The following is a 72,089-nucleotide window of genomic DNA, read 5'->3' on the forward strand; positions in this document are numbered from 1 at the left end:
CAACATTTGTGCCCATGATAGTACATATCTTTGTGGTGCTTGACCTACAATTTTTGAAGTGTGTGACAATTATTTGCATTGTGATTTGATATGAAACATATGAATGATGATCATTAATAAATTTGTACATACCTGTCCACCTCTTAAACCCTTTTCTAGATCAACTACCATCGGCATAACATTGGAATCTCCATTATGATGAGCTTCTATAACCAATGAAGCAACACCTTCCCATGTTAACGAGCACCCATTTTGTTGACATCATTCAATCCATACTATCATCCAATCAAGATTGTTCGCAATATACAAATATATTGCATCCCACTCTTGACTAGCTGTATTAAAAAAATACACCAATTATAAATAACTTATATTGAAGATTTATAAGAATTAATTAACTACAATAACATCTTATATTTAGCAGATAGTGCATACCTACACATACTTTTTTTATATTGGACAATCTGCATCCAGTCATTGTAATTGTAACAAGGACTGACATACTTCATCAATTCAACAACTTTTTTGTAACATACCTTTATCTCATCCATGGAAAATAGGCCCAAACCATGTAATGAGGATGGAGCTATGCAATATATCCTCTCATTAACACAAAAATAAGTGTTAATTGGAGGTAGCTCTTAGGTACCCATTCTTTCTCAATATGTGTGTACCAAAAGGGCACCTTGATGTCACTTTTGCTCTCATCATCATAAGAACATGATCCCCCTTTAGCAAGGAAAAATTGCATGCATATATTGAATTTTTTTCTAATCTTTTGACCTCTAGTTGATCTCCCCATTTTAGCCATAGTATGTGTAGAACTTTCATCTACCATTCCATCATTTCCCTCATTCGATGTAGATATATCTAACAAGTACCTATTTGGTGGTCCCTGCAATCCATCAAATGAGATATTGTCACATCCTTGCTTCAAATACTAGAGAATTTTGATAATAATTAAATAATATTACATAGAATAATCAAGTCGTGACCCATGTGTATGCTTCTTCTTTATCTATATGTGAGAGATATAAAATGTACTAAGTTGAAAGTGATTATATAATTACATGTCTATATGGTTCTTCTAATTTGTCTATTTAAAAAAAAAAATACAAGAAAATTATGTCTATTTATTGACTTATACCTGTTGATCCATGTCACTGTGCATGATCCTTGCCAAAGGGGCTAAATTTCTTGCATGTGTTAATCATTTATCTTAAGTTAGCTACAAATAATTTAGAAGACAACATGAACATTTCACTCAATTTATTTCAGGACACCTGCATGTGAAATGATTAGAGCTTACTAGGAGTCATGTATATCGTTAAAAAATTGGACATGTTATACTTAATGTTTATATTTGCACATATGGTTTTGAAAGAAAAATTTGGTGCATGTTGTACTTAACAAGCAATGCTTATTAGGAGTCATGTATATCTTTAAAAAATTGGACATGTTCTACTTAATGTTTATATTTTCACATATGGTTTTGAAAAAAAAAAATGGTGTATGTTGTACTTAGTGATCAAAGCTTAGTAGGAGTCATTGATCACATACCTTGTACATTTAAATCATGTCATTGATCATCTTCTTCATCTATATCATTATGATCATCACCATCACCACCACTATCATCATCACAATCATCACAATCATCATCACCATTGACACCATCATCATCATCACCATTATCATCATCATCATCATCATCATCATCATCATCACCATCACCATCACCATCGCCATCATCATCATCATCACCAACATTATTGTCATCATCACCATCATTTTCATCTTCATCATCTTCTTCTTCTTCATCATCTTCAACATCTTTTTCTTCCATAACATTATACTTTAGCAGCCTTCCTCTTGGTTCATGTCTAACAACAAATGACCAACCCTATTTATGTGAAAACTCTAAGGAAAAAACTTGCTCACATTGGCTTGGAAGAACATAGGGCTCATCGCCAACTAGCTCAAATGACCTTGTATTAATTATTGTAAATCCATTATCATGTTGAATAATAGTTCTATATGGATCATTTTGATATAGTTGTCGCCTATACCATTTCATGACGAATAGAACTACTTTGAAGGAGTTAAAGTTGCACACAATTATATCATCCAAGATGCCATAGTATTGATTTTGAGATTGTTGAGGATGTATGTCATTTCTAGATGATATATTAGTGACCTTGAAAACAACAACTATGCCAAAATCACAAGTTTTCTTAGTGTCATCTAGATTTTTTATGAAAAATTTGTGCCCATGATAGTACATAGCTTTGTGGTGCTTGACCTACAATTTTTGAAGTGTGTAACAACTATTTGCATCGTGAGTTGATATGAAACATATGAGTGATGATCATTATAAATTTGTATGTACTTGTCCACCTCTTAAACCCTTTAGTAGATCAACTACCATCAGCGTAACATTGGAATCTCCATTACGATGAGCTTCTATAACCAATGAAGCAACACCTTCCCATGTTAATGAGCAACCATTTTGTTGACATCGTTCAATCCATACCATCATCCAATTAAGATTGTTCCCAATATACAAATGTATTGCATCCCACTCTCAACTAGCTGTATTAAAAAAATACACCAATTATAAATAACTTATATTGAAGATTTATAAGAATTAATTAACTACAATAACATCTTATATTTACCTTTCACTTTCCTCAATCCACCTTTTCCCATCAAGTACTCCCCTTCGAATTTCCTAATGGAGTTCGGATCCCAAATACAATCTACATGAATCTTTGTTGCAAACTTAGGAAGATATTCACTAATGTACACCATGGTCTGGTATACCATATATCCCTCCACCATAGAACCCTCAGGATGTGGTCTTTGTCGAACCAAGCCTTTCAAAAAATTTAAGTTCCTCTCAACCATCCACATTGACCTAGTTGGTGTAGGTCCACATAATTCAATCTCCTCAACTTGATGTATGAGGTAGTGTTCTTGTGCATTGAAAAAAGTTGGAGGTAGAAACTTTTGCATTTCACACATAAGATGAGGAATTTTTCTCTTCCAATATTTTATATCTTCTTTATTGATTTCTTTTGATGACAACCACCTCATGTATTTTCTAAGATCATATATAACTTGTTTGACACTGTTCTCAAAGTGGTGTGGGAGAGATAGAGGTAGAACGTATTGCAATATTTATAAAATGAGATTATCAATATTTTATAAAAGAATGCAATGAAAACTACGTGCAGTATACAAATATATGGTGAATACAATATAACATGAATTATCTTAATAAATATATGCCAATCGTGTGTTTTCATCCCTATCCCAAATTCACTTTTCTTTGATATGAGATCATTTATGTTCGCAACAAATCCTATGGGAAATCGTATTTTTTTATGACTTCTTTTATAGCATTTCCATGTTGCTCCAAAAATAACCAACTAAGGGCACTTGTATCAATTTGGTCTCAGTTGTTATTTGATTGAATGAAATTTTTCATTGCATCGTTGGATTCTTCAATGTCACTACAAATTTTGACAATTTTGTCTTTGTCACGCCTTCCGTCCAATATTTTCCATAATGTCTCTGTTACATTCTTTTCAATATGCATAGGATCAAAAAAATGTATGATTAGGAGTTGCTTGTAGTACGATAACCTACTAAATTACATCGGATAACTTTTTACTTCTTTTGGGAGTTGTTCATTAATGCCTTGATGACCTTCAAGAGCATCAATTACATCATCAGTAAACAAAATCAAAATATGAATTTCAAACAAAAAACCATTAGATGGAACAACATTACCTCTGTGATTTATTTTATTTTATTCCAACTTCCATAGGAAAGGTGTCATTCTCTATGGTTTTGATGTAGTCTCATCTATCCCATTGAAAATATGTTTTTTGATAATTCGATACTTATGATTTTTGTGGAGAAAGTGTCTATTCTCATTGAACACCTACTTTCCTAAACTTTTTGAATGACGAGATTTCATCTTTGGGCCATAAACTAGACATGCAAATTGTCCCTTTGTCTGAAGACCTACAAGATCGTGTATAATTGGATTAAATACGTTAACTTTGTGTTAGCATTATAACATACCAAAAAAGAAGTGTTAAGAAGAGAACATACCATAAAATGTGTTAGCCGAGGGGCATCATGTATTGTCCATACAAGCATTGCATAGAATTGAAATTGTCTCTATCCTATTGGTCTAGAGACATCATACATAGTGATCCCATTCCATAACACCATCAACTCATCAACAAGGGGCTCAATATATACATTGATATCTTTAACTTGGTACTTACCTAGTTGAATGAACAAAAACATTACATAATTATTATGACCATTTTGATGGATTATTTATAATAAAGTAATTTAGATGACTATTAAATGAAAAAATACCTGGAATAAGAAGTGCCAACATTATGTGCTCCCTCTTTATGGTCATCCAAGGAGGAATGTTATTGTTGATAACAAAAATAGGCCACACTGAATAAGTAGATCTCATCTCTCCAAATGGATTGACACCGTCCGCTGCCAATGAAAGCTTGAGATTATGAGGTTCTTCCTTAAAGTGTGGCCATTTTTCCTCTATTTCCTTAGATGTTGAACCATCTACAGGAATTCGTATAATGTCATCTTGACTTCTATTGCATGCATGGTAATCCATAAAATGTGCCAAGCTATTGCACTTGAATAATTGTTGCAGACATGGAATAATAGGAATAACCCGAAGAACCTTGCAAGGCACCTTTTTTGTTATTCGATCTGATCGATATCTACTAATATGACAAATAGGGCATTGTGTTGCAAATTCACATTGTTTATGATATATAATATGATCATTCGAACATGCATGTATTATTTGATACTCCATTCCAATATCTTTCATAATGGCAGTTAATTCTCAATACGAGCGAGGTAGAATGTTTGATGGTGGTAACAAACACTCACCTATCAACCTACAACAAAAAATATAATTTGTCAATATAAAGAATATTAATTGCTACACAATTCACCCAATGTTAATCATAAGGGAATTACGACTAAAAAAATGAAAAAAGATAACAACCTTAACATACGTGTCATTGCTATGTTGGATAAACCATTCATAACCTTCAAGTTCACCAATAACAATACAACGACAAGAAGAGTTGTTTGGGAACCTTCGTATAAGGGCTCGTGTGCCTTCTCAAGTATAGATACATCAAGGTTTGTATCAATTTCATCATCACCATCATCATCTTGATCATCGTGATCTTCTTCATCATCGTGATCTTCTTCAATTGGATCATTACCTTCTACTTCTATATTCACACCTCTATGTTCCCTCATTTCGAAATCCACATTCTCCAAATTGTCACCATGATGTCACCATCAAATCATTACCATGATGTCACCATCAAATCATGTCTTATTCATTTTATAAATTATTAAAATACATACCAATGGATGAAATTCATTTCCCCCTTCAATGTGACCATGCTTCCTACAATGTTCCTCGACTATTTTGATTAGATATCTTTGAGTCTTTAAGCCCTTACAATTTTTGCAAGGACAATAACATTTCCCATCACCTTTTCTTTTTAAGTTAGACCACAATCTAGCAATTGTCTCCCTATTTTGTTGTGTGCTGATATCATCAAGCATGGTCTTTCTTGAATGGAATGACTCGTTGGTGGAAGAAGGGTGATTTGTTTACAACCTACAGATTCTATATCAAGTGTATTAAAAGAACATCCAACATTAATAATCAATTTGTCTTTTGGTAGGGTGATAGTTGGATTGAAAACAATATATAAATCTATTAATATCTAACACTCATTAATATTCACATTATAAACTAATCATATATTACCTAACCTTGCATTATTTCTCCTCAGTTATCTTACAAGACCGGTCAAGAATATCTTTAAATCACCAGTAATAATATAATCATTGATTATGGTAGGGACCCATATCAATCAGCAATACATGAAACAAATAGATGAACACACCCACCACCTTTAAGAGGAAATAGTTCTTCCAAGGAGCCCTAAATTTTGAAAATAGTCTGGTCTTTATTAAGTGTAGCCTAAAGCTCAAAGTCTTAGCCTTGCAATTAAAGAGCTTTTATTGAGCATGTAGGTGTACTATTGTGAAAGTGTATGGCGTGTGAAATGCTAATTGAATTTTGTTTGGATTTTTATGCATGTGGCTTTATAATCAATTCTATTGATAAGGGAAGTGCAAAGTGAAGGAATCCTACTTTTGTAAAATGTTGAAGAATAATCTTTTTAATCTTTCGGTTGTGGCTGCCAAGCTAGTGTAGGAATAATCTCAATTGGAACAGTGTTATAGAAGTCTCAAAGAGAAATCAATTTCCCTACTAAACAAAAAATTATGATTACCAGCATTAAAGAAAAAGGCATCCCCTTTCCACCTACATGACTTGTTTATTAAAATCTTCAGAGAATTGTAAAGAGTAGCTTCTTAAATCTGTTAGACAATAGGATTCATAATTGTTTCACATTTTTTTTCCTTCACCTATGACCATTCCTTGTACATAAATGGGTAGCTGTAATCTGTTTATTTTTGTGCATAGGGCTCTCTACCTGCAACTTGGGCTATATCACTAATAGTTTGAAAGTGCAAGAAATTCATTCATTTTGTTTAGATACCCTTCTACGGGATAAACTGTATATAGAGAGATATCAAATTAGTTTCTAATTGTATTTTAACTTAACGAAAGCAAAGGCAATTAATAGGGAAACAATCCAATGCCAAGAAGTATCCGAGTATCAGGTGTCTTGCCTAAACTCATCTCAACTAAGTTTGAATTTATGGTGGATTCAGCATATGTAATTTATTTTCACTTGTTTTTTAGTTTTTGTTTAACAAGCAATTGGCTTAAATGATTTTGATTCTACCATCCATATGTGAGTAAGACTCTACAAAAACATTGAGTGGTGGAAGTGAATTATATATGTAAATAGCATGCTATGATATGGACTAAATCTTTATAGTAGTGAATTACATGTATTTAATTAAGTAAAAGGTTAAAGTAATGGAGGTTTTAGATCATGAAGGTTTTTATATGCCAGATCAACAGTCATTCTCAATGCTGATGTTAACCTATGTAAAAAAATTCCAAGTAAACATGGCAGAGTTCTATATCACCAGATCCTATTTGCATGCTTATATTGTTGGAATTATAGATGGAGTAACTGAGAGGGGGGGTGAATTAGTTACCACAAAAATAAATCCACAGATCCCTTAGATGTCTTAAATAACTAGTTACTGTCGATACTTGGTAAACACTACAAAAATGTTGTAACTTGATAGATTAACTTGTTATTCATAATTATTAATATGAATGAAAAAGTAAATAACATGAACACAAGAGACACCAAATTTAATGTGCAAACCCAATATGGGAAAAACCACCAAGTAACTAGCTACTAATTTTCACTCTTCTGAAGTGAGCCCTGTTAGGAGCTAACCCTATTAAAGGTTACAATACACACTATTAGGTGTGACCCTATTAGATGATTTAATCACCCTGTTAAGAGTGGCCTTGCTAGAGGTCTATAGAACAATTCAACTGAACTGTCACCTTGTTAGAGGATTTACAAAATGGTTGTTAAACCAAATCTGTTAAGAGATTTTGAAATCATTGCTATAATGGTTAGAAAGTAACAATGAATTGACCTGAATAAGATTCAACTAAATTTTCTGATTATAGATATCTAATCTGCACTATTAGATCCTTCTTGATCAAATATAGCTTTTCTATTCCTCAATGATCTATGATCATCCTTCAAAATTCACTTTCACAATAATCAGTGCTCCCTCTCATTCACATTACACCAAATCCATCACACACTTAAACTTCGCAACTTGACCTCTTATATATACCATTCAGATTATTAGGTTGGCTCATTCACAAGTTACATTTACCAATAAACAATACATCAATTGGATACAGATATTACATTAAACAAATAAACTTTATTTTACAAAATAATGAAATCCTTCATTGGTCGACCCTGCTCGGTAAACACTACTCCAGAAACAATCTCCTAAGTTAACCATCTCAACTTGGTTAACATTGCAATTTTTGCGAAATCCTTTGGCTACCCAGTTAACTCGGTAAGAACTGAATTTCCTTCGCTGTCCATGAGAGCTCGGTAAAAACTATTTTCTGCCATATTTCATTTTGATGACCAAGTAAGCTTGGTAGTCACTAAATTGCCTTGCTTAACCTTGAAAGCTTGGTAACAACTGTCTGTGCAAGGTAAAGCTTGATAATGCTCGGTAAACACTATAAACCTTCTTTGCTAACCTTCTGAGCTCGGTAGACTCTATCTCTTGCCTTGCTAACCATTTGAGCTCAATAGACTTTGACTGATAACTGATATGACATTTGTGTAACATCAAAGACAACACACAATTGAAGAGTTGTATCCAACATATATATATTGTGCATTTCTATAATACTCCCTAAGTAGGGAAAAAAAGGGTTTTCTAACCTTAAATGATGAACTAAACATAATTGGTTTTGGATTTTAATTGCCTGCAGGATCCACTTCTCATTTAGACATTTTGTGGAAGTGTATGGAAGTATGATGAAGTTCAGCTATCATTCTTGAGATTTGTTGTATCTACATTAGCTGAAATTTTGACATTTACAAATTCAAGAAGGCTACAGGTCATCTCTTCAATCAATTTCTCCATGACTATCATGAAGCATTGCCTATTGGAGTACACCATACTTAGAATTGGATGCAATGGTTTACCTGGTTTAACATTCATCTTTTATTCCAAATAAACATATTTGTGTTTTTTTGGTCCAAGTCATGTAATTAATCTCAAGTCAGTAGATTTGCCTCCGAAAGCCACATTTGAGAAATAAAAAGTACTTCAATCAACCTTTGTTTTTGGTAAATTTATTTAGAAAATTCTTGATTTAATCAACATTTCCATTCTAAGTTAAAGCTACTAGTTTGTTGTCAAACTATGTGCGACCGATGTGCCCCGTATAATCCACTCGAATGAATCTCAAATATTCAACATTTTGCCCACTGACAAGCCTTAACTTGTCAAATTCTAAGGCTAATAAATTTCTCATTGACAAGAAAGCCTAATTCTATCCTTTCAACCTTCCTTGGTTAGTCTAGTTTGTAATTTGGGGGAGACATGGTGCAATAATGAATTACCAAGACTATCTAACAAGATTCTAATAGCACTTTTTTTGATATTGAACAGGAAGAAAATACGTGTCAATTAAAGGTATGTTGTTTTAAATTGTATATGTATACTTCTGAAATGTCTGTTGCCAAGGCTACACATTCGTTTGCAGTCCAACATATGGCTTCACCTTGTGAGTAACCCATTAGATGTTTCTTTTATTTGCTAAAATGAATCATGGATGTAAACTGTAAAGCAATGATACTGGTTTTCCTTTTGTATTTAGTTAGTATTGGAAAAAGAGAATTCCAGACAAGTCCTTCTGAAGTAAATGGAAGAAAAACAATAGCGTGGAATTCAAATTTTTCTTTGTAAGTGACTATTTCTGCAACTATAATTTTTACTCTCTTATTTCTACTAATGATCTCAATTTGGTGTAGCCCTGTACTGAATCTTCAAGACAATCTAATGGTGTCACTTCTTGATAGCAAGTGCGACACCATTTCTCAAACAAGTTTATTTTTAAAGAACTTTGTGAGTTCTATCTTGATATATAGGATTGAGAATATGTTTGAAATATTTGGCTCATCAAGTTAAAATATGAACTCATCTGCAAAGATTGTAACCCCAATTATTGTTGAGAAGGGCTCCTTGGAAGAACTATTTCCTCTTAAAGGTGGTGGGTGTTTTCATCTAAAGTTGAGCTCCAGGAAGATGTCCAATACTTTCTCACTTTCTTTGTAAACAAGGAAACTCTTCAACATACTTTTATCCCATTTTGCTACTGTCAATATGTATAGGCAACATTTCAAGGTCTCAACCTACTTTTTCAAATTTCTATTTTCAATAAAAAGAGGTCCTGTAGAGGAAGGCTAACTCAATGAAGGAAGGTACTTCATTTGTGAGCTTTTCTTGGATCAGCTAGGACTCAAATCTAAGTATAAACATTTTAGATGATCTTACAAGTTAAATGATGTTTCTTGCACACAGGAGAAACAAAGAGGGTGCATTGGTATAACTCTTGACACCAAGTGGTTTGAACCAATGTCAGATTCAGTTGAAGATCAAGATGTTGCTCAGAGAGCACGAGATTTTAAACTTGGATGGTAAATACATTCAAAGAAAGAGGACTAATGATTTATTTTTAAATGATTCTTCATATTAGTTTTTTACAATCTATAAACTAGAATATGATTGTTTTTACTTTTAAAACATTTTTGTTTTTCAATCAAACACATTTAATGATCCATTATCAAAATGAAAAAAAAGAATAATCCCAATATCAATTGAAAAACTTTGACATAAATTGCAACCCTTGATAAAAATATGGATAATAATTTTACATAAGAAATTTTAAACATTATCTTCTTTAGGTATCATCAATAACTTTTGCAATCAAGACCATAGGATTACCAAACCTTAACATTGTATCCACCAGCCAACAACTTGCATGAGAACATTATTCTCACTTGGTTGAAGGATCTTGTGTTCATACATATTCCCTATCACAAGATTAGTTCTCAATCTTCACCTATATACAATAAAACATCATTAACATATCATTTGAAAACTCTTTCATAGTTGATTATCTCTCTCCCTATTTAATTCTTTGCATTCATCATGATTGTATTTGTCTGACCTACCACAACACTATCCTATTTCAGGTCAATCATCTTTCACAAAAAAGCATGACAAATCTAATTAGGGCTTGAATGACTTAATGAGGATACTAATCCCTTCCACAAGTTCATTTTGATGAAAAGCTACACCTTTGGAATAGTTTACAAGGAATCATGATGTGATCAGCATTTACATTGCCCATAACCCAAACTTGACAAGTTTGCACTTTCCTATTAGCGTATAGGTTAACGCAACCATCTAGTAACCTTAATGTATAGTATCTTCCTTACCCCTACCATTAGAGACACTTTTATCATGATTTGATCAGCATTTACATTGCCCATGACCCAAACTTGACAAGATTTCACTTTCCTATTAGCATATAGGTTAACTCAACCACCTAGTAAGCTTAACATGTCTATTATCTTCCTTACCCCTACCATTAAAGACACTTTTAAACATCTCTATTGATTTTCCAAAACTCCAACCATCTTGACACACTAAATATCTTTAATCAAAATCAAATAAAAACAAGTTTTATACCTTGCTATCGTGTCATGATAGTCTACTCCAAATCTATAATTTCTTGTATCCAATCCAAAAATCTTGTTTTCAGACATAATACAGATCTTTCACACATCAATATACTCTTATTATACTATTTTCACAATATTATATCCATATTTTAACCACCCATCTAATGGACAAAGCCCTGCTGCAACTTCACACACTCAAAACCTTAGCCTATGATAGTTTACTAGTCACATTCTAATAATCAAATGCACATTCTTTACTTGCATGGGTTCCTAAAAGTTATGTGGAAATTTTTTATCTACACCTCTCCACGTTAAATTTAAATCATGCAAAATATTGTGTTGGAATGCTATCAGGTTACCCTGGATTAAAGGTTTGCTAGTCAATATTCAAAGTAATGCTCTCAGGTTACCTTGGGTTACCCTTGTCACGTTTGAGAAGAACAATTTTGTGGGGATTCTGCTTTGGCGAGGTAATCCATTCTTTCTCAATATGTATTTGGGTTTGTCTTTAGGGATCCCCTACCAAACAATACACTTGTGGCCCTGTAAAAAAATTAGAGGGTTTTGCGTAAGGAGAAAAGATATTCCATGTGTATAAAATAATCATAATTCAAAAAATAAATTGCCTAAATTAGCCGACTATGGGGTTTCTATGTAGGGATTTTAAAGAATGTGTGATTCTAAGTATACACAAAATGGGTCTCTGAACTTTTTCATGCATTGCAGTGCATTACCTCAAAAAAATCTTACCGCCTTTTTATGTGAACCAACCTCTGTATGCGAACCTGCCTCCTCCCACAAACAATGAATCCTGCAAACAATGAAAAAATGTATTTCAACTTTTTTTTTTGTTCAAATATAATCCCATGTTCATGGCTATTTTGACATCCCATGTTCATGGCTATTTCAACATATACGGGAGCATAAAAAAAACCAAAAAAAAGGTAGTTCACAAGCCAATTTGGCCTCTCATCAAAAACTTTCATCAAAAATAGAGGCCAAATGTACTAGTGTAATAAATTTTAATGAACATAGAAAAAATATACTAAATATAAATAATATATACCCATCTAACATAACATACTATAACAAAAAAAATTAAAAATATATTCTTCTTCAAATCTCTATGTGATGACATCTTGTCCATGGCGTATGTCTCTAGTCTGCCTTTAGTTTCCTCTGATAATTGAAGGTCTTTTGTGGCTTTGTTTCCCTTGTCTGATGTTGGGGGCTAGAGTTGTGTTGCAGGGGTCCTTATCAAAAAACTCACCTAGTGAGCCTTCATCTATTGATGCAGCGCTTAGGCTTTAGGTAGTGGGGATTCATGTTGTGACTACTATACCTACCTTGTTTGTTGTTACTAAGGTGAAGGCTAGGATTCCATGGATTTCATGTGTTGTTGAGGCTTCTACTGATGGAGCCCTTGTTGCTAAGAGTTTTTTTTGTTGCTTGTGGCCCCTTAAATGGTACCTCATGTACTCAGATGGTTGCAATTGGTAAAGGAAGATATGTGGTTGCTCCTTTCCCTATTTTTTGCCCTATTTCTATCTCATTGAATGAAGAATTTGTGGAAGCGATCAATACTATGGTCTTTGACCTGAGTGTTCATACTATCATTTGCCTATTTAGGGGTTTGTAGCCCTCTCTTTGTCAACTTCACCAATGGATTTTTGATTGTACTGGAAGCCTCTTATTTCATATTGCTAAAGGGTTTTTTTGGCTATCAAGTTTGAGAAGGCCTCAGATAAACATATTGTCTATGCAAGCATTTTTTTACCTTGGAGAATCACTACCCTTTGATGATGAATCCATGGCACGTAGATTTCACCCCTTCATTGGAAACCTTTTGTAAGGTGTCTATCTAGGTTTGGCTCCCTTATGACCCTCTTCATCTTTGGGTGGACTTGGTCCTAGAAGTAGTTGGTGATGCTCTTTGCAACTTCCTAATGGTTGATGAGTAAAAGTCTAATATTATCCACTTTACCTTTGCTAGCACACTTGTTGGCATTGTTGCTACTAAGGGTTTACCCACAGAGATAGAGATGAAGTCTCCAAATGGTACTTGGATCCAACTTATTAATTATGAGAGCTTCCCTTTCAGATGCAGAAAATGTTTCAAGACTGGCATGTTGCAGCTAATTGTGAGATAGTGCAAGCTAAAGTGAAAAATTCTCCCTCCTAGTGGAAGGGTGCTTTTGATATTCACTATACACTTCTTAAGGGGACTCCTCAATCAAATGGGCATGACAATGACTCGGTGTTGGCCCAAGATGGTAAGTCTCCTCTTGATTCTACTAAGGGTGTTCCCTCCTTGGATGATGTTTTTTCTTTGTCAAATAGCAATACTAAAAGTGTGACTATTATCCCTACTAAAAGTAACTCAATTGATCCTACCGTTGTTGGCATCTCTACTTCTCATCATGCTCCTAAGCTGCATGTTTCCCTTGCTACAATGGGAAATGTTTTGTCCTCTATTGTTGCTAGATTTGCACCCCTTGGAGAGCCTTTCATCACTAGTCCTATTGGCTCTACTTCCTTGGGTAATTCTATTAACCCTATCATTGTTGGTTCTATTAGATCTATGGATTTGTTTGCATGGAAACCTAACATGGCTAAGGTTTAAGGATGGATTATTGTCAAAGGAAAACATTCAAAGAAGGCTTCTCCTTCTTTTGACATGACCCTTAGATCTTGTAAGTGGGGATCTAAGGGGAAATCATCATCTTTTTGTTCTTCTTTCTTTGTGGGGCGGTATAATGATTTTTATTGTATTTTCCTTTCTTAACTACCAGTTTGTGTTTGTACATGTTGTGAGTTGTTTGGCACCTCCTTCTCCATCTTTGTCTTGGTATCTCCTAGTCCCGTCTCTCTTTATGGAGCTTATTGCATATCTTCTGGTGCAAATTTTAGGTCCCTTTGTTGAAAACCCATCTTGCATTGGGTTTCAGGGTCCCTTCAAATCTTGTTGTCACTTAATAAAGAGTACACTCTAGCAAACAAAGTCTAGACTACCATATGTTAAAGAACAAGATGATCGAATAATAATTAAACATAATATCTATATAGGTGCATGAAATAAATGAGATCCTTGAGAGGCATAACCTCTACATCCACTCACTTGTAATAACTTGAACCATAAACTCCAGTGATGATGTTTGGTCCAATCTAGTTAGGACTAAACTTTTTGTTTTCACCTAGGAGAGCATTCACATTATGTTGATTCTCATAAAGCACCAAATCACGAGCAAATAAAATGTGTTCAATAAATTGATAATTATAAATTCATTGTATTGCCATGTGATAAGCTTGAAAATAGTCAAGAGAAGTTGTTTGTCAAGCCTCTCAACTTTACAATAACTTTATGCCTTGATGAGTCATTTGTTGGTGATTGATTTGATACTTTAGATGAAGCCCTCTATGAATTCATCTCTACTAAGATATCATTTGTGTCTCCTATGACAACCTTTTGCCAAAGGTTAATCAACATGATATATGCATTAGAACTTTTAATAATGAACCTAACAAGCCTAAGATTGTTTCGCTTCATCATTAGTGTTACATCCCAATTTTTGACCTAGCTTGAAATATAGCCATTGAGGTTCGCATGAAGTCAGTTGGCAGTTTAATTTAATATAATCTGGTGAAATGGTAAGATAGTTGGTCATTATGATTTCAAGTGAAGATGACATGTTAGTTGATCGTTAATCGCAAATTCATGGAATTAAGATGAAAGGTTAATTGTTATGATTAAATAATATATAAATTAATTATGAAGAATTTCCTTGCAGGAAGGATGTCGAAGGGGTGAAAGCATTGTTAGAAAAGAATTAGGCAGGGCATCACCATCACTGGGCAGACGGGTAAAGGACCTAGCCAGAATACATCTGCGAGACTTGCATGAGTTATTTAATAATTAAATTAAATTAATTGGGTTAAATATAAACATATCTCAAATAATTTTAATATATCTTTCATCGCATTATTTTAATTAATATTTATAAACGTTCGTATTTATAAATAATTTGGCACCATTATAATTTAATAAATAATAAAGTAATGTTGCTTGTACATATAAGATTTTAATAACATTCAAATTATAATAACATTTCAATTATTATAATTCTCGAATTATAACTTTCCAACTCTATTCTTTCTGATTTAATATTCTTTGCTTTTCGACGATAACACTTGGCATGGAGATCAATTTAAATTTTGACAATTTGAATTGTATAATTTTTTTCAACTTTATTTCTTATAAAAATTTGATTTGATTGGCATTCGGATGGTGTCTTGTAACTATAAGAAGACATAGAGATAGACTTATTTTTATTTAATAATTTTTCTTAATTGACTGACGACATTCATTCTTTCTCCTATAGCATCCATACCCTTTTGGTAATCGAATTCTTTGTTTAAGATTTCCTCTTAGAATTGTAAAGTGATCCTGACTTCGTACTGTGCTGCATCAACTAAGCCTCTAACAATGTTTCACCTCTCCTTGTGTGCTAGACATGCAACGGACAAAGATGAGTCATACATTCATTTGTTTATCGAAAAACAGGTATTATCACTCTTATATAGAAAGGGGTAAGATTAAATTGAGTTATTTCATTGTTAGCATTATTTTACACCTAGTTAGATTCATGAATTTTTTTCATTTATATGAATATCGAATATAAGTATTTATCTAATCTTGAGAAATTGTCATAGTTAAACAATTTGGATGGAACTGAATCTGAAGCCCTAATTGATTGAGAGATGACTGGAACCCTAAATGATTCAGTAGAATTAGAAGCCCTAATTGAATCAGTGGTATTGGAAGCCCTATTTGAATTAGTGGTATCGGAAGCCCTAATTGAATCCATGGTAGCGGAAGCCATAAGTGAGATAGCCCTAATTGATACAGTGTTATCAGAAGCCCTAATTGAACCGAAGGTAAATGATGCCCTAATTGATACAGTGGTATGTGATGCCCTAATTTAAAATATAGTGGTATTAAATTGTATTATCATTTGATCTTAAGATAGCATTTTTTAGATGATAGTCATCATGTGTAATTATTATAGTGTATTTGTGGACTAACCCGAGTGGTTGTAGAAGCATCCCTAGTTTGATTTTGATCTCAGTTTGTTGAGGTATGTGGTTGTCTAGTTCTATATTAATTTCATTTGATGGTACTTCAAGTTTTTAGTTAAGAAATTTTGTCTAACTATTTTTAACAGTAAATCTTATTCACATGAACATGAATGATATAATTGTCTTCCTATGAAACGAAGTAGTAACTATATTTCTTTGAGTATTGTATTTGTTAGATGATAATTTAGACCTGGGAAAACCAGATGTTACATATGGTATCAGAGTGTTGGGTTCGACGTTGAAACCTTGGGTCCAACGTTGTTTCTGAGAAACTAAAATTGTAAAAGTTGAAAAGGATTTATTTTGTATAACGAATATTGCAATCAAAACACACTGGAAAATCATTCAGAATAGCTAGGAAGGCTAAAATGATATAAAGTGGACAAATGTATAAACTATTAAAAAGATAAAAAGGATTGGCAAGTTGAGTGGTGGAGATCGAGTTGTAAACCCACAATTTGAAATCCTTGGCCAAGGTGGAATTAGGTTGTCCAAACACTTCAGTTATTTTGTCGAATAACTTTTGGGACTTCAATTAGGCAGATTTGTTAGAACAAGTGATCTATGTTGATTGTCCAGACGCTTCAGTTATTTTGTTGAATAACTGTTGGGACTTCAACCCACTTGAATACTCAGATGGCAAGACCAGAATGATACATATGCCTTATCCCTGGAGGGAGGGCCATTCTTTGTCGAGAATGAAAAGGTTAAAATGGGTCCAAATGTCGAGGCTTCCGCAATCCAAACATGGTTTATAAAATTTTGATAAAATGTTATCTAAATTCATCATGATCGAGTTTGTCGACCAAATTAATGATAGAAATAAATTCTTACCTATTTGAACTTTATCTGAATAAAAACAAAAATTATGAATCATGATCCTTTTTTATGTTGGTTAAATGACAAGATCATTATGTGCTCCAATAAGTAGTAAACACACTTGCATAATTGGAACTATCAATGCTTGTTTACAGATGTAAACTTTGGCGAAATGGGCATGGAAGCCTAAATCACAAAAATGGAAAAGATGAATTTCCAAGTATTTACAAATGAATGATGAGAATCTTAGGAATTGTTTCAGATGTTTATGATCTTGATTTGATGTATGATGATCTTGCATAGTATATCATGTTGATTCATTGCTATTCATGTATAATACACATGCAATGTTGACTCTACTTATTCAGTTGTTGTATATTGCTTTGGAGATAAAGTGTATATTCTATCATGAAATGATTGTTACAAAGAAAGGCTATGGGCAAAGAGACCGAGATCATATAAATGGAAAAACACAGATCTAATAATCTTTTTCAGGTGATCTGTAAGTTTACCAGGATGATCTACCCATTAATAAGTGCCTTATGCCAAATGGTATGTATAAGTGATTTAAGAACTTGCTAGCTAAAGAATTTCAATTTTGAATACTTATCTTATTTTCAGTCATTGAACCCTGAAAATTCTCTTAAATGAAGATATCAATATGGAATCAAACTAATGATATGATGAGTGCCTATATGAGTATGACATGAACATGAAATAGAATCAACTCAAATGATGCTAAGAAAATCACAAGGTCGTCGAGGACAAGGGGAATGGTACATTACATTCCAATTTTAGTGTCTAAATTGCGAAGGTCATCGAGGACAACGAACCACAAGGGGAATGGTACATTACATTCCAATTTTATTTTTAAAAATACTCCTTTATAATGTTCGTTGCAATTTCAAGTTCATAGAGGACAATGAACCACAAGGGGAATGGTATGTTACATCCCAATTTTTGACCTAGCTTGAAATATAGCCGTTGAGGTTCGCATGAAGTCAATTGGCAGTTTAATTTAACATAATCTGGTGAAATGGTAAGATAGTTGGTCGTTATGATTTCAAGTGAAGATGACATGTTAGTTGATCGTTAATCGCGAATTCATGGAATTAAGATGAAAAGGTTAACTATTATGATTATTTATGATTAAATAATATATTAATTAATTACGAAGAATTTCCTTGTAGGAAGCATGTCGAAGGGGTGAAATCATTGTTAGAAAAGAATTAGGCAGGGCATCACCATCATTGGGCAAACGGGTAAAGGACCTAGCCAAAATAGATCTGCGAGACTTGCATGAGTTATTTAATAATTAAATTAAATTAATTGGGTTAAATATAAACATTTCTCAAAGGATTTTAATATATCTTTCATCACATTATTTTAATTAATATTTATAAACGTTCATATTTATAAATAATTTGGCACCATTATAATTTAATAAATAATAAAGTAACGTTGCTTGTACATATAAGATTTTAATAAAATTCAAATTATAATAACACTTCAATTATTATAATTCTCGAATTATAACTTTCCAACTCTATTCTTTCCAATTTAATATTCTTTGCTTTTCAACGATATCACTTGGCATGGAGATCGATTTAAATTTTGACAATTTGAATTGTATAATTTTTTTCAACTTTATTTCTTATAAAAATTTGATTTGATTGGCATTCGGATGGTGTCTTGTAACTATAAGAAGACATAGAGACAAACTTATTTTTATTTAATAGTTTTCCTTAATTGACTGACGACATCCATTCTTTCTCGTACAAAATCCATACCCTTTTGGTAATCGAATTCTTTGTTTAAGATATCCTCTTAGAATTGCAAAGTCATCCCGAATTCGTACTGTGCCGCATCAACTAAGCCCCTAACAATGTTTCACCTCTCCTTATGTGCCAAACATGCAACAGACAAAGATGAATCAATACATTCATTTGTTTATCGGAAAGCAGGTATTATCACTCTTATACAGAAGGGGGTAAGATTAAATTGAGTTATTTCATTGTTAGCATTATTTTACACCTAGATAGATTCATGAATTATTTTCATTTATATGAATATCGAATATAATATTTATCTAATCTTGGGAAACTGTCATAGTTAAGCAATTCGGATGGAATGGAATCTGAAGCCCTAATTGATTGAGAGATGATTGGAACCCTAAATGATTCAGTGGAATTAGAAGCCCTAATTAAATCTGTGGTATTGGAAGCCCTATTTGAATCAATGGTATCGGAAGCCCTAATTGAATTCGTGGTAGCAGAAGCCATAACTGATACAACAGTATCAGAAGCCCTAAATGAACTGAAGGTAAATGACGCCCTAATTGATATAGTGGTATGTGATGCCCTAATTTAAAATATAGTGGTATTTAATTGTAATTATCATTTGATCTTAAGATAGCAGTTTGTAGATGATAGTCGTCATATGTAATTGTTATAATGTATTTGTGGACTAACCTGAGTGGTTGTAGAGGCATCCCTAGTTTGATTTCGATCTCAATTTTTTGAGGTATGTGGCTTTCTAGTTCTGTATTAATTTCATTTGATGGTACTTCAAGTTTTTAGTTAAGAAATTTTGTCTAACTATTTTTAACAATAAATCTTATTCACATGAACATGAATGATATAACTGTCTTCCTATGAAACAAAGTAGTAACTGTATTTCTTTGAGTATGGTATTTGTTAGATGATAATTTAGACCTGGGAAAACTGAATGTTACAATTAGAATCAAAGTCTAAAAATGAAGATGTGGTAGCATCCACAAAGGATTCAACTTCTTATAATAATTTTAGATTAATTTTATAGTTTCTTCTACTAGACCAAAATTTTCTAATTTTCTATGACATTGAGACTTATAAGGCCCCACCATCTTTGTAAAAATGACATCCCTTTATGGTCCTAGTTCTCATATTTTATCCAAGAGTAGTTATAGAGGCTATCATTTGGCATTGACAAGGAACCAAAGTGCCCTTAGAACCTTATATATATGAAGCTACATTTGTTCATGGTCGCAATCCTTTAAACCACACCAAAGAATCTCACCAACCATCTCTCTATGTGAATATGATCTCCACTTCTAGTAAATATCTTCTGCTTATTAATCAATTTTTAATTAATGTTAGTTCCACTTCTACCATACTTTAATTGCACATCTTCTCAATAGATGATTTTGTAGATGAACTCATGGAAGTTTAAGATTACCTTCCCTTATATCATCATAATCATGGATTTTTCTATTACTTAATGTTGAAATATATTTTGGGAAAGATGTTTAATTACCAAATTATTTCTTGCAAATGACTCAAGATCTTTTCCATTCATTGGGTGTTATGTAATGTAATAATATTCTTTGAGGAGATATCATAGATGTCTTCATAGATCCAAATAACACTAAAAATTTAATTAAAATTGGAAAATATCTAGATGTTGATGAAAATTGTGACCATTCTTCGCTCTTACTTGAATTTCCAAAGTTTTTCCTTGGAAATATTTTGGATACGCCTAAGGTTCAATCCATTAAACAAAAGATTTAAAAATATGAACCCCAAGATTAGATTGTTGGCTACGGTTGATATCAAGAAGCTCTTAGAATTTGACTCTATATGCTTTAACATATGTTCACCTTGGGTGGCAAATATGGTTGTAATTTCTAAACTATATTATTTTATCAAAATGTGAACTAACATTGAAGGCCTTAAATAAACTTTCCTTAAATTATAAATGTATCCTTCCAAACATTGACATGATTTTTTACTCCTTTGCAAGCCATGCCTTATTATCCTTTATGGATGACTTCTTGAGGTACAACCAAATCTTTTTATTATCAATACAAAATAGCTTTTATAATACCATGGGGATTGTCATGTCTTTTGGATTAAAGAATGATGATGTAACTTATCAATGTGTTATGAATATTATATTCCATGACTATAAGCATAAATTATTGGATGGTTATGTTGATAACATCTTGCCCAAAATGTATTCCATGCCAAGACCATGTAGAAACCCTAAGCCAAATCTTTGAACATAATCATAAATATAACAATGATATTGAATCCTTTAAAAATGTGCTTTCAATATTTATAGTAGAAAAATATTTGGATGCATTTTTGAAGTGGACAACAATAATATTAATATTATAGTTAACGTACCACCCTTGATAAACATTTCTTGACTTCATAGATTACATGGAAAGATTTGGTCTATTTGTTTATTTGTTTCATAACTTGTAGCTTAGACCTCTCATTTCATTCAGTTGCTTCAAAAGGATGGTTCCTTGTAAGTGGAATGTAGATTTTTTTAAATTATTTTAGGATTTATAATGTTTCATAGCCAATCCTCCTATCTTACAAACTCTACTATATAATTGTCTTTTTCTTTTTATACTAACTTTGCATCTACTACTCTTACTAACTTATTAGCACAACATGATTACAATGGTAAAGAACATGTGAGCTTAAAAAGTTGTACTTTACTTTGTTATGATGTCTAATATAGTTCAATTGATAAACCATGTCTTGCTCTTGATTTCCAACTCAAAAGTTGAGATATTACCTTCTTAATATTCAATTGCATGCTATCATTAAATATGATCCGTTGAAGCATATTTTCTCTAAAGTGGGTATTTTAAGACACTTGGCTAAATGGGTTATGTTTTCAACACATTCCCTTAAGTTTGTTTCTCAATTTGTAATTAAAGGCCAAATCTGTTGATGATCCTTCACCTTTTACTCTTCCTAATCAAGATGCATTTCCTAGCAATCTTGTTCTTCTTTTGGATGTAGATAAGACATGAGAATTGCTCTTAATAGTTTTATATGCTCAACCAACTTGAGTGTTGGCTTCATACTAATACTTCTTTTAGGAAAGTAAAATCTTATTTCCTATCATTTGAACTCCTTATGTACCAATACCATTATTGCATATGAAGCCCTTATAGCTAGTTCATGTGTGGCTTTATCTTTTAGAATTCAACATTTGGTATCCTTGGTAATTCATAGTTGACCATTAGACTAGTAACAAGAACTTATCAAGTAAATTAAAAAGTAAACTCTCTCAATATCATGAATTAGTATTCATTTGCCTTTGTCAACAAGTTCTCTCAATATTTTTAAAAAATAGTGATTTGATTAATGTTCCTACCTAGCAACTTAGAGTTCAATAACTCATTGGTCATTTTCCTAATGAGATTTTGTTCTTATTGGTAAAATGTCTCCTTCTCTAGGACATTTATTCATCGTCAAAACTATCAATTACTTTACAAAATGAGTTGAAAGTTTTTTGCTTTGATTAAGGGCCACTAGAGTGGTTTTTAATTTATCCTTTGATAATATCATTTTTTGATTTGGTTTACCTTCTACTTTGGTTTTCTGAAATGGTACATCCTTCACATTCAACATCACTTTTCTTTACATATTATTGTTGATCAAATGGTTAAATCAAAACTTATAATAAGACAACTAGGCAAATCTCTTGTAAAACTATTAATTTACATGGTAGAGATTGGCGTACTCAATTATCTTATGCTATGGGCCTATTAAGCTAATATGTGTACGAATGTCTGTACTACTCATATAAACCAGTTTTGATGTGATTATGCCTTCAAATATACATTCCTTTATTGCAAGTTCCTCTCGAATCCATTCTTGATAATAGTTCTCATATAAAACAATATCTAAAGTGTTGATGTGATTATGCCTTTAGATATACATTCCTTTATTGCAAGTTCCTCTCAAATCCATTCTTGATAATAGTTCTTATATAAAACAATGCCTTAAATAACTTGATATCCTAAATGAATGTATAAATGCTTCCAAACCTCTTCAGCCTTATCAAAAGACCATGCAACAAAACTATAAAGATTAAGATATTCAACGTTAGGACTTGGTGTTCTATCTATGAAAATCAGCACAATATTAACTCTTTCAAGTAAATAAATAATGGAAGTCCATTCTAAATTGGCCAGAATCTTACGTTGTCACTTAAGTTCACATATCAAAGTGCTCACAAATAAGCAAAAATGGTGGTTATGCCTTTTAGACGGCCCATTAATGTTATGCACCGTCATAGATACTATGCTTAATCAACCTACTTATTTATTGGATGGCACGGTAGCACATGCATTTTTAAGCATATCTTGTTACATTTACATAGATTATCTTGTTATTTAGTGTGCACTGTTTTTCAGTCATATCAAACTTTTTGGTTGTCTTGCATTCATTTGTTAGTTTCTTTTTCATATCAATTAATTGTACTCTTATGTTAGCAAGTTTAGTATTCCATATGCTTAAGACATTTTTTGTTACATAGATTATTTTTCATTTAGTGTACATTGTTTTTCCATTCATTACACAAAATTATTGGCAATCTTTTGTTCATTTTTTTTGAAAGAAGCATTTTATTACCAAAAATAAACAATTACAAATATATGACAGCAGATACATGCTGACGGCTATAACAGCATTAGCTATATTACAAATGATCATCCGAATTATCTTTCGTTCATTTTCTTCTTCACATTAAGAAAATTGTACCCTTATGTTCGTATATAGTTCAATAAAAACTGTACTCTTATGTTCGTATTTAGTTCAATAAAAATTGTACTTTTATGTTCGTATATGGTTCAATTTTCTTGTGTTAGATCTTTTTCTTAGATTGCCTTGAAAAAAAGTACACATTATCACGTGTTGTCTTTACTGGAACACTCATCAAGTTGTTTAATAAAATCATCCATGTATCGCTTTAATCATTATAGCATTTATTAAGCAATCTACATAGGTTGTGTAGTCAACCACAGTTTTATTATTATTAAATTAGGTAAACATGTTCACTATATTTACATCTAACCATTGCATCAATTATTAAGCAATATACTTAAATCGTGTAATCAATCACAGTTTCATTAAATTAGGCAGACATACTCATCATAATAGTTTACCTTTAATTTTTGTAGCATTTATTAAGCAATCTACACGAATTTTATAATCAATCACAGTTTAATTAAGGCATACATGTTCATCACAATAATTTACAGCATACATGTTCATCATAATAATTTACAGAGGTCTTTTGTTACATTTAATCAAAGCAATAAACAACAATGTTTTGCACTAAATGACATGTAACAACTATGCATGGCATCTCAAAACGATCATCATGTGTGGAGACACACAAGTATGCGCACAATGGTTTCTGGTAAAAGATACACATCAAAAATCACCACTAAAACAAAATGTAGTGTACAATCATAACTCATCTCATCAACCTGTAGATATGGCTTGCAAAATATAGAGGAATGCTAAAGAGATGGCATGGATCATGAGCGACTCCTAGAGCCACACGTCATCTCCATCCCCTCAATAATACTTCCAAGCCTCGCCACCTCTGACCTGAGCTCAAAATTCTCACAATGCAACTGCTCCTCCAGAATGCCTCTTTGCTCCACCTCAGCTCGTAGAGCCTCTAACTCTGCTCTCAGTTGTGCCACGGGCTCAAAAAAATCCTTGTGTCTACCTGCATTATGTTGTAATGCCATGACTGTCATACACTGGTCTTTGTGTGCCTGCGGAAGTGACCATCCATGTTACGACATTGCTCACAAAGTCACGCCATCCCCGTGTGCCAACTGCAAGAAAGTGGGAAAGCATGGAATCAAACATACCATCATGTATAGCTAAATCAAAACTAAAAATACAACGTATGTATCAATGTTTATTTACATAGCTTCTCACCTGGATCTCCCTCTTGCCAATCAGGATCAACCAAAGTGGTCGGAGCCTCGGACAATGTAGTTGGGGACATGGTGGCAGCAGCCCCACTTGGCTGCCTATCCTCATGATGACTCTGTGCCCCAGCCGAAGAGGGTAGTAAAGATGACATGCATACTTTGGACATAGCTCTCTCAAGCAATGCATCATCATCATCCCCTCTCTCCTCTGCCCACTCCCCACTGAGAGGGGTAAGTGTGTCAATGAATGTGTGAGTTGTAACTTTGAATAAAAAGAAAAAATACATTTCAAAAAAAATCTCCTCTATGTTCTTAATTTAATGTGTTATCAATTATCACTAATCCATTAATGCCTTTTTATAACAAACAGCCAAATATGGTCTAGAAAGGGCAAAAGGAATGAAAGCCTTATATCTTATTGCTGCAAGCGGATAGTGAGTGTTCATAAAATATCACTACCACTTTAAATTTACCTTTAACCAGTGAGGAAAGCATACCATTTCTTAATGAAATTATTTACAAAGTACCTTCAAAGTTTGCAGTCAAACTCTAGTCTATATTGTATCTTGACCAATGAATACAAAATTAACTAGATGGGCTGATTTCAAATTTCTGCAACATTCATCAATAAATTCTGCTCAATACTCTATGCAATGGTTTCAAACATCAAATAAACTACAAAAGTGTTTACCTAAACAAACATTTGCACTAAAACTTTGGTGCTACAAGAGTATTTATTCACTTTAATGTTCTTTCTAGAACATTTTGGAAGTAGATGGTTACTAAATTGACCATGGCAAGCAAGGGAAACAATTATGAACTGAGGGTCCCATCATTGGAGGATGAGGTTCAAAATATGTACAAGAGGAGAAAAAATAGATTTTGAAAAAGCAATGGCTACAACATTTTATCTAAAGGGTGGAAAGATACCAAGTACAGGACACTTATTACGTTTGTTATGGCTTCTCAAGTATAGTCTATAGCTGATCTCTTAGAGTCAGTTAATTACTCCAATAAAGTAAAAAATACTACAGCCATGAGTAGCTTGTTGAACGATGTGGTGATGAAGGGCAGAGTGGATAATTTTATCTAGATCGAAAACAAACAATGCATGTACATAGGTGGCAGCTAGTGAACAGTATCATCTATGACCCCACGAGAATTCACCCTATTAAGAGTGTAAATATAATATACTAGGAACAGGTGCATGACGAAGGACGGCTCTGATACCACTTGATGAAGGTATGCACTGACGAAGGGCCACAACACCCTTACCAACTCACAACCAAGAATGCAACAATATGAAGACGATTTTATTATACTTGAAAATCCAATAGTAATTACAATAACATTTTTGGCAAGATCTCTCAAGATCCAATCCAAACCCAAGCTAGTCCACATCCACACTCTGGTAGAAACCTCCGAGATCTCAACTTGTGCTCGCAAGCCACCAAGAAACCTCCTTGTTTCTAAACCGCAGTCACTAGCTCTTCTCACAAACTTAATCCAAGATCCAAGTGTAAACTGCCTCACATTCGGCGCTTTGTCCACAGACTCAGGAAAACTCACTCTTCACTTCCTCCTTCTCTTTCACACCTTCCAACTTTCACACCTTCAAGCTTTCCTTTCAAAGCTTCACCTTCCCAAGCTACTCCTTGAGCTTCTACTTCCCAAGCTACTCTTTGAGCTTCTCCTTCTCAAGCTTCTCCTTGAGCTTCTTGAGCTTCTACTCCTTGAGCTTGATTAGAAATGCTCATATGCCTTGCTTAAATAGGCACTTACCACCCAATGCATGACTTATCCACAACCTTCTAGAATTCCTCCACAACCTTCTACAACTTCCACAACCTTTTACAGCTTCCACAACTTTCTACAATATTCATAACTTTCTAGAATTCTACCCACACACCTCGATAAATGGAATGACAACCATTTATTTTTTTATTTTTTTCTATTATGCCACCTATGCACCTCGAAAATAGAAATCCTCTTTTTCTTTATTTTCTCCTTTTTCCCCTTTTTTTAATTTTTTATTATTTCTCCTCTAGTTTTCGTCACTTTCTCTCTCCTCCACAATTTTTTCTTTTTTTTTTCCAATAATTTTTCCATGCAAGATGCTCCTGCATCAGACTCCCCCGATAGATAGAAAAGTGTGTCCCACACTTTGACGCCAAAAAGAAAGATCTACCACCATCTTCATTTTCACCAAAGGTTTCCACCTCAATAGGGGCAACAAAACCACCATTCAAATCCTCCACACCAGCATCTCAACCATCCAGTCAACATGCTCATTCCCAGGAACAAACTGAACATAATGCTTGAACAGAAAACTCTCATCCACATCAGCAACTAGTGAATTCACACCCATAGCAACAAACCCCACATCAACAGCCACATGTAGATCTCCATCAACACATGCCAAACTCTCAACACCAGCAACCTCATTGCTCACAACAAGATGCTCTGCAAGATATAAATCACCACCAACATCAACCAAATCATCCATAACCAAATGCTCTGTAGTCTCCATGTCAAACTCAACCAATTGATCATGAAAACCAACATCTGTCCCAACATCAATAACATTAGGAATATCTTCAGCAACAACCTCTAGTTGCTTTGCAGGTTCTGCATCAGGCTCCACAAACTGATCAGCAAAACCATCCCCTTCCACCTTGACCTTCTTAGCTTGATCAACCAATCTAGCATCCAATCGAGAAATCATCTTAGAAAAATTCCTCTCCACTACATCATGGATTTTCGCAATCATCTTAGGGTCCAATCCTCTTGGAGCCATCTTCCAAGATCTTTGTAAACCCTCTGCAACAAATCCTTCCCACGCTCATTGTGACAACCAAATTGTTTGCAAGTCAGATCGCAACCTGCCACCTCGCACGAACAATCAGGAACCACATCACAAGTCTAGGACAACGGATTTGCAATCCACCAACTCTCCACAATCATGCCTCAACAAGTTCAGTCTTCCATCTCCGCATCAATCAATCAATCTGCATGTCCTCCCAAGGTCCTAGTGCAAACTACCTCAGCTTCGGCGATCTGTTTACACGCTCAAGAACTCCCACTCTAATAAACTTCACCCAACCAAGGTCCTGGTACAAACTGCCTCACACTTCGACGATCTGCTTGTACACTCAAGAACTCCTGCTCTGATACCACTGACGAAGGACGGCTCTGATACCACTTGATGAAGGTATGCACTGACGAAGGGCCACACCACCCTTACCAACTCACAACCAAGAACGCAACAATATGAAGACGATTTTATTATACTTGAAAATCCAATAGTAATTACAATAACATTTTTGGCAAGATCTCTCAAGATCCAATCCAAACCCAAGCTAGTCCAGAGCCACACTTTGGTAGAAACCTCTGAGATCTCAACTTGTGCTCGCAAGCCACCAAGAAACCTCTTTGTTTCTAAACCGCAGTCACTAGCTCTTCTCACAAACTTAATCCAAGATCCAAGTGTAAACTGCCTCAAATTCGGCGCTCTGTCTACACACTCACAACTCCATCACAATCCTGCTGTAAACTGCCTCACATTCGGCGCTCTGTCCACGGACTCAAGAAAACTCACTCTTCACTTCCTCCTTCTCTTTCACACCTTCCAACTTTCACACCTTCGAGCTTTCCTTTCAAAGCTTCACCTTCCCAAGCTACTCCTTGAGGTTCTACTTCCCAAGCTACTCTTTGAGCTTCTCCTTCTCAAGCTTCTCCTTGAGCTTCTCGAGCTTCTACTCCTTGAACTTGATTAGAAATGCTCATATGCCTTGCTTAAATAGGCACTTACCACCCAATGCATGACTTATCCACAACCTTCTAGAATTCCTCCACAACCTTCTATAACTTCCACAACTTTCTACAATATTCATAACTTTCTAGAATTCTACCCACACACCTCGATAAATGGAATGACAACCATTTTTTTTTTTTCTTTTTTCTATTATGCCACCTATGCACCTCGAAAATAGAAATCCTCTTTTTCTTTCTTTTTTCCTTTTTCCTTTTTTTTTATTTTTATTATTTCTCCTCTAATTTTCGTCACTTTCTCTCTCCTCCACGATTTTTTATTTATTTATTTTTTTTTTCAATTTTTTTTTCTTTTTTTTTTTCCAATAATTTTCCCATGCAAGATGCTCCTGCATCAGTGCATTTAAGTTCTAGCGATATCACCAACACATAGTAACTCGAGGACGCCTCCCCCCCCCCCCCCCCCAATTTTGCCCCACACCCTAGAGATAGGGATGCACCCGGGACTCTATTCTCCTGTCCCCAACGATGCCACCAAATTCCACCACCTCGGCTGTCATGTCCCCTCTTTAGCTCTGTCTAGCAGTGACATGAGAGTTAGCCTATTATGGAGTCTTGTAGGCTAGCAATGGTGATCAAGGACTTAGTCAGGGTTTTCAACATCCGGATTTGGCATTATAGGCAGTACTAGATCAATTGAGAGCGGTTCCTTGATTTTAGTAGGCAGTTCCTTGATTGTAGGAGATTCCTACCTTTTAGGAGCTGCTGACATTTCCAGAATTGAGTTTCTATGAGATCACCCCCTGGTCTCAATTTCAGGAGATTTGGGTGTGTTCACTATTTTTTAAGATTATCCCTAGATTTGAGGGTGTTACTGCCAGTTGGCCTAGGTTGTCTGACATCAGTGACGGGGAGGTGACAAACTCGGTTTCATGTTTTAGAGGTGTTTGGGTTGTTCCTTGGCTACTTGGGAAATATTTTAATATATTTAAATATTTTCCTAAGTTAGCATTTTAATCATTTAAATAAGGCTAAGTGTTTAGCCATTTTGGAGTAATAAGGAGTTTTCTTGCTCCATTTGGATTGATTTGCCTATGTGTGATAGCTCGTTGGAAAGAGCTCAGTTTCTAGTATTTGATTATCACTTGTCGGGACTTATTTGATGCTTCGAGCTATTTGTCATTAATAAAGTAATTATTTCCTTCTATTTGGACATCTTTATTGGGAAAATAATGTTATATTATGAAGTTCAAATGAAATCCACTTTAGGGTTTTTTTAGGGTTCAAATTACCTTGGAGCAGGGATATAAAGAGAAGGCAACCTAAAGATGAGGATCTTTATCATTTTGTCAACCTAATTTGGACGCCATTGCTCTGGAAGAGCATTCCTCACTTAAGACGCAAACCCTAGTGTTGAGAGCAGATTTGTTGGAACGTAGCCCTCAACAAGATCAAATTTGAAAGTTTTTATGCATACAGTTTGATCACGGCAGAGGATCATTTCTAGTATTGCAGTCACACTTTGTAGGCAGTCGATTTATTGGGAAGGTGGCCACTTTGGTTCAACCTGGCTTTTTCTTATAACAACTCGCTGGAGGAATTCTAGAGTGTTTATTTGCAGTAGAATGGAGTTGTTTTACTGCAGCAGCTTGGACTCTATCATTTGAACTTGTTTGGTTGTAGCTGGTTCCCATCTTCAACTGGCGTCAACCTTGTTTGAAGTACATCTGTATTGGTACTATTCTGAAATAAATCAGACTCTGCTGGTACGGTTTTAGAATCATTTCCAAAATAGTATGTATTGCTGCATATGATTTCTATCACTTCTATTTTATCAGTTACTGTTATTTATTCATTGTAACACCTATATTCTGAAAAATACAAAAAGAAACAACCTTCTTCTACAACTTCTGTCTATCTGTCTAGCTCTATAAGATCAAAAAAAAATCTACAGAAAAATATAATTTATATAATTAAACAAATAGTAGCAGCAAAGCAAATATCCATTGGGATATTTCATCGGCCCAGGATGGGGGGATGTCCTAGTGTTGACTATTTATGTTCACTATTTGATGTTCCAATTCAATGCAATATTCAAATATTTACTCTTTTACATCTTTATATCTTATATTGCAATAAATCTTTTCATAACTAGCATTTTAAGTACCATATGTATAGTTTATACAACCCCTCCCTTCCCCCGCCATCGTCCCCAAATTATGGCCCCTCTATCCCCCCGTTCCACTGTCCCCCCATCCCCTAGGGCTGTGTAACTATGCACGAACATCATAAAGAATTTAATTCAAAACAAATAGCATGTGGCTCCTTACTGCTGTTCTGCTAGTAAATTTAAACGGGCAATAGAAAAGTAATCTGTCAAAGTTAATTCAAATTCAGGAAAAGATTGGAATAAGTAAATTCTGATCCTCTAGAAACTTGGATGGCAATCAAAATATTCTCATCTACACCATAAGCCTCTCCATATTCGGATATTCCATATTTTTGCCAATGAATTTGCTTGTTAACTCAATGCATAACAGCTCACAAACATAGGAATGAGAAAACAGTATAGTCACATACTTTCAAAAAAAATAAAAATTAATTGACATCATAGCCCTCTATTAAAAAAATATGGAAATGGTTCTCATATGTTTAATGGAAGTGCTCTACCCATATGCTTTCTGTAAGACCTTAAGCCCTTTTATGGACACGGCTATGCTCCAGACAAAATGCACCTTTGACCAAAAATAAAAAAATAAAAAACACAGAAGATTTTCCTGAAATTTTCAGCATTTGTTCTTTCATGATCTGCATGTTTTGTAATCAAGAACAGCAAAAAATTTGAGAAAAAATCACTGTATTTTTGGAGATTTGGGAAAAAAAAGTTTGACTTTGGTGCATTATGTCTGGAGGATAGCCGGCGCCCTCTTTTATGGGCCTCATGTGTAGGAATTTGGGAAAGAATTAAACTAAGGAATGAATTAATTTACTAACTTGAGAAATTAAGATTTAAAAGGGGGAACCCTTAAAGCTCAAAGAATTAGAAAGAAGAGATTTTATATGACATAGGGTTAGTTTTATTCATGGTTACAGGGAGACCCATCTCCCCCCTAAAAGTTGTGTCTAGGAGACTTTTTGCGTCTCCGGAGACCTCAAAAAAGGTTGGAGACTTCATGACAAAGTCTCCTAAAGTTTCCCAATCTCCTAATCCAAAAAGTGAAGTCTCCCCGAAGTCTCCTGATAAAATATAAATGTAAAATATAATATTAAATAATTATATATAGTTTAGCCCTCATTTTAATGTTTTTAATGCAAAAATTAAGACCAATAAGATACAATACTGTGATTATGTGAGTTTTGAAATATTTGACTCTATATTAAGGTGACATTACTATTATTATTTACTTTAGTCTTTTAGTTTTATAGTATTACTATTTACAAATTTTGTATTTAGTATTAGACTCTTTAAACTATTTTAAAAAAAATTGCCGTGTCCAAGTACCCTTGTCTCCTATTTTTGAAAAATTGTTGTACTAGTACCAATATCGGAGACCTCCAAGTCTCCCTGTCTCCTTGTGACCTTGGTCTTATTTGGTTTAACTTGATTGTTAGTACTTAGTAGGGAAGTTATTAAAAAATACAATTATTTTAAATAAAAAATTATTTAGCATCATGCAAACAATATTAGATTTAGATATTTTTATTGTACTAGAATGAGAATTTAATTGTTTTTAAATAAAATTCTTGTTATCAACATGTATATTTGTCAACTTGTAAGTTATATGTACATAATATTGATTATTTGATTTGAAATTATTCGTATTTTAAGAAGTGAAGGAAAAGGTATTATATTGCAGTTAGTAGAAGAGAAAGATATGCATATTTTTGTCCTCAAACATTATCTTTTATGCATAACTTTCTTAGAAATAGAAATAAAGGAATTTATGTATTTTTTTCCTTCTCTTTTATATTATGTACATGCTGTAGTAAGGAAGAATAGGCATTTTGATTTTCCTAACCTATCTACCAAAGCACTGCCTTAATTATGCTTTGGCTAAACCTATTGTTGCATGTTATGGTGATTACTCCATGCCATATCACTCTGTAGATGCTACATTGTTGTATGAAATGTTAGATAGGACACAGTGTTGCACTAGATTCCATCCAACCTCCAGGTTCTAGTTTGCCAGATTCTTCGATACAAGGTTGAGCACTCAACCTTTCACGTTGAGCAACTCCAAGGAGCTAACCACTCCAAGGCTAGATAGGAAAAGCACTTATTCCTATATGAGTGTAGCAAGTGGAGAGTAGCCAAAGGCTAAGGAGGTGGGACTGATGTATAGTGTCACTTTATGTTTCACATGATGGAATAACCCTTTGATGGTCTACTTGTATCATTATTATTTGATGTAATCAACAAATTGGTCAATTTGGTGTACTAGTTATGTTATATCACTCCATGTATCAGAGCTTTTGTAAAACTTGTTCATTAAGCAATATAATTTCATATCAACTTGGATGTTTGCGCTATTTTGGAATTATATAATATGTGGATTTGAATACCTTACACAAAGAGACTTAACAATTTGTAACAAATAAAGAGAGTAAAACTCCTTGACTGGAGAGACACACACACAATGAGACTTAACAATCTATAAAAAAAAAAGAGATTAAAACTCCTTAAATGGAGAAACACATGGATATCTTCACAAAAAGAAAACAATCAAGAACAATCAAGAACTAAAATAGAGAAAGGACATAATTGCTATCAAGATCTTGGTTGTTGTTGAAGGAGGGAAGCCTGGTTCCTTTCATGGAAGCCATGATAGGATATGATGATAATTGCTCCTTTGTGAGGCCTCGCCCCGACCCATCATAGCACATCTAATACATTTCATTTTGACACATTATGACTCGATATGTTGAAAAATTATCTAATTAACTGGACATTATTTAAAATATTTTATGTTGTGTGATGCTTTACTTTAAAAATGCTTAAATAGGTTATTTGATGTTTATGTGTAGACATGCATTACGATGATGTAATTCAGTAAGGGCCCATTCATTTGTCGGCATAAGAATAGACAATTAGAATGGAGAATTAAAATAGGAATGGAAATGTGGAATGAGAATGGATAAGAGCAATCTCATTCTTGTTTGGTTAACCTAATATTTGATTGGGAATATGTTACTCGCTTGTTTGGTTGTACAAAAATGGAATAGGAATAAGGTGAAGTTTTGTATTTTTAAAAATAGATATAATAAAAAAATGTTTTTAAAAAAAAAAATTATTAAAAAAAAAAATTTAACTAAAAAAAATTATTTTAAAAAAAAATCAGATTGGGAAGGAATGGCCCATTCCAATAACAACTATTTTTTGGAATGGACATATGCTCATTTTAGGGGCAAAATTGGAACATGTTTGCCTATTCCCTATTCTGATTTGCGGTACCAAACAGATAAAACATATCCTATTCCTATTCTAGCAAACAAACGGGCCCTAAATGATTCAAAATTATGACTATGTTGAATACTTTAATTATGCAATTAGCAATGATCTCATGTGTTTAGAAATGAAAAAAAGCTATTTAAATGAAGGTCTTATGTTTTGATCAATGTGATTATGCAATTGGTTTAAATATATGAATGTGATGTTATCGAACTAATGATATTCGAATTGAGTGTGCAGAATAATTACCCATGAAATTTATCAAAGAATCGGTAATTGACCCTAAATACAAACTGTAAGACTAAGGTTGAATCCAATAAAGTGATTTGAACCTCATTGTCAAGTATTTTATTTGCATCGTAATCTAAATGTGTGTATCATTATGTATTTTGTAAGGTGTTGAATGTTACGTAATAGTGAATCTTATGATGTCACTTGACACTCATAATATGTATATGTGTATTAGCATGTTAATTAGGATTGACAATATAACCTATTACCCGAAGATTGATTATGTTAGTAATCTAAGTTAATTACCCTAATTAGGGATTAGTGGAAAGGATTCATCTTTAGGGTTTTTGGAAACCAAATAATTCAAGCCACTTGTATAGGTCATAAAATGATCCTAGAGGCCAAATTTAATGTAATCTAAGTGCCCAAGAGGTATGTGTATGAGTTGAGGACCTTTTCCACCCTTCTAGAACTTCCTAATAGCATTTATGACCCCTAAAATATCTCATTTTCCCTTTAGTGCGAAAATTGACCATCTCCATGAGGTTTGTCAAGTTTACACTTCTCCTAAAAGGTTGTCTTGAAGGTAGGAACAAGTGGGAAGAATATAGAAGGCTTGAGTCAAGTCTGGAGTTATGGCCATTTTGGGAGGATAAATTTAGAAGCCTCTTTAGTGGCCATTTTGAGAGTTGAAGGTTGTTCCCCCATTCTCTACATTTAGAGAAAGTCAAGCTTGGAATTGAGGAGGAAGAAGGATATAGCTCATCTCAAAACTCCATTGCTATAACCTTTGTGAAGGTAGGATTCTTCATGCATTGTTCACTACTTGCTTATGTAAATCTCTTACATGTGTGTATTTTGTGTTTGTGTTGTAACATGTGAGGAATGGGTTATTTGTGGGTTTTCTATTTGCTATCCTTTCATGTTTTCCTTTTGGTTTTGTTGGGAAATCTATGAAAGGTGTGTTGGCATTACTCACCCTTGGATAGAGCAAAAGTGGCCATGTACGAGAGGAGAGCTTAGTTGGACTCCGAGTTAGTGCAGAGTCTCTCCTCATGTTGAGGAGAGGGAGAAAGTAAGGTGTTATGGGCCCTTACTTGTCAATACAAACTGATTTTGTTTTGGGGAGATAAGAAGAGAAAGGATGAAAGTTCATTGTGATTTATTAGCCTCGGAAGAGGCATATGATTTGTGTTCATGATTGACATCTCCTACTTGGAAAAATCCACCTTCTCCCTAGTCTTGGTTCAATATGGAACCTATTGTGCATACCTTGGATGGCATTTGTTTATTGATTGTGTCATTGTGATTGTTCTGATTGTCACCCGATCAATTATTGGTTCTCCTAAGCTCAGGGAGTGGCCTCACATCGAGGCCTTGGTTGGGAGGTGAGCTCTCCATGGTTGTCTTTATGTATTTGCAGATTGCTTGGATGGTATCTTGAAATGGAGCAAAACTAGATATAGAATTGTCATGGTGTCCTTGAGTTCATTGTTATGGAGACTTATCTTTGTAGTGATTCCATTGAATCTTGTTATATGTTATAACAAAAAAGTTGGTTTTCTATTGGATCTATTGGATTTCAATCTTCCTAATGTAGTTATTATTGTAATAAAGGAAAATATGATCCTGATATATAAAAATTTGATAGTAGAAATGAGAACATGTTAAATGAAATTCATTGTAAATATCTTATAATTGATTAGTATAGGATGAATGCAGAAATCTAGTTGTTTCACAATTCACTTCTCGTACCCTTGAAAATTCAATTCTAAATGCAAAATAATCGTGTTATAGCTATTGATGTTATATAAAGCTATTCAATTTGATTATGACTATGTTCTATAGGAAATTGGATTTGAATGAATATTACCTTATATTGCATGTGTTATAAACTATTTAAAATTATTCCTAATTTAGATGCAAAATTTAACATCAAAACTATTCCTACAAATCCATTCAAGAAAATGAACAAAACATTATTACCCTATGCCATGTTAAGATTTCTATAAAAAAAACCTAGCACTTGGATGAGAAAAGAAATCACATAATTTCCATCTATTTGAGAGCCAAAATGCTCTCTGGATTTTGCATGGAAAAGTTTTAATTTTCTTCTAGTAACAAAGGATATTCTAATAAGATTCCTTTTTAAAATCCTTTTGGAAATCTTATTAAATAAGAAATATATAAATTTTAAAATAAAAATCAATTTAAATACACCTATCTTATCCTACACTTATATCTTTCTCCCCTCACCTACTAAACCTTATGTAAATTAAACCACCCATTTATATTTTTCCCAACCTCACGTCTGCTCATGGAAGAGTCAACGAAAATGATAACCATTAATAAATTTTATCCCTAAAAGTCTACGTACCCATCTCCCTAACACCCCACCTACCCACCCAACCCACTATCCTATTCGCTGCCACCACTTTCCCATGCATTAAAGGTTGCTACATTCCCTTCCCTCTATCATGTGAGCTGGCGAAATTGCCCCCCTCATGCATTGATAACACGTTTACCCATGCAAGAATATGTTATGGCACGTTGACCTTGGGGAAGAACAAGGGAATTAGGATATTCCATGTGTTTGCAAACGTGTCACTCCCTCCTTCCACCCAACTCAAAGTTGCATTAAAAAATCTGCTAACACTTTCCTCATGCCTCCCAAGCGGTTAGAAAGAAGTGGGGGGGGGGGTGGGGGCGCGCAGCAGTCTGACTTGGGATTGTGCTCCAAGGGTCATGTTAGACCTTGGCTGATGCCCATGTTGTCCTAGGGAAGAGGGAAGGCCACTTGCCAAGTGGCCAAGGGTGGAGATAGTATAAGGAGTATAGGGAATAGGTTAGTTAGAAGAAAATAAGAATAAAGGTAATGTCAGTTTAGTGAAGAGTAGAATATTTATTTGGTAATTTTATTTAATTATTATTGGGTTAGTTTAATTTAATTTTGGATAAATTATATTCATATCTTGTCTTTTAAATGGTGAGTTATAGGTGCATTTTCTTTAAAGTAGAAGGGATTGACTTAGTAATTATTTTATGGTTAGAAGTTATATGTTGGGGTTTAGATATTAAGTTTAAATATTTCAATGGACTTTTGGAATTTGATTTTCTTTTTTATGATTGAATTTAATAGATTTAATGAAGTTGGATAAATAACTAAGAACATTCATCTATTGGGGTTAGTAATAAGGCTAAATCAGATTAGGGTTGCAAGTAGAAAGTTACGATAGATAACTAGGGTTAAAGGTTGGATTGATATTAAATGTTGATTTAACATATGAAATTATATTATATTAGTCAAAAAGTAATTAAATATTGCATTTTAATGTTTGTATACATTTACTTAAAAGATCATTTAATTCAGATTGCAAGGGTTATAGGAAGGAAGGGGTATTGAAGGAATCATAGTTTGATTACCTGACCGAGGTGAGGGATATGATTGAGGGATTAAATGCATGTCATGAATAATTTGATAAATCAATATTTAATGATTTTAACTAGTTTAAAAGTTTGTTTTGGTAATGGAAATTAAGGTAGTTAGACAAACTTTCTTAAATGCAAAATTGGTTCACCTAGGAGATTGAAATGGCACACCAAATGAATATAAGATAACTTGATAACCTAACGTATCTTATGAAATTCAATTAACATAATATTTTGAAATGCTAAGTAGTCAAGTAAGGTTGACCCAATCAATAATTAGGGTTTTGTCAACCCGAACTCAGTGTTCTTATAACACCGTTACTTAGTGATTTGAACCCCTGCAGTATGGTTGAGATGACAACTCTGCATCTCATTGAAGAATAACCGAAACTCACTTTTAATCCTTTGTCAACTTTCCATAACCCTTTCAATGTAGTTTGTATTAACATAGTGGATTAATTTAAATAAATACAAAAAGGAATTTTATATATATATAATAAAATAAAATCGTGTGTTTTTGCCCCGATATTTTGGGCATGCCATCCTTGTAGTTTGTGAATTCATGGACTAATAGAAGGGTGGCGATTAATGGCATTTTGTTTAAGTGAATGAGAAAATAATAGCTATAGCTATGGGGCTTTCCATGGAGGGAAGGAAATGACAGAAAATGATGAAGATTTCGAATGAAACAAGCCTGAAAAGATTCTTCAAGGAAGATGAAGAACCTATTAGATACAGAGGGGGTTTTCGCTAGGACAAGCTTCCTGAACCCTGGAATGAGGTATGTTTGGTAATAATGTAGTACCTAACTTTAAACGAAAGATTTAGGGTTTGATATTTTTGCCATTTCCCTTTATTGAATCATTTTCGTAATCATGATATTATATCTATTCCCTTTTTACTCCACAACCTATAAGCTACTATTATAGAAGTTGGAGAGAGAAAAAAGGAAGGTAAGAATTTCACCATTCTCCATTAAAGGCTCACTCTCCAACTATACAACTTTCATCTTGCCCTTTGCTTGCCTAGGTGTGTTGCTTAAGCTAATAATCAGGGCCACAGAATCCTCCTAGATTTGGCGGTTGGAGTAGTTACGGGGCCCCCACCCCTCGGCCTTCCCACTCTCTGTTGAAAATGTTGAATCAGTATTGAAAAATACTAAATACAAATTCATAGGTTTGAGTCTGAACTAGTGTTTATTCAATCACTATACCACAGTTCTATTCTAAAGAGATATAATCATTTATTGACTTTGATGGTCATATCTCTTGTTTGGGTCCTTATCTTATATTTGCTCCAAGGGACAAGGTCATAGACAGTCAAGTCTATTCACCATATGTCTCTTCATGAAGAGACACAATTCAATATTAAAGAGCGTTTATTAAGGAACCCGAACCTAATCAAGTGTGACTAGGTTAAACTAATCATATGTATAGTTTGATCTAGAATAAACAATCATAACCACGATTTGTTTGCTTGATCGAACATGATCCAAGAGAATAAATGCTTCAGAATTTATACTTAGTTTAATTATGATAGTTTGGTCAATTTCAAGAGCTCTTTCGCTGAAGTCAATAACAATTCTGATTATATATGTATGTGTATGATTGTATACTGGTATACATACATGCACATATGTATACAAATTTATCAGAACAATCCTTAATTTTTATTGATGCTACCAGTTCTTTAAGACTCCCTCTTAGCTAGGGAAGATGACCAAGTACGAACGAGTTTAGACATCACCTAACAAATGAAATCAAGGAGTATACAAAATATCAAGTCACATTACATTCATATATCCTAGTTATGGTATGTGAACTTACATCACGTCACATGATGTCTACCATAAAATATCATGGCATGTCCATGATTATTACGTCACATAATATCCACCATGATTATCTCATTAAGAATATATTGATACACAACTGATATCAAGTCAGCATGATATCCATCAATAAATCCAAGAGATATTAACTATCAAGACATTTCCATGAATATCAAGTCAGCATGATATTCGTCATGATAATGAACACTGTAAAGTCGTCACCTTACAATGATGAAAACAAGTTTACATTATCAAAAAGATTGTCACCTTACAGTAATGTACACAGGAGGGGGGGGGAGCATAAAGTCATAGTCATACACATCAAAATAAAAGATTTTACACAGAGTTAACATGGATTCTCTCACATGGTGTTGGCATGTCATCACACACATGACATTCACCTTGAACCATATCAAATGGTGGATCCACTATGGCTCAATCCATAGGGTGAAAATAATGACTTTCATCTCAAACTTCTCTCTCAAAAGAAAGAAAATGAAAGGATACAAATAATAGATCATTGATGCTGAAGTTCCTTTTCAGCTAAGGCTTCATTCTCCCGCGTTTCAAGCTGGTCCCAAAGTACACAAAACTTCACTTTAAGCATGAGGCTTGTTGAGAATGTTGGTCAATTGTTCTTCAGTGATCATGTAACTCAACTGAAAGTTAGAGAAACCATCTCGTCATGGTCTACTCCCTTTGAATCAATATCAACAAATGTAGATCCTTAAGATGCTCCCTCTGTGACAAAGACAAGTTCTACTCATATACTCCTATCATGAAAATATCTTGTTCCAAAGGACTCGTCATCAAGCACATGATTTATTAGTTTTAATAATCACAACATTGTTCACAAGAGCAACTTCCCATACACAATGTACTTGTCTGATTCCATAATGAGTGAATGTAATAAATTGTGAATCTATCCCCTCAATTGGCTACATCAGGCATTCATGTTGGTTTGGCTTCCTTCTGATATGAACATTTAGGTGCCCCAAGTTGTCATAGATAAACAAAATTTTATGCATGAACAAGAGTCCCACTAGGACCGAAGCCACCTTCTCAAGTAAGGGGTAGGCTCAAATATTAATTTCCAAAACAAAGTTAGATACCTTATTTGCACTCAAAATCAGATTGCAGGCTTCAGACATTTAGCATCCTCAAATTTCTATGTAATCTTTCTCAACAACAGATTACTGTGTCTTTTCTCAAACAATATATGTATCAAATTCCTTAGGACTAGAAAGGTATAGCTTAGAACATGACAACCTCATTTCATTTTTCACTCTGATATGGGTGTTAATTCAACAACTGAAAGCCCAATATCCATGAGGATGTCAGTAACTGCAGATAGCTAACTTGCACTGGTCAAGAGAAGTCTCCTTTCTCACAAATTTAATCTATGGAATCACACTTTGTAACAATAGTTGTGGCTAATAATGCCTCATGTGAATAAATTTTCCTCCAATGAGTTAGTTCTATAGCTGAGTTTTATCTTCTTATCCACACAGATGGTCGATTCCTGCTAGTTGACCCTATGAGCAGATGGAGCTTGCATAAGTTTAAGGGCTTCAACCCTAAGGAGCAACAACTCTTTCAACTTTAGCACCTGCTCAACCAATCTAGGTAATGGAACATTGGATTAATTATCAGAAGCACAAATTCAAATCTTGCTACTATTTCACATTACTCCAAACAAATATCTCTTCTCTCTAATACTGTGTCAAATCTCCAAATTTTGACTCACTGAAAGTTATTTGCCAATTATGCATATCACATCAATTCAACCTTGCTCTTTACATTTCGGATTTTAGTATCTCAAACACTCCAGAAACGAACTTCAAAATGTACAACTCAATTCATTTTCTTTAAAATCCAAACTTCTTTAGCTGAAGATTTAAACAATTTTCATCAGCAGTTCACAACCTCAATCGAATGAGACAAAATATATAGATCTGTTCAGTTTCAACTTCCATCGAGGATATACTATTTGTATCATTAGTTAATTAAACACTCCTGATAGCCGAATAATGTATATTACAAAACTCATTAAACACGTAATACTCAGCCCAAGTCGTCTACATACTCACCCTTATGCTAAGAACAATTCAAATGAGTGGTATGGGTTAAATTAATCGAAGCCCGCTTTAAAATATATTCTCAAAATTGGTTCCTTAAAGACATCAAGAATGTGTGTGTGTGTGTGTGTGTGTGTATAACAGCTCCAAAATATATAGTAAGAACTTCCTAGCTTGACAGATTTGTCTTTATTTGCACACTTATGGTAACCGGTGGCATGGGATCCACTGAGTCATCAAACTCTTCGACATTTATTAACCTTACTTCATTCAAATCTATCAAACAACTTTGATAGAAAAATTTGTCTGCAGATATATGGTCTCCAGGAAATATATACCGAAGCCATTCTAATTTAGATTGTTGTTGGCAAGCAAATATGACATTTATCACCGTTGGAGAACATTTTATTACTACCATTGTTTCCATATGCTAGCAACGCACTCATCAAAAATTCCAACAAAAAATCAATTCCTGTCATCAATGCAAAGATTATTCAAATTTTTATTTCCAGAATCGATTTTGCCTTTGTATTATCTTCTTTAGGTTTACGTGGATTGTTACGAAACTCATATCACAGGTAAATGTCACTGCTGAAATATGTGGCCTGAATTAAAATAAACTTTGTTTGCACAATATTTATCATAACACAGATTTTAAGGGCTTCAAAAATAGTCTGATCGGATCTTGCTTAGACTGGTTCTAAAGATCTACCTTCAAGCTGTTAGGCATTATAGAAAGAATGAGGTTCTGATACCATGTTCAAAATGTTGAATCACTATTGAAAAATACTGAATACAAATTCATAGGTCTAAATCTGAAGAGATATAATCATTTATTGATTTTGATGATCATATCTCTTGTTTGGATCCGTATCTTATATTTGCTCCAAGCGACACAATCATAGACGGTCAAGTCTATTCACCATATGTCTCTTCATGAAGAGACAAGATTATATATTAAAGAGCATTTATAAGGAACCTGGTCCTAATCAGGTGTGATTAGGTTAAACTAATCATATGCAAATTTTGATTGGGAATAAACAATCATAACCACGATTTGTTTTCTTGACCGAACATGATCCAAGAGAATGAATGCTTTTGAATTTATACTTAGTTTGATGATGATGATTTGTTCAATTCTCCTTTCTCCTTCTCTTCTTTTGCATGCATCCTGATGATGGATCACAGAGTGTGATCCGAAACGTTGATGTAAAAAATTGTTCACACAATCAAATCCAGAAAACAAATTAACATTGATGGATTGTGGAAATCTGATAGCTCTAAAAGATGATGATTTGGTCAATTTCAAGAGCTATTCCGTTGATGGCAATAACAATTATGATTATGTATGTATGTGTATGCATTTATAAGAGTTCATACGATGAACTAGTATACATAAATGCACAGATTTATCAGAACAGTCCTTGAATTCTGACCGACACTACCATTTCTTTAACACTCTTCTACCCCCTTTGGAAATTCCAAAAACATAAAAAATCACTAGGAGGAACCCAGGTTACTAGCAAAAACCCCAAAGTTGAAAATTCTATCGAGATTGATTGGGTGAAGTCAGAGAAAGAGATTGGGGGCGGTCGTAAATGTTGGTTTTTCAGGATTGCTGCACATGGAATAGCACTGCCTCTATGGTATGTGTTTTTCAAGTGCAGCGACCTCTTACATTTATAAATGGTTTACGACAAGAAGAGACATGTTAAGATTAGTAATTAGACAATAATTATTATAAGATTATACACACACACACACATTAATCGTCTAATGACTATTAATCATAATAATCAATCATGCCAATGAATCTCATGGTTAAATCAATCTGACTGAAGCTACAACATTAACAGTAGGTCGGGAAGACTTGCCAAGAGCCAAGCCAGGCAAAAACAAATGGCAAATAGGAATTTGGGTATGGATGAGGAAGTGCTGAATTCTGGAGAGAGTGAAAAGAAGAAACCAAGGAGGAAGGAGTATATTGGCAGAAAAGAGGAGAAAGAGGATGAGACCTCAGAATCAGACAAGGAGAATACTACAAAGAAAGAGAAGGTGAGAATAGGCTCCACTCATGTCTCAGCAAGCTTTCTTATGAACACCTTTGATTTTACCCTTGCTCCTCACCCGGGCAACCAGACTACCATGGACACCTCTCCGATGAGTGCCATCTCTCCTGACAGGACTCATAAAAATGGAAAAGACAAGGTTTTTCCTAACCTTACTGTGTTGCAGGTTCTGGACAAGGATATTCTTAAAGGGAAATGTGTTGATTGCCAAGGCCTGTCTGGTATTGTGGAGGGACCCAACTGCGGGATGAAAGAACTCAAAGCCCATTTCTCTACCTTAGATGAGACTTTCAAGATCCTGTCATAATTCGCCATAAAGGTTACGCACACAACGACAACCACTCTCTAGTCGCTCCTTCAAGAGGAGGAAGAATGCCTTGGTACGGAGGATTCAAAATAACTATATTGTTTCCTCCCAGACAATTGGGCGAAGGTGTTGTTGGCCAGGAAAGGAGAGGAAAAGGCCAAAAATTAGGCCTTCAGTTTTATATGTTTTAATTTTGATGATTTGTTTTTGTTGGTATGTTCTGATTTGTTATACTCTGATTTTTAAAAAAATTATGATCTGGTTAATGATAGTTGCGATCAACAAGTTAGGAGGGTTTTTTGTTTTTTGATATTAAAGTATAATGGTGTGATGTGATGTTAATCTAGTTGCTGGTAGTCTGTTGTTTGGGACTACCACTGTTTAATTTTAAGGGCCAGCCCCCTAGTTTTGGTTGCTTTAATATCAAAAACAGAGAAAGGAAACTTACTAGAAAGAAACTAAACTAGTAATTGAGCATTACAAGCTAAATGTAACGTTATTACTTTAATGAGGGGTGGATTGATTGCATACACACCTTGATCCTATTAATGAGGCTCTTTGTTGTAGCTATTGTTAAGGTGGTGTTTCACTGCATACCATTCATTTCCATGGAACCCAGATTGTGGCATCAAACTTTATTAAGCTTTAGTCATCAAAGAAACTTAAGATTTATATTTTTTGTTGATATAAAAAATGGAGGTTTATATGTATTCAAAAATTGAACTCAATTTTCAGTCTATGAAGTATATTAAATTTTTTTATTTTTTTTTATATCTATAAAAGACTGGTAATATGGTTTACAAATTCAAAAAAAAAAAAAAGGTTTTAAAGTACATTTTTAAACATTATTATATTTTTTAATGTTTGATAAAAATGTAATGTTATTGCTGAGTTTTTGCTCACTACATAAATTTTAACAATTTTGAGTCTTCTAAGTAATTCTTGGGTCTAAGTGTTAAAATTATGACTAAAACAAAAGGATCATATAAAGAGGCAAGTTATTGCTGAGTTTTTGCTGACTATAAATTTTCACAATTTTGAGTCTTCTAAGTAATTCTTGAGTCCATGTTTTCAAATTATGGCTAAAACACAAGGGTCATATAAAGAAGCGAAGCCTGATTCTAAATGTGGCTTATGGATAAACATACATAATGGAAATCGAGGATTTAACCTACCTGGGTGACCAATTCTTCGGCATTTAAATCTCAAGATTAAGGTATTGAACATCAAAAAAGAAATACCCAATATCCAAACCCCAGATAAAGCCTTAGACAAAACAGTACAATATTTGGTTGATTGCAACATCATGTGTAAGTTTATGGGCTTTTGACCAGCATTAGAAGTGAAGAAGTATTTGATGGGTCAAAATTGGACCCTAGCCTTTTGCCTAGCATTTAGCTTGTCAATTGAAGGCTTCTTTCAAGTGTTGTTGCAATCCCAACAAAACAAATGCCATTTTTTATAATGGATCATTGGCTCTTTATAAACTAAGGTCTGCACATTAGGTCTTGTTCTCCACTCTTTAATCTGAAGGATTAGTTCAACTGGAATATACTGATATGGTTATGCACTCAAAAAGCCTCCATTATAAAGGAATGAAGAAATTCTCAAATACATATCACAGGCTATGGGTACACATATCAGAATGGATAACTCAATCGGAAACAAGTAATTCTTCTTTTATGCTCAACTGTGTATCAGTATTGACCTTGGTCAAATGAAGTCATCTTTGCGTTTATAGAGATGAGATACTGACAATGAGAGTTTAAAAATAAGATGTTTTGCGTGTAGAAAATGATAATGAAGCCAGCAATTGTAACCCTTCAAGAAGGTAACACAGAGACTTCCCAAAAAGGTTAAATCTAAATTCCAGCCTACACAAGTTTGGAGACCAAAAAAGAAATCTTAGAGAAGCAGAGCAAGGCACTCTTCTTGTGAAATCATGGAAAGTTCTTTACAGATGATGTGAAAAAAAGTCAAAATAACAAGAAGCGGAAGAAAATGCACATTTTCAAACAACTGCCAAAAACACAGAGGTAAAATCCAAGTAAATTTGCACAAGCAAAATTGAACTGCAGAGCAGATCAATGAGACAGCACTAAGATATTAATAAAAGAATCCATCCAAAAGAGGATTCAGCTAAAGCAGTTTAAAAATATTGAATAGGTGAAATTCAGAAAGAACAGTCACTGATTCACAAATTAGAGGATAATTCTCCAGATGAGCACCCCATATTGACCCAGGTTATGAAACTTATTTTCCCGATGTCAGGCTATGTGGCCCAGGGATATTGACTTTAAGAAAGAAATCCTTTATATCCTCCATTTCAAGTTGATGCAGGAGCATCCTAAGCTTGCCTACAATCCTGCATGTTTGGAGAGATTTTGGTTAAGTGTTGAGGAGCATTGAGCTTGGATTTTGGTGGAGTTATGTTTTCATGGTTAGGGATGTGTTGGAGACACATTGGAGAACCTGTCCTCTTGATTCCATAGAGATTGAATGGATTGAGTTGAAATTTCAGTCATTTTACCTTTCTGCTGCAACTGTGTTTTTCTGGTTTCTAGGTGCCTGTTGCGAGGCATGTAACTAATAATCCTTAATGAATGAGAAGCTGTGCACTTCATGGATTGAAGAGGGCCTAGAGTACTATCTTTGGTTAAGGGCGCAAGTCCTATTTCATTGTAGGTTGGGAGATATGGCAATTCTCCCGGAGTACCGATTTCTGGCAGTTTTGCGTGACAATCTGTTGCGTGTGACTTTTAGGATGGATGCGCACTTTTCCTTGGGGAATCAGCCTTTGCACATTTAAGGGGGTTGTAGAGGACCTAAAGTTCTACCTACGGTTCGAAGCACGAGTTCTAATTCAATCAAAGCTAGGAGATATCGCGATTTTGCTCGGATATCAATTTGCAGGCATTTAATTGCTGTTGCAGGCCGACTTGTGGCATTTAATTTATGTATTTGTATTTAATTTGTGTTCTGGGCTGACTTGTGGCTTAGATTGGTATAAGTAGGGGCCTTGTGGAGTCTTTTAGTCATTGAGTTGGGATGGAATGAAGGATAGATGCGAATTTGAAGAGCTAGAGCTGCGGCTTAGAAACTAGAGGATCTCTTGGTGGACCTCCGGGTACAAGTGTGGATTCTTCTTGGTGTTCTTATCTAGTAGTGTATCTGGACTAGCTGAGATTGGTTTGTAAGTTGGATCTTGTTGGATCTTGCAGAACTGATTTTGTAATTGCTGTTTGTATTTGGCCCCAACCTGGAAGGCCTTACAGCTGGGCATATTGCATGTAATCAGTTATATATTTATGAAAAAATTATTGTGAGTTGGTATCAAATCTTGCATTGTTGCTTCTTCTTGTTGTGTTTCCGCTGTGTGGTTATATTGCTGGGGGCTAGGACATCTTCTTTGGGGATTCTCCTGCCTTGCGCTGCGTCACAAGTTTGTGCTTAAATATACTTTCTAAGATATTTTAATCCTCTTGTACTTAACTTTTCATTACCATTGTGGCTACCATATAAATTGAGTGTATAGCCCAAGCTTATTAGGGTACATTCAAGTATGTCTAGGTTACTCGTTTGCTGAAAAATATACCCAGTTGCATAAGCACAGTGAACAATGCAGAGGACAACAGCCATTGTGAAACTGTAAAGGACCTTTCAGATTTTTTTATTTTTTTAAGAATGTCGCCCAAGCTTTCCTCAAGCTATACTTAAAGCTTCCTGAAACCCGGCACTAGATGAACCTCCACAAGAAAGAGGAAGACAGTGTATAGAAGCAATTAATAACAAAAAATACCAGACTTAGAGCATTTAATGGTAATGGGATGCTTTTGAAAGAGAGAAACAGAGGTTCAAATCCCACTGCGTGTTGAAACTTGAGACAGCCTACAACCCAATGGACTCCCCACTGATAATATGCTTAAATCTGTGGGCACCTCTCACAAGACCCCAGGCCGGAACGAGGACTCCATGATTTCTGTAGGTAACCATGACCAAAACAAGGACGATCATAAGCCCATCCGAGAAGAGCCCAGGGACAAGCTAGGGCTGCATGATTTCGGTATGTAACCTCAACCAAGAAAAGGGAATGATCAGGAGTTCCAGAATCACGAAAGTGCAGAATCCAATCTGAGGTCACCGCCTAGTTACGCTCAGCAGATTTTCTTTTTAATCATAAGATACCTCAGAATCAGGAGAACACGCAATCAAAACGAACGACACTCTCAATTGCGAAGAAATGCATACTAAATTCCAAAGCAAAGCCCCAAGCGGAAGCAGAAAACGTAAAACATGGACCAATTGTGTAAAATTTGGCATTAACCACTCAAGCAACTGTCAACACTTGTTGAATTTTAGCAATGAAAACCCCTCACTCGAGGCAAAGGAAGCCAAATCTTAGAGAAAGGAGAATTTAAAGGATACAGCCATACATACATCCGTCTAATATAACCATATCACTAAATGCAGTACAAATTGAAGCCAACGATTCTAAAAACAAAACGGAACAAAAAAATTAAAAATTAAAACCCCTTACAAGGCTCTTCCAAGGGCATCGATGCGTTTGCTGTCGCTTTCATTATATCCTCCCCGACCACTCGAGCGGTTTTGATAATACCCATGTTGCCCTCCTTTTCTAGAATTGTATCCTACGTAATTCTGCGATGCAGTCGAATTTCTGCCATTAAAACCCTGTCTAAAACCCTTGTTCCCAGCAAAGCTCGAAATTTCGTCCCTTTGTTTCTGCTTCGACACTAGCTGCGACGGCCACAAGCTTACGGTTTCTTCTTCCCCAGAATTGTGCGAAGGCCCCGTTTCTCCACCACCTGATCTATCCTCAATTTCAGCCCTACTCCTCTCAGCTCTTTTATCCTGCACCACTGTAAAAGCATTAACTTCAGTTAGCTTCTGGTGTTTGTGTTCTCCCGCCCCACTTTCCCCGCCATCTGATCTCTCCTTCCCAAGTTCAGCCGTACTCTTTCCAGGTCTCTTGTCCTGCACTACCTCAGAAGCATAACTTTTGGTCACATTTTCATGGTTGCTTTCTCCCGCCGCTAAAACCCTCCTTTCCCCTCCTCTCGCTACAAGGTGAGAGCTTGAGCCGCATGGAGAGAAATTCGAAGTAGAAACAGTATTATCATTATTATTACCATTAGTGCTGGCCTCAGACGCTTTCAAGGCCTCGGCTTTGGCTTTCCGTGCATCTTTTTGTGCCCTGGTAAGCCTCGGCATGGCTAGTTGTACTCTGCACAGATTGACAACTCTGAAAACCGAAATTTTGGAAACTGAAAATTTTGGATCTGAATTTTTTTGTGTGGATCTGAGTAAAGTTGCAGATACAGCAGAATACAACTGAAGTTTCAAAACGTTTCAAAGTTGACGGCTCTCGGAGAAATTTCGACTGCGCTTTGTTCGTGTGAAGGTCATTTCCCAAACCAGTAAAAAGTTAGCTCATATGATTTCCAGAGTCTCTTTATAAAGGGTTTATGCATCAATTGTGTTTTTTAAATAATAGGAAGGAACTTTTAAATACATTAATTAGTTGACGGGATATTAAATCATTCATCAGATGTAATTTTATATACTATACAAAATATGTGATTGGGTGTTAGAGTATATAATCATTTAACAATATTTATTAAAATTTACAAAATATAAAGTTCAACATAAATAGAAACATAAAGTTCAAATTTTTAAACAATTTATTAATTTTGAATTCTCTTACTTTCTATAATAATATTCTAATTATACATTCAACTAAATTAAATTTATTAAAAATATATAACAAAATAAAAACTTATATTTCATAAAGTCAAAACAAATATGACACTTGTTCATATATATGTATATGTGTGTGATACGCCAATAGTGAGAAAATGTAGTTTACATGTAAGATACCTGACTACGTCTAGTTTGTGCCATACATATAATAAGAAGACGGTAAAGGAGTATAAACAACAAAAATGCTAGGTTGAAAGTTGTTATTTTGACATAACTAACAATTAAATCCAAGATAGTTAAAGTCGTGCATAAGAACCATTGAAGGCAATAAAAGAACAACTCAAGAAAGGAATCAATAACTTTATTTCAAACTTTGCATGTTGATGACCATTTTTTTAATATCTTACAATTCAAAATATATGCAAATACAATTATTTTTATTTATTTATTATTATTTAAAAATTATGATGAATGATAGTATGTGTACATCACCTAAAGATCACATCTTTGAGAATGTACGTGGGCATATAAAATATTTAAGTACACCATTTTAAAAAAAACATAAATAATCTACAATATTTGAAATTACAAAGTCTTGGAACCTCCACAAACATGGACCCATTGAAAGCCATGCGAGATACAAGTAACATATATGTAATTAAAGTTGTGTAGACGAAGAATGATACCATTAGTTTCTCTACAAAGAACACATATTTCTTATTCAATTGCATCATACATTAACAAAATAGATGCAGAGTGTATTACACATTAGATACAATAGAAATATGCTAAACAAGACAACTTATAGATCATATTGGATACATGCAAGTATCCATCTATAAGTAAATTTCAACGGATCACTAAAAGTGGTTTTCTTTTTGCACCATACTTGTAACACAACAATTGTATACATTAGTGTACGATGAGATTGAAATGCATAAATGTAGCCAATTTAAAAATTGACGATGTAAGCACAAAAATAGTCATATAAATTAGAGGAAAGTAATATATTTGTTACCTATCCACTCTATAGAGAGAGTTGTTGCAATCGAGACTCTTCCTTTTTTTTGATAATGGTATATGGATTATCTTTCATTCTTGAATATTGATCAAAGGAGAATGTTGGCTCTATACGCAGGTTGTCGAGTGATTTAACTATTGATATAGCTGTAAAAGTCAAACCCTATCATTTTGTTGTACCAATATCAATTGTTGCTCTTTGAAGTGTCAATCCTTGGGATTTATGTATGGTAAGTGCCCATGACATAGATAGTGGGATCTGTCTATAATTACCCAAGGTTATAGGTGTTATAGGTAGATTGTTTGGGTCATTTTGGTCTCAAGGTGGACAAGTATAATTATCAAATCGGTTGAGGAGTTTATGTTGAATGCCGCAACTCTTGTAGGTGCAACAATAAGGAGTGGACTATTACTTTTAGATGCTAAAACCCAAAGTGCATGTCTGATGCAATTTATCAATTATGATTTGTCTGTGCCCGTTGTTCCTTGTATGATCATATAGAGGGGTTGTTTTGAGGAAATATCATTATAATGCTCTTTTGTAATGGTAAGTGCTAGTTCTTGTTTGGGAGATAATGGATATAATGGAGCATGCTCTTGTAATATGGAGTGGTCATCTCTCTTGGATGTCTTGTTTGTACTTATGAAATGTTTTGTAGTGTTGTGCACATGGGGAGGTATAGAACATTCATCCCAATTGTTGATATTATCAAAGTCACATCGTCCTAACATTTCAAGGGCATTCAAGTTCTCACCACCAGCAACTCCCATTCATCTAGGTCACTTGTCTTTATTGGATCCACCTCACTTGTATCATTTGAATCCTCTTCATGGTCAACCTTTGTAACTATTAGGCAGTCCACATACCGAACATGGTAGTTATTTAATTTTAATTGTTTCCAATTTGCAACAATCACATCTTTAGCGAGACCAATATCTATAGCGATGTTGCAATAATGCTTGTACAAAAGTAACTCACTCCAACAAAATAACTCGAATTGTTCAAATTCCTTGTCATGGGTATTATAGAATTGAGGAAAAACATTGACAATTGCCTTTTGTTTTCTAAACATCCACTTGCACCCTTTGCGAGTAGCTAAAAATGAGAACGATCTAGCAGTTTTGATTAATGGCATTAGTTCCATATCAATGGGTCATTCTATGTAGGAGTGCAAATAACTCACTAGTATTGTATTATCACCTAGACTTTTGTTAATCCGATGCAAAACTTTGTATCCAACATTTAGTGTTATAAAAGAGCGACTACTAACAATAAGTGGTTGCTTTTGTAGCATATGGCATGTCTCATGTGCACCAATATCATGATCTACAATTATCTCGAACATAAATCTACGATATGTTGATAGTGCATGGTCTTCACTCACTTGTTGCTTGTATATGCGCATTAGCATATCAATACAACTCTTTGATTTTCTTTTTTCCTTTGATGCGTACTTTGCTATATATTTAAGAACAAGTATCTTTGATACAACTAGTTGGCAATCCATATTCAAATCACATCTAGGTTGTATATATTCAACCTATCATCATTTTGAGCTGGAGCATAGGTTTTTTTTTCGGACTCATCACAAGCCAAGGATGAATTAGCACTTTCTAACCAAGGGGCTTTGTAGCAACACTCTAAAATATTACCTCGTTACCATAAGCACGTTGCTTTAGTACATTGTGTGTGTCGTTGAACGTAGTTGATCAATTCCTCATAGTTAATACACATATCTCTAGAGAAGATAGTATTTGTTTCCAACAAACAAGGATCTTCTTGCAATGATCGATGTTGTGTGTTGCATCTACAAGAAGGAGTGCGGGGATTCCATGCACTCACATATTTGTCAAAGAATGACCTTGCTCGTTCTACCTGTACATGATTATGCTAGTCAAGCTTGTCCATGTCAGGTGCACCTGGAATCCAAATGAATCCATGTATATGTCCTAATCCTCAATGTTGCCATTCATACCTATACCAATAATCTATCACACGAAAGAGTTTCTTTATTACTTCTTCACAGAATATTGTGAACATTTCATGCAAGAATAGAGAAGTCATATGTGGGTTATTGATAATGTTGTTTGTGCATTCTTTGTTGGTTCAAAGCATCGATGGAAGGCCATTTGGAAAAAGTCATTATAATTCAGGCCATTTAGTATCTGCGGCACTAAACATGAAGAAAAGAGTAGGGGTTCCTATTTGATTGATCATATTTGTAAGTTCACTGCAATGTTTACTCCAATATGCATGAGTTCCCCTCAAGGAAGATCCAAAGTGTATCAATTCTTCAGCCAATTGAGTATTGGGCATCTGGTGTATGTGTAGTCGAAGGTTTTCAGTGGTGCTTGGGATGAATTCCTCTAGATTTTTCTTCACAAACATAGAAGAAAGGCCTTGAGTTCAATGTTGCATCATTAGATTGAATACAAAATAGAGGAACCTTGGGTGGCTCCCAAATCTACTATCATGGTGTCTCATTAAGTGCAACACATATTCATGCATCTTAAATTGTTGATAGCGAGGTTGCATTTGTAATACAAAATCATTTGGGAAAAGTGTGGGGAAAGCGATATCGAGAAGTCCTTCAGTATTGTATACATTTACTGGAGACGAATCAAGCTTTGGCCAATGAATAAGAGCGTCATTTGCATTTGAAATTTGCATTATTTCTTTGATGATATCTATCTCATGTCATCTATTTGGTAAGTTAGCCATAAAAGATGATGTGTATGTTATGTCACTTTCATTTTCATTCTCACCACATGGATGTTCAAATTCAGTTGAGAGCTCATCTTCATTGTTTGCATCAATGGTATGAAGCATGCTTGAAATGTCTATACTTGTATTTGGGAGTTCTTGTAGACATTCATCAAAAATTAGAACATCCTTATAGTATGGATCATATTTGATCTTAAATTTTAATGCAGCCCAAACTCAACCTTTACTTACATAGCAATCATAGCACGTTCCATGGGTCTGAAGTCTTCGAACTATTAAGACATCCATATCTGAAATTTTGTGTGGGAGGTACTTTGCTATTGATCTAATGTCTTGTGGGAAGCTAATCGTATGACCATAATATTTGTGTTGCCCACCACAAACATAGGTTACTTGCACTATTGGATTTACGCGTGCTATGAGCATCTCTTCAACTTGGGTTAGATTTTTTAATTCATTTGGTTGTTTTCCTGGGTCCATATTATTAGATGCTACAAAGCGATGTCTCCCTTTTTCACGAGAACATCTACTGCAAATTATGACATAAATTGTTGAAGAGGTGTGCATACTAGGGTAACATTCATTGCACACTCCACATGTTTGTGTGTTTGCCAATGCATCTGTCCTAGTACAAAAGTTTTTAGAAGTTATTGCAAAGTCTACATCACTTTGGCATATGAGATTGCTTGAATTAATAGTCAATTTCTGAGTTTTCATCCTTGTATCTATGCCACATGTTTTCCTTTTTTGTTTGCGTTGCATATGATGACAAATATTGTTTTCTTCTTTGTGGCAAGCATAATACTCGTGATCTCTTTTGCAATGTTGATACTTTTTATTTTCATCTAATGACAACAATGTTTCACAATTTCCAGAGGAAGAGTTCATTTTCTGCAAACAACATTACACACTTCACGATAAATATCATATTGAGAATGATGCATGAAATAGGATGTGAATCATATTATTATTAAACAATAAAATTAACATATTCAAATATGTAGTGTAAACAATGGATTTTGTAAAGTAGTAGAAGCACCTTTTTTAGATTAAAACACCAAATATTTAATTCACAAAAAGTATATCATGAAGAATTTAGTTGTTGCTAAAGATCCTCATTAGATTGAACTAGATACAATCATAAACATTTAAAATCAACCACCAAATATTTTCATTGGATAAGGACACAAAAAGCTTGCTAAATTTGAAAAATATTATTGCCGAGGTAACCATTCATTAGCATTTTTTCACTCACATAAAAACAAAAGCATAAACGAATGTTGGGAGTACTAAATAAAAGCATAAACATTTTAATTCACCAAATATATTGTAAATTTAATATGTTGACACATAACATCAATGTTGGGACAGGTCACCTCGAGTATTTGGGCAGCTGCTGCTAGCCTGGGCAAAAGGGCGAATGAAGATATCATTTCGGCTGAGGGTCCGAGCAAAAGAACTAGGCAGAGCTAGAGGAAGAGTGCTATGAAAGCTACTGCTACTATGGATGTTGTTTCCATTCAAGAGATTGCCGCTATTGGTAAGGAAGTAGCTAAATTGATCCTGGAGCTACAATAGTGGCACTGGGGTGGGTTCTCTGGTTTGGTGCCTGTCTGGTATTGGTCGCTGGTTGGGGACTCTGGTCTTGGTTTCTGGTTTTTTTATATAGTTTAGACTATTTGTGGTTCCAGGTCCCTGTAAAACCTAGGTTAGTTTGTCTTTGGACTTTTCTAGTGGTTTCAGGTCCCTGTAAAACCTGATTTTGATACTATTCTTCAGTTTGTTGCAGGTTTTTTCTTGGTTGGGTTGTATTGCTTTATCTTTTTGTTTTTTGCTAAAGGGTTTCGGGGTCCCTTCAAAACCTGCTTTTATCGTAATCTAAAAAATCAATGTTGGGAGTACACTAATGTATGTGTATTATTAGAGAAGAAGCGATACAAATATATTTAAGCACGTTTGCCTTCCATAGCATCGATTTATCAATCAAGGAAACATTTTCTTCTTCAAGATTTAGATTGTCAACTTTGGTGATTGTTGACTTCAAATGACCTTGAGCAACACTTGAGTCATATAGAACTAAGATAGTGAAGAGGAACTGAGAAGAAGCAATAAAAATATATTTAAGCACTCTTGCCTTCCATAGCATCAATTTTATCAATCAAGGAAGCATTTTCTTCTTCAAGATTTAGAGAGTCAACTTTGGTGATTGTCAACTTCAAACGACCTTGAGTAGCACTTGAGTCATATAGAACTGAGATAGTAAAGATGAACTATTTGAAACATCTTTGTTGGATTACTGTATCTACATCAATATTTTCATCTTGACTAAATTGGAGCATGTATAATTAATGGGCTAACATACCCAGAAGGTAGGTCACAGATTCATCAAAAGCAATAGCCCAGAGTGTGCCTATATGATTTGCTAGATTTACCTGAAGTATGTACCTATAAATACAATCTACTAATGTGCCTTTGCATTTTTCACAAGTCCATGTTTCATCAGCATTTCTAATAACTTTTTTCTTACATTATTTTCCATTCAAGCAAAGGGGGCATGATGGATAGTAAACTGAATTAGTTTTAATGAATTGAATTGTTGCCTTTACAATGTAGTGATTTGGTTGGGAGACATTCATAGCTTCTCCCTCAATCTCAATAATTGTTTTTCTCATAATTTGTAGGGGCACATCTATAGCTTGTGTTGATGATGGTAACATATCCTTCCCATTATCAACAAACCATAACCTAAGTTTGGTTGCCTCCTCCATGTCTAGATTTATGAAGAGTTGAGTACTAGCCAAAGTGCTTATGACCTTTCCATTGTATTATGTGGCTTTTCCAATTTTAATTGCAAGAACAACTACATTATGTAAATGGTACATTTATTGTAGTCATGTCCCCTCTTTTTGAGTGGTTGGTCCCCATAAAGTTACATTTATAGTACACAAAGACATATCCATCAATTGGACACTTCTTCTAAGAACTTTCATCTCATCGAACCTCCTTATTATGGTACATGGATCCACACAAACAATTATGCCAATAATATCAACAAGGCAATCATTGGTCACGTGCAAAATTTGATCAAGAGGGGTGAATGAAAATTGATGTTTTGGAATTGACAAGTCATCATCTAAGAGTGGAACCCTCGAGTTGTCTTCCAAACAAATTTCAAGTTGGCTTTTAAGTTTATTGTACAACATATTCATTGTCTTGATGGTACCATCTGCTATTGTATATGTAGGATGTAGATCCTACTTGGATATTTATGTAATGAAGATTTACAATTTTGTTGAAGCAAGTGATACGTACCTCAGTTTTCTCACAATCTATAATATAAATTGAGAAGACTCTACCTTCTCTATTTTGGGTCTTGAATGGCTGAATCTCTTTTTTGGATGTAATGTGACCCTTTATTAGCCACCTTGTTTGATATGGGTTCAAGTTTCTAATTGGAGTAATAGTAGGGTTGATTTCTTTATTCTTTAACGGAGATGATACCCCAAGCACCAATTTTTGGGAAGGTAGTTGTGAAACATCAATTTTTTCAAGTACATCTGTCGATGCAAAACCCAAGTCTAGTGCATGTAATTCTAGGCCTTGTTCTTTGCATATGTAGATGGGTTCACCAATAATATAATGATTCAAACAAGTGATGTCTATTTCAAAAACAACAATCCACCTACATGAGCACATTAAGTCTAAGTAAATTATACATTGTAACATACCAGAAAAAGTTGGATTAAAAAATGAGGTTGAATGTACAAATATTTTTGTATTCATAGCTAGAAATTACTAGATAACTTTTTAGAATTACATACCTAGATTTACAAATAGCAGGGTAACTGTACCCTCTAAGTAACACTATAGACCCCTTTGCAATTTCACCAGAGCCAACATAATAATTATATTTCTTTGGAATGGTTGCTCTTTGTTTGAAAACTCTATCGAAGAGGTCCATTCTATATCGAGGTGTTGCCTTGCGATTCAAACCCAACTCAACAATGTCTACCACTTGGAGGTTTGGTTGCAATTTTAGGCTCCCATCATTAATCATTGTAATTGTAAATTCAATTAAGCGAGACATTTTTAGTGGTAGGAGGTAATTTAGCTCTATAAATGACAAATCACATGCATTAAAGTTTTTTTCTTGTGAATGTATGATATTACTTTGTACCATACAATGTAAATACTATAGATGATACTATATTTATCATTGTGTTCATAAACACACTCTACATATACGTGTCTATATCTCATTATGAATGCCAACGCTTTTTATGGGCAGGTTATTGAGAGCATAGATATACTTAATGACACTTATTTTTATTTGAAGGCACTTGACCATGCAAAATACAAAAGTTAGCTTAGATAAAAACAATTTAGATGCAATAGAATACACTCTTTTAGTGTGGGGAATACCTTATTGTGCTTCTTTTCTTCTGAGGATTTATTTTTATTTCAAAGGCACCTAAGAATGTGAAATATAAAGTTAGCTCAGTAAAAAAAAAAGATTTCAATACATGGAGAGAATATAAATAATGTTTTTCACTTGAAAGAAATCAAATAATAGTTACATCTCTCGATAACAAGTACGTTGGAGCATATAAATTTAGTCATTCTCGAAGTCAAAACTCTCATGTAATTATAAGCAAAGAAATCACCAAACAAATTACTTAAATTTTCTAATAGTTTGGTTTGGGGGATTTATGAATCTCAAGTTTGATCATAACCTTTCTCTTATTTCTTTTACATTATCATTAATATCAAAATAACAATATTTATTAAAACATTATTAATAAATTCTTAATAATAATAATAATAATACTTAGTTTTTTTAGAGTCCTCACTATTATTACATTATATTTAAACCATTCCAATAAACATAATAATAACAATACTAAAATATTTAATTATATTCTTGTATTTTTTTCAATAAAAAAATACTTACCTAATTACCATTTTTTTATTGAAAAATGCAAGAAAACACTAAAACATCTGCCACAAAAAAGATAGCTATGAACAATACCCTTTACAATTAGATTGATCCATTTGCCAAAGCAGAGAATTACTTGTAATAGGTTAAAAACTTATAATGTAGATTGGAAGTTACTTTACCACTATAATGATAGTACGTAGTTTGTGACGGTAAAAGCACTCAACAAACACCTAACAATTCATTATAGGAAGCCTTTCAACCTGTAAAATAATTACAGATTTCATTTTTTTTGGGACTTATATAATCAATCATTCGATTTTAAGTTTACTCTACAATATTCATTTCATAGACATACATCTTTGAAGAATCTTGTCAAATGATTAGCATGCTTCCTTGTGTCTCACATGCATATCAATCAACACAATAAAAGTTTCTTAAACTTTTTCAATATATTCATTGTTGCCTATCTTAAATCTTCATCTGTGACTATATATCTTTGAAGATAGTTCATGCATGCTTTGTCGATGCTCCCACAGTTTGTATATGTATTGCAAATTTAACATCCAATGGAAACCCAACCAATACTCCAACCTCTTTCAAAGCTTTCATATAGGTATAGATGATGGCATTTGAGTGTGGACCAAAAAATGTTTTTTTTCTTGTTACTTGTTAATCATATAACAATTTTCAATTCTTCTTATTATTTATTTAATGAGTGAGTGAATTTAATTTGTTAAGTTATAAAAATTCATAAGACCAACTTTTATTTAATGTTCACAACTCAATTTCCAAACCTAATGTCTTTTTAGTTGAATAGCAAATTGTTTGGTAGACTAGAAAATGTTTTTTTCCTATTACTTGTTAATCATATAACAATTTTCAATTCTTCTTATTATTTATTTATTTAGTGAGTGAATTGAATTTGTTAAATTATAAAATTCATAAGACCAACTTTTATTTAATGTTCACAACTCAATTTCTAAACCTAATGTCTTTTTAGTTAAATAGAAAATTGTTTTCTAGGGTGACTACTTAATGCTATTAATATCCAATGTTCACTTTATTTTTAATTAATTACTTGAAACATTCAACCTTTTAAAAAATAACTAATAGTATTGATCAAATCAAATTATGGTGATGCAAATTATAAGCAACCATACCCATCAAATGAAAAAACTGTTTGATAAATTGCAAGTTGTGTTCCCTGAACCCACTAAATGATAGTGCAAATTCTGACGAGAGGAGATTTTAAGAAACTTTAAGACAAAACCCTGAACAACTAAAGAAAACATTGTAGTAGCAGGCCCTTCAGCTAGTAAAATGATTACAAAATTCAAATAGCTTGTAAATGAAGTTTGTGTTGACAATGCTTTGAATATTAAAATAGGACATGTTAACTAAATCGATGTTACTGAAATGAATATGAGAAATATAGTGCATATCATATTGACTATGTCTTTTTTGAAATAGGTATTATAGAGCAGGGATTTAACAAAGAGTATTGAAAAACAAATAAAACCAGAAATTATTTTGCCTTGCTAGTCTCCTACATTTCTTTGTTAAAACAGATATTTTATAAACTTTTGCAAAAAAAAACTTAACTGGGACTTTGTGGATGAAAGATGCTTTTACTGCAATGTGATGAGCAGAAAAATCTATCAATCCAGTGAATATTTGTTGATGCTATTTTTTACCAAGAGAAAAAGAGCGTGTACCATGATCTAGTATGGCCATTGAAAACTAAAATTAATTATTTCTAGTCTCCCAGATTTCTTTGTAAAAACAAATATTTTATAAATTCCTGCAAAAAAAACTTAACTGGGACATTGTGGATGAAAGATGTTTTTACTGCAATGTGATGAGCAGAAAAATTTGTCAATCCATTGAATATTTATTGATGCTATTTTTTTATCAAGAGAAAAAATGCTTGTACTATGATCCAATATGGCCATTGAAAACTAAAATTAATAAACTACATGACATTTTGTTTTTAAAAGACTCAAAAACTAAATTTGAAGGACATAGTATTGCATTACAAGCTCACTGAAATTATAATTAAGTGAACTTATGTATAATATATTGACTATGCCATTTTCTAAAATAGGCAATCCATCATTTTAGCAAGGAACAAATGGTTGTCACATTGATATTCAAATTTACAAGAACTATATGCTCACTACCATTTCAGTAAGGAACAAATGGTTGTCACGTTGATATTCAATTAGAACAACTATATGCTCATAGCCAATAGGTAATCCATCATTTTAGCAAGGAAGAAATGGTTGTCACATTGATATTCAACTTTAGAAGAACTATATACTCGCTCGCTGATGCCAATCCATTTACTAGTCCATAAAAAGATTTGGAAACATTTAACAATTATTTGTATTAACATAAACATTTAGACGCCCAAAGCATAGTAAACAATATATATGATTTAGTGACATCTGTATTAAACAATATAACATGTACAACTTTTTGGTATGCATCGTAATAACATAGTTCCAATGTTGTCTTAAAACTAAGACTCCTTTACATATCTATAAGAGGCCAGTGCTTTAAAACCACATAAAATGGTGTACACCTGATCATAGTTCCTTAGTTGTATACAAAATAAGGCCCATTTTACCAAGATCTATCTGACAAGAAGTAGGTGCCAGTGGCCAATTCTTCAAAAAAAATACAGAAAAGGCATACACTCGATCAAGTTCACTACTTTACGATACTAGTCACAATATATTTATGAGTATAGATTGTATGCACTACACATTATTGAGGTAATTTTAAAATGAAACTTTGATACTAGGAGTGCAACTGAGGGCATAGTACTCATTAGCATGCATGTCGTGTAGGAAGTTGCAGTAATTGGTTAGAATATCATAGATCACATGGAATTCTAGTACTCTTGCCTCCATCACCATGACATCAATATCGTACACACCATGGATTGTTGAGCATGTTGCCTTTGCATGCTCTAGTATTTTAATGCAGCTAAGTGCAACTCCAATTGAAAACTTTGGAATATTGTTCGTTAGAAAACCGATCCAATTAATCGATGGCGGTGACTCATTTGGGAACATAGGGGGGCATTGCCACTGTTCATCACAATAACATCCATAAAATTTGACATTTTTTTCCATATCTAATTGAAAATAGTAAATTAAATATTTAAATCTCAGAAAGGGCAATGGGGAATGAGCATTTTATAACAAATGAATAAGGAAAAGAAAAAAACTAATCTCATGCCAATATGTTAGGAGTAAAGAAAAATGCTTGTTTAAAAATCATATTTCTGAAACAATGGACATTTTTCTAAGCATTCAAACTATTGTAGTTACAAGTAACTAACTATTGTTATTATAGCAGGGCAAATATACTACTCTGTGCTTTTATACCAGGGCAATTACCAGTCAAACCTGTAGATTCTTTTGTGTGAAGGTCTAATTGTTAGGCATGTGAAAAAGTGAAGATTGGCTCAAAACAAGCACTTTGGTGGGTAGAATACTCTTCAAATGGTGGCCCACATCTATGGGATACAAATACTGGTTGCCTCTTGCCATGGAATGACAGAAATTGTAGGCCAGACACTCCTTTATGAACTGTTTCAGTGTTTCACTGCTTATGTAATACAGAAAACACATATCTAGGCGCTTTTTGATGAATTTTTTTTTTTCTGTGTTTACTACTTTTTAATAAACACATCCTCTCTTCCCATTCCTTCTTGAGTGCCACCCTACTACCCATCTTACACCTAAATTTGTGTAAACTAGTGTTTGTGTCTGAAATTAGATAACATAATTGACCCAAATGTGAAATTGAATAACATAATTCACCCAACTCATTTAGTGTGAATTAGTGTGGTTCTATATGAAACTGGGTGAAATAGCCTGAAACATGGTAAAAGTGTCGGGTGCAAAACCTTGTCACCATGGATCATGGCATCTAGACCATAAAATATACAACAAGCATTTACCAAATTTTAAAATAGTAACAATAAGCACACTAAATGAGCATTGCTTACCCCTGACCATTTTCTGCTAGAGGTTTTCCATGGTGGATGAATTTTGACTAGAACATCAAACCAAGAAAAACACTCTCCTTAACTGGAGCCCCAACCTAAGAATTGGAGCCCACTGCATCCTTTGTACCCATTTTCTTATTATCGAACATCAAAGAGCAACACAACACTCTAGGGCATATTCGCATTTGTGCCAATCATGAATTATTTGGGGCTTTGATTGAATGCATCAAGCTACACAGGTTTAATTCCTATGACACTTTATACCCATATACCTTACTATAAACACTAAAGACTTGTATGGGGAAGACTATAGACACAGTATTAGAGTACATAAATAAATAAATAAGTTGTCTAATAAGATACATCATCTATTGGGTGAGACTAATTGGTAGGGAAGATCAATGGTTGCAATGAAGAGCTTCTTGCTCAAATTGCCCCAAATAAATAGTTGGGTCAAACCCACTATGATACATTGCTCGTGATGATGTAGGCCAAAACACAATTATGTAAAGGATATAGGGCACCCAATCTTTCATTAATCATTTTCACCCAACCACTAAATGCATTCATACGTAGTTGGTATTTACATGTGTAGCAGACGTGCATAGCTGAAAAAGAACTATTCCAACTACCAAAAATAAATGAAATGCTAGAAATAGAAGCATATAACATAAACAAGTACCAAAATAATAAACAATTCTAAAAATGATTAAAAATTCTAAACTAGCATAAATCTCTACCTCCAAAGAATAGAAAAATGGATTCTTGGCCAACGAAGCCAATGGATTTCAATTTCACAACGTAAGTGCATAAAATACCTAAATAACTAAAGGCTATTATTACTCGATTGATAAGGACAACTGGAAAATCTGCCTTGATATTCAAGCTTCTACCTTAGATTGAAAATGGATACTATTTATGTCATTCAAGGATATTGTTTATGCTATTTATGGAGGTTATTTATACAAGGTGGAGGCAGTCGAAAATATCTATTGAGAATTAACTTCAGTAAATATTGACGTGAAAGAAATCAATATACAGATCTCATTAATCATTAACAATTTGTTTAGATATATAAAATCTAGGGGGAATTAATTCCACTAAATATCCACCTAAAGAATTCAGTACACAAATTTTAGAGATCATTAAAAATTTGTACAGATATATAAAATCTACAGATCTCAAATATGGGAATAAATATGGTCGGTGTTGAAAGATTCATTCAATATTCACCTTGATTGCTCATATACCAATTTTCAACAAAAAAATACGTCAATGGTATCTGGTATCTAGTTTGTAGGAACATACAGGTTTCTACTGAAGTCCCCATTTATAATAGCCTATTGGCTAATTAGCTTTCTCCTTTTGTCAAAGGCCATGGTAATGAAGAAAATGTAAGTTATTGAAAAATAATAATAAAATTATTTAAAAAAAATAAAATAGAAGTGTGCATTAGATGGTATACATTGGCATGCAAGTTACATTAAATGTATATTAATTTTGCTAACTTTTTTTTATTTCTATGTGTGCTTCTTAATAGATGTCACATTATTAAAATTTGTGCTTGACTATAACACTATAACTATTATTTTGAAGGTTTGATACAAAAAATTTCAACACAATTTTTAGGCTTTTTAAAAAATTTGTAAAATATATTTCAAACCTAGGCCCTATCAACTAGCACTTGCACCCGAAGGAGCAAGAGGTACGTCGATAGTGGCAAAAGGTGGAAGTCTATATAAGATGGTTCGTTATGTATATTTTTGCAAGATTTTATATATATATATATATATATATATATATATATACATATATGTATATGTGTATACATATATATATGTATATATGTATATATATCTATATATATATAGATATATATATGTATATACATATATAGATACATATATATATGTATATATATATAGATATGTATACACATATATATATATATGTATATATATGTATACATATATATATGTATACATATATATATATATATATGTATACATATACATATATATATATATATGTATGTATACATATATATATGTATATATATATGTATATATATATGTATATATATATACATATATATATGTATCTATATATGTATATACATATATATATCTATATATATATAGATATATATATATATATACATATATATATACATATATATATGTATACATACATATATATATATATACATATGTATACATACATATATATATATATATATATATATATACATATATATATACATATATGTATATATGTATACATATATATATATATATACATATATGTATACATGTATACATATATACATATATGTATATGTATATATATATACATAGATATATATACATATATATATAGATATATATATACATATACATATATGTATATATATGTATATATATCTATATATATACATATACATATATATATATATATATACATATATATATATATATGTATATATATGTATATATATCTATATATATACATACATATATGTATATATATGTATACTATATATATGTATATATGTATGTGTATATATATATACAGAAATGTATATATAATATACATATATGTATGTATATATATAGATATATATAGATATATATACATATATATACATATATATACATATATATACATATATATATATATACATATACATATACATATATATACATATATACATATACATACATATACATATATACATATACATACATATACATATATACATATACATATATATATATATATATATATATGTATATATATGTATATGTATATATGTATATATATGTATATGTATATATGTATATGTATGTATATGTATATATGTATATATATGTATATGTATATGTATATATATACATATATATATATATATATATGTATATATATACATACATACATATATATATATACATACATACATATATACATACATACATACATACATACATACATACATACATACATATATACATACACACAAAAAGAATATAAACAACACAAAACAAATTAAACATTTTAATTTGACATTTTTAATTATTAAATCGAAGATAGGTAAACTCATATTCTTGAATTCATATAAGAAATGTAGAAGATGCATATAAAAATTCAAGATAAAAATTACAATGTTTGGAAATTATCCATTGATTCCATGGGTTACTTTATAATTAGTCTTTAAGTCTAAAGAATCTTGTTTAGAGTGGCTTCTTATCTAGATGATATAGCTCATCTATTGTCACAATGAGGAAAGCTTTAGTTGTTATCATGAAAAAAAATTATATACAATTTTTTCCTTTATTTGTATTAATTAATATTTCAGATGAATGGTGGTCACTGCATCAACATTGCATAAAGTTCACACCTTTCAGTTAGATAATTTATTAGTTTCATTAATTAGGTTCTTTAAAAAGTTTTTGCTTGGTTTTGTGAAAGGTTGAAAGGATGTCCTAATTCGTCATTAAAGATCACCAAGTTCCATTAGGTTACAATTAACCTATATGTAATTAGAGTTGTGTAGACAAAGCATGCTACCAATAATTTCTCCACAAAACACATATTTAATTTTGGATGATTCTCCTTCTTTAGTAGATGATTGGTGCTTGATATGCACTAATCTAGAGGTGTCACTAGATGACCTTGGTGGCCTCATTAGTTATAAATATTTGATGGCTTCATTGAGCTTTTTCATTCTTTCCAAAGTTTCTTCTCAGATCTTAGCTCATTCCTCAATTGGTCACTTTGTGATCTCAGATTTTCTATCTCCATGTCTTTCTTATTCAATTCTTGATTTTCAAGAATCAGTTGATTCATCATGTCCAACTGAGTGTTTGTAAGTTGTTGTACATCAAATGATCTTTCTTCAAGTCTAATAACCATTTGTCTTTTGGCTTCTTTAGCTACAACCTTATTTTCTTTAGCTTTCTTCTTTTGTTTAGTCACTTCACATAGCCTTATTGATTGGATTTCATGTTCTTTTTTCAATCCTCTAACTTCTTCCTTCAGAATATTGCTTTTCTCCAATAGATATGCATTTCTTTCATTGGAACTTCCATTGTCAAGCAATCCTTGGGTATCAAATTCTTGATAGAGTGTGTCATCTTGTTAAATACACATATCATTTATTTTCCTTAGGGATTTCCTTAGTTCATCTCTTGTTGCTTCAAGTTGTTGCCACTAGTAAATTTGGACCTATTTTTCGATGCGTGGGTGGTCAAAAGTTTGACACTTAATGATGTAGTGCAAGGCGAGAGCATCCCCAAAGGAGATTTCCTAGCCCCTTGCTATAAAACCATGCAGCGAAAGAATTATAACAAGAAGGAACAATGCAATGTCTAATACCAAATCATAATAATATATTCATAAAATATAATTGATTACATGAAATGTGCCGAGTTGTAAGGCCTTCCCGGTTACGGCCAAATACAAAGCAAGTAATACTTCTGCAAGATCCCTCAAGATCCAATCCCGAAACCCTAGCTACTAGCCCTTCTCAAAATTTGCTCTTCCAAGCTCCTCTACTTCTCCTTGCTGAATGATCATGCCTAAAGACTTCCCCACAACCCTTACTTATACCAATCTAAGCCACAGGTCGGCCCAGAATACAAATTAAATACAAATACATAAATTAAATGCCAAAGTTGACCTCCTAAAACAATTAAATTCCCAAAATCGATGTCTTAGTAAAATTGCGATATCTTCTAGCTTTGGATGAATTAGAACTCATGTTTCGAACCATAGATAAAAATCTAGGCTCTCTTCAATTCTTGAAATTTTCATCCTCTAACTCATTATAGAAAATTAATTACACGACTTGCAAAAGGCACCAAATTTCCAGACCATGCCAAGCAGCAAAAGACCATGCCGAGTAACCAAGACCATGCCGAGCTCCCAAGACCATGCCAAGCTCCTAGACCATTAACCAAAATCCCTCTCAAACATGTAGGACTACAAGTGAACCCAAGATGCTCTTGCATCACTTAAATGTTGAAAATCAAGGTCGCTAAAATTGTGTCAAAATTTCAATGCACTCCATGGCTATCAATTTATTGACGGGCCACTCCATCAAAAATGATCCCCATCTATGTCACATGGCAACATCACACAACTAATTTGAGATGTCAAAATATCAACACTAGCCAGAGATGATTTGACGAGTTTGTTATACCATCAATGACAAAGCTCATCAAAATATTGATGCCCACTAGAGATGATTCGATGGGTTTGTCATACCATTGATGTTAGTCCATGTCAAAATATCAAGGACATCTAGAGATGATTCAACGGGCTTGTCATACCATCGACAATAGGCCAAATTGAAATATCGACAACAACCAAAGTTCTTTTAAAAAAAATCAAATAGTCTCATTGTATATCAGGCTAATAACATGTTAATAACATCATTACTAGACATTTTTTTTTATTGTTGACTCTTTCTTTTGGTTTTTGATAGATTGTTGTTGTGCTGAAATTGTACTATTGCTATTATTGTACTATTAATAGGTCGATAATATATTCCATGAACCAATACCCTCTTACTCTTTTTAATGATAACAAAACATGACTTGATTTGTATCAAATATTAGTAAGTTTATTGAATTTTGAACTCTATTATTTATTAAGTTTAAAGTGATTAGAAGATAGTTTTATTAAGTGACACACAAATTTGATGATCTCAAAACATTAATGATATGACTGTACAATGTAATCTCAAAAAATTTGAAGAAAAGTGACTAGTGTGAAGGAGTATTCCTCTCATTGTTCTCGTATGACTTTCACATCCTTTATATAATTAGTCTATCGAATGTAAGATAACCAATGAAACCAAAATAGAAAATAGTGATGGATGAATTTGTTCTGGGCCAAATCTTATGTAGCAAAGCATTGTATCAACACATAGAACAATGTAGATTTACAATTTTAAAATATGGTATATGAGAGTATTGAAAAATTCAAGGGTAAGTAATTTTTTTTCATACCCCACAATCTCCTTTGCTATTTTGAGGCTAGAGATTAAAATACTAATCTATGCATCAAAATGGGCAGTGATGACTTTGATTTGGATAAAATGCTTACAATGATGTAACATACAAATTACATAGTACATTTAAATGAGGTCCTACAATCAAAATGTGAATGCTTGAACAATAACGTAACATGTCATATACAAATATAAGAAAAGTGCCAAAACACTGCTACAATTGTAAATACTAAATTGCTAATTGCTAATATCAATACCAAAAGCAATATTACCTTGTAATATCCCCCTAATAATTAAATGCAACATAGTTTATTAAATTGAATTCAAGAAATTCTATTATTTCTACACCTTCTTAAAGATTCCTTTAATCAAGCTTCCTAACCCTCTAGGAGGATCCCCTATGTCCCAAGGAATGATCCTCGATTAGTCGACCTTCCTCCTTGAAACTAAATTTCAAGTCAAGCTTCATAATCCTTTCTGAGGACCCTTTGTGTTTCGTAGGATGACCCTTGATTAGTTTGCCATCTTCTTAAAGGGTTACCTTTAAGGTCTACGAGATTTGTCTATCCAATCTTCTACATTTGATCTTATTGTAATGAACCATTATTTCTTATAATTCTCCATCTCAATGATTCAATCTAATTATATTTATTTATATGATCTAACTTCTTTTTATAATATAACAATTACTAAACATTTCTAATGATCTCAAGGATCCTCATATTTAAATTATGTAAATTAGATTAGTAATGATACTATTACTATGTACTATTAATAGTACTATTACAAAATATCTAAATGTAATCTTACTTCCACATATTCCTAGATATAATTAATAAACATTACTTCACATAATTAAATATTCCTACACTACTATTTTACATACTTACCTTAGGTCCTTCCGTGTACATTCGAAATGACTTGCCTTATTACCTATGTACAAATTGAGTGGTAGCATGTGTATACTACTTGTGTTGTTTGTCACAGGTTCCTTGATGTCTCCCTATGTGATGCTTGATGGCTACATGAATGCCACATAAGATGGCATGTATAATACTCGATATCGATCCTCTCTTCCCTCCATTGCAAGTTTGTGCATTGTACTGGTGCAGTGGATGGTGATGACTTTGAGGGTCCTAGGGGTAGCGATTATAATCTTCTTCCTTCCTTTAATGGTGGCTTCCTTCCTATTCTCAATGCTTCTTTTTTCCTTCATTGCATACCAATGTTATATGTGCATGAGGAGTCATGACCCGATTCAGGTCTTTTCCTTTTAGGTGGGTCCCTCTTATATGCGATGGCCCTTGAACATTGTTCTTATTCACTTCTAACAATATTGATTTATAATTATTTATTTAATAATCAAATACTAATTAATTTGTTTGTCATATTAATTCAATCAACTTGTATACTTGGTAATAATAAATTGATAGTGGAGATATCTAATAATCATTTTATTCTTTAATAATTTATTATTCAATCCAAATCAATAATTTATTCCATATATATATATATCATTTTATTCATTATAACTATGGTTCAATGTTACATTTCATTATTATGGGGATATTACATACCTTCATTAAAGTAGTTGATAAATAAAAGGTCTGTAGATTAAATGCTAGGATTATAGAGGGAGATAATCAAATGGGTTCCTATTACTGTTAGTGTAAATAATTATTATTTACATTTTACTTAAGTTTACTTAGATAAATGAATTATTTTATTATTTCTTAGGTTAGACACTTAGGAGTTTGCATACTCATATGAGTTGTCATGTTGGAAACATAATTATTCACACTCTTATTTTAGCACATGGTGTCTACACCATAATTTTACGTGCTACACCTTTGTAGGTTTATCCTCTCATCATTGCACTAATTCCTATGCTTAATGGAGGATAATCCACCTCTGGTGGACATGTGTCTAGTTGTAAGACTTATCAGTGTGCTGCACTCTTAGTGTACTTGTATCCAATATCCAACATTTGAGAATATTATTTATTCTCATATCATTATTCTGATCATACTTTATTTGGATAATATTGTGCTTGTCTTGTGCTTCTTGGTCTTGGGTGAATTTTTCCCTAAGGCAAATTCTTACATGGTATTAGAGCTATACCAAATTCTTACATGGTATCAGATCCATAGAGGCGTCATTTCATAGCCATTGGAGACCGATCTTACTTCACCTCTTTGAGGACACCTCGACTCAAGTCCAGAGTATCTGTAGATATTGGAAGTGTCTAGAGCCAAAGTGGACCTCACCATTGTGTTTAGAGTGTCGATTCGGTGAAAATCAACTATAAATTTGCCTATGTTGGGCTATAGTTGGTTTTGAGGAAAAAAAATTTTGCAAACCAACACCCAAAGGCCAGATTTGCAAATTTGGTATGATCATTTCAGATCTCTAAATTTAATTTTTAGATCTACATATTTTATTATTTCAGTCTCTGTAATTTCTCTACATTATTTTTCAAATCTGTGTATTTTGTCTAGAAATTTTTTGTCCATTAGGCCAATAGGAGAGATTTTTTGTAGGTGAAGATTGGAGCTTGCTAGTGCTAATAAGATATTGGCATCATATTTAGAAGGTCAAAAAAACCCCAAATTAACTTTTGTTTCATTAAAATCAGACATCTGAGATGAAAGTTAGAGTCATTTGATTTTTGGAGGCGTGATGACGGCAATTCAAGAAAAATAATTACAAAGGTGATTTTCAAACAACGATATCTCTCTCATACAAAGTCCTTTTTGCAAGCAATTTTTTTTGTTTTGGGGTAGAATTTCATGATCTACACATTGGTGTAGGATGTTTGACCTCTCTGTTCTTGAATTTTTCTGCAGTTGACAAATCCTGATTTTGCAACCTGAAAGGCTTAATACAGGCTCATCTAGACACATAATCAGTTTCTATTTTTTTGAAACTAAATAATTTTTTGTCTACTTTCTAGATCTACAATTAGATTATAGGCTTGTGTGGATAAAAATTATCACTTTCAAAAATAGGTCCTATTTTGCACTTTATTGCTTCAAAATTATTGTATTTCTGAGCTACATTGTAAAGTTCCAGATTTGAACTACAAAAGGAGGTTGTAAACTAAAAATTAGAAGTCCACTAAGGTCAAATTTGACAAAGTGGCCCATTGTAATCACACTACCTATAAAGTGCCAAATCATGTATTATGGGGGGTTGATTGATTATTTTTGCATTTTGGGGTTTCATTGATTGATCTCATGGAGTCTTGTCACATATGTTAGTCTGGTATAAGACTGAAGTTGACACCGGGGAACTATAAAAAATGGAGTTCCTTAATCATTGATCATCTAAGCAAAGCACATATGGAAGTGATTCCTTATCTATCTTCAAAGATACCACCATCTAATCCTACTTGGTTCAAACATCTTCATCTTCTTCGTTGCTTTATGTATAGAAGTATGACTGAGGAATCTCTTGCTCCTCTTAGTA

The 72,089-nt window shown here is 33.4% G+C and overlaps 1 protein-coding gene across 1 annotated transcript; it reads right to left on the bottom strand.

Annotated features, from left to right (window-relative positions):
- Positions 1–24,285: 24,285 nt before the first annotated feature.
- LOC149557453 (uncharacterized) lies at positions 24,286–49,683 on the bottom strand. The gene is made up of 3 exons (XM_089832109.1): positions 48,720–49,683; positions 25,022–25,239; positions 24,286–24,915 (listed from the first exon to the last, which is right to left on the bottom strand). The coding sequence occupies exons 1-3, from the start codon at positions 49,412–49,414 to the stop codon at positions 24,809–24,811; spliced, it is 1,020 nt and encodes a 339-aa protein (XP_089688235.1). The 5' UTR covers positions 49,415–49,683; the 3' UTR covers positions 24,286–24,808.
- Between the last annotated feature and the right edge of the window lie 22,406 nt (positions 49,684–72,089).

Source organism: Cupressus sempervirens, chromosome 5, assembly GCF_028749045.1.
Source record: "Cupressus sempervirens isolate cs-2001-9-10 chromosome 5, ASM2874904v1, whole genome shotgun sequence".
Classification (NCBI taxonomy): domain Eukaryota; kingdom Viridiplantae; phylum Streptophyta; class Pinopsida; order Cupressales; family Cupressaceae; genus Cupressus; species Cupressus sempervirens.

What these genes read in the sequence shown, in the direction of transcription:
- LOC149557453 (XM_089832109.1), bottom strand. Translation starts at nt 49,414, where the DNA reads ATGCCGAGGCTTACCAGGGCACAAAAAGATGCACGGAAAGCCAAAGCC. An exon ending in GATGCCCTTGGAAGAGCCTT is followed by an intron (nt 25,240 to 48,719) that starts GTAAGGGGTTTT and finishes TACCCCTCTCAG; the next exon opens with TGGGGAGTGGGCAGAGGAGA. An exon ending in TTGGCAAGAGGGAGATCCAG is followed by an intron (nt 24,916 to 25,021) that starts GTGAGAAGCTAT and finishes ACTTTCTTGCAG; the next exon opens with TTGGCACACGGGGATGGCGT.